The sequence below is a fragment of the Triticum aestivum genome, chromosome 5A (genome assembly GCF_018294505.1).
Source record: "Triticum aestivum cultivar Chinese Spring chromosome 5A, IWGSC CS RefSeq v2.1, whole genome shotgun sequence".
Lineage (NCBI taxonomy): Eukaryota > Viridiplantae > Streptophyta > Magnoliopsida > Poales > Poaceae > Triticum > Triticum aestivum.
Window position 1 is genome coordinate 629460102 of NC_057806.1, and position 72089 is coordinate 629532190.

Sequence of the window (72089 nt, forward strand, 5' to 3'; positions counted from 1 at the left end):
GTATTATGTTTCCGGTTAATACAATTCTAGCACGAATAATAAACATTTATCATGATATTAGGAAATAAATAATAACTTTATCATTGCCTCTAGGGAATATTTCCTTCAGTCTCCCACTTGCACTAGAGTCAATAATCTAGATTACACAGTAATGATTCTAACACCCATGGAGCTTTGGTGTTGATCATGCTTTGCTCGTGGAAGAGGCTTAGTCAATGGGTCTGCAACATTCAGATCCGTATGTATCTTGCAAATCTCTATGTCTCCCACCTGGACTAGATCCCGGATGGAATTCAAGCGTCTCTTGATGTGCTTGGTTCTCTTGTGAAATCTGGACTCCTTTGCCAAGGCAATTGCACCAGTATTGTCACAAAAGATTTTCATTGGACCCGATGCACTAGGTATGACACCTAGATCGGATATGAACTCCTTCATCCAGACTCCTTCGTTTGCTGCTTCCGAAGCAGCTATGTACTCCGCTTCACATGTAGATCCCGCTACGACGCTTTGTTTAGAACTGCACCAACTGACAGCTCCACCGTTTAATGTAAACACGTATCTGGTTTGCGATTTAGAATCGTCCGGATCAGTGTCAAAGCTTGCATCAACGTAACCTTTTACGATGAGCTCTTTGTCACCTCCATATATGAGAAGCATATCCTTAGTCCTTTTCAGGTATTTCAGGATGTTCTTGAACGCTGTCCAGTGATCCACTCCTAGATTACTTTGGTACCTCCCTGCTAGACTTATGGCTAGACACACATCAGGTCTGGTACACAGCATTGCATACATGATAGAGCCTATGGCTGAAGCATAGGGAACATCTTTCATTTTCTCTCTATCTTCTGTAGTGGTCGGGCATTGAGTCTTACTCAACTTCACACCTTGTAACACAGGCAAGAATCCTTTATTTGCTTGATCCATTTTGAATTTCTTCAAAACTTTGTCAAGGTATGTGCTTTGTGAAAGTCCAATTAAGCGTCTTGATTTATCTCTATAGATCTTAATGCCCAATATGTAAGCAGCTTCACCGAGGTCTTTCATTGAAAAACTCTTATTCAAGTATCTCTTTATGCTATCCAGAAATTCTATATGATTTCCAATTAGTAATATGTTGTCCACATATAATATCAGAAATGCTACAGAGCTCCCACTCACTTTCTTGTAAATATAGGCTTCTCCAAAAGTCTGTATAAAACCGAATGCTTTGATCACACTATCAAAGCGTTTATTCCAACTCCGAGAGGCTTGCACCAGTCCATAAATGGATCACTGGAGCTTGCACACTTTGTTAGCTCCCTTTGGACCGACAAAACCTTCTGGTTGCATCATATACAACTCTTCTTCCAGAAATCCATTCAGGAATGCAGTTTTGACATCCATCTGCCAAATTTCATAATCATAAAATGCGGCAATTGCTAACATGACTCGGACAGACTTAAGCATCGCTACGGGTGAGAAGGTCTCATCGTAGTCAATCCCTTGAACTTGTCGAAAACCTTTTACGACAAGTCGAGCTTTGTAGACAGTAACATTACCGTCAGCGTCAGTCTTCTTCTTAAAGATCCATTTGTTCTCAATTGCTTGCCGATCATCGGGAAAGTCAACCAAAGTCCACACTTTGTTCTCATACATGGATCCCATCTCAGATTTCATGGCTTCAAGCCATTTTGCGGAATCTGGGCTCACCATCGCTTCTTCATAGTTCGTAGGTTCATCATGATCTAGTAGCATGACTTCCAGAACAGGATTACCGTACAACTCTGGTGCGGATCTTACTCTGGTTGATCTATGAGGTTCAGTAACAACTTGATCTGAAGTTTCATGATCATCATCATTAACTTCCTCACTAATTGGAGTAGGTGTCATAGAAACCGGTTTCTGTGATGAACTACTTTCCAACAAGGGACCAGGTACAATTACCTCATCAAGTTCTACTTTCCTCCCACTCACTTCTTTCGAGGGAAACTCCTTCTCTAGAAAGTTTCCGAATTTAGCAACAAAAGTCTTGCCTTCGGATCTGTGATAGAAGGTGTATCCAATAGTCTCCTTTGGATATCCTATGAAGACACATTTCTCCGATTTGGGTTCGAGCTTATCAGGTTGAAGCTTTTTCACATAAGCATCGCAGCCCCAAACTTTTAGAAATGACAACTTTGGTTTCTTGCCAAACCACAGTTCATAAGGTGTCGTCTCAACGGATTTCGATGGTGCCCTATTTAACGTGAATGCAGCCGTCTCTAAAGCATAACCCCAAAGCGATAGCAGTAAATCAGCAAGAGACATCATTGATCACACAATATCTAGTAAAGTACGATTATGATGTTTGGACACACCATTACGTTGTGGCGTTCCGGGTGGCGTGAGTTGTGAAACTATTCCGCATTGTTTCAAATGTACACCAAACTCGTAACTCAAATATTCTCCTCCATGATTAGATCGTAGAAACTTTATTTTCTTGTTACGATGATTTTCAACTTCAGTCTGAAATTCTTTGAACTTTTCAAATGTTTCAGACTTATGTTTCATCAAGTAGATATACCCATATCTGCTTAAGTCATCTCTGAAGGTGAGAAAATAACGATATCCGCCACGAGCCTCAACATTCATCGGATCACATACATCTGTATGTATGATTTCCAACAAATCTGTTGCTCTCTCCATAGTACCGGAGAACGGCTTTTGTCTTCTTGCCCATAAGCATGGTTCGCAAGTACCAAGTGATTCATATCCAAGTGGTTCACAAAAGTCCATCATGAATGGAGTTTCTTCATGCGCTTTACTACGATATGATCCTATCAACGGCAGTGCCACAAATAAGTTGCACTATCATTATAACTCTGCATCGTCTTTTAGCTTCAAATTATGAACTATCGTGTGTCACTACTATCACAGATTCAATAAGTAATAGACCACTCTTCAGGTGCATGACCTAATAGAATAGAGTACTGCGCATTTAAATGGGTAACCGTCTCCATCAAACAAGATTCGTCAGTCAATGCTGGCACAGAGGGAGTCCTGGATTAGGGGGTGTTCGGGTAGCCGGACTATACCTTCAGCCGGACTCCTGGACTATGAAGATACAAGATTGAAGACTTCGTCCCGTGTCCGGATGGGACTTTCCTTGGCGTGGAAGGCAAGCTTGGCGATGCGGATATTCAAGATCTCCTACCATTGTAACCGACTCTGTGTAACCCTAACCCTATCCGGTGTCTATATAAACCGGAGGGTTGTAGTCCGTAGGCAATCAACTCCATACACAACAATCATACCATAGGCTAGCTTCTAGGGTTTAGCCTCCTTGATCTCGTGGTAGATCTACTCTTGTACTACCCATATCATCAATATTAATCAAGCAGGAGTAGGGTATTACCTCCATCGAGAGGGCCCGAACCTGGGTAAAACAAAGTGTTCCCTGCCTCCTGTTACCATCCGGCCTAGACGCACAGTTCGGGACCCCCTACCCGAGATCCGCCGGTTTTGACACCGACATTGGTGCTTTCATTGAGAGTTCCTCTGTGCCGTCACAATCAGGAAGGATGCCTCTTCCCGTCTTTAAAGACGGCGCCGTTGCTAAGGGAGCCTTGGCTGTTAGCCAGACCCTCCGGCTAGGTGGTTTCCTCATGACCGCCTGTTCAGCTGTTGCACTGACGGTGACCTCTCGGGTCATCAAAAGCAACCTACACGTCAGCTCGGAGCTCGTCGAGCAGCTAGATCCAATGGAGCTCTCTTCCGTAAACGAGCTCTTGGATCGCATCGCCGCCCTGGGGGTCGCTACGGATTACGACCAGGTTGGGCTTAAACCCGATCTAAGAGAAATTAACTCTCCCCAAGTCACCCACCACGTTGCCGTGGTAGAGGCGCAGTGCGGCGACCCTTCATCTATTTTAAGGACTAGCTACGTCCGAATTCCCGACTCCTCCAAGCCGGATACCCGCGGAGGGGAGGATGTAACTCAAGACCTGAGCTTAGGATCAGGCAACGGGCTAGATTCGTTGGACAACATCCAAGAATCCGAACTTCAGAGTTCGGAAACTCTTCGGCCTCCGAATCTTGGATTGGGTGAGGTTTCAGATTCAACGACACCCGCCCACCCGAACATAAGCGATCTCTCCCAAATCAGGCAGAGGCCCGAGGAAACAGTACATCATTACTGGGCCAGATTCCTCCTGGTTATGAACAGGATAAAGGATTGCCGCGAGGAAGACGCAATCTCAATTTTCTGCAGTAATTGCACGGACGAGGGAATCCTTAACGCCGTAAGTCGTCGTGATATTACACGCTTCGCTGACTTGGCGTCCATAGTACAAAAATATTGTGCGATGGAAAGCGCCTGGAAAACCGAAATAAAATTTTGGGATAATCCGGCCTTGAATAGTAATCCCGTCCGAACTAAGAGGGTGCATCATCATAGGACACCCGGGATAAACACCAAAAAGCCAAAACCCTCTACAGGGCATGGAACCGTACTGGAAAGGTGGCTTGATGGACCCTGTAGAATTCACAGTACAGAGGACGCCACACCAACTCACAGCCTTAGAGCATGTTGGATACTCCGGCAGGTGGCCAAAATTGGCGAGGACCTCTTAATCCTGGAGGCCGCAGAAAGCCAGCCCGAGGACACCAGTACCGTTCTCACAGTCTTCGAGACTTTCGCATCAAACAATGTGCGAAAAAGAACACTCCGCAGCCTCGCCGAAGTCTATCAAGTTGCAACAATAAATCCATGGAGCGACACTGCTATTACCTTCAACGCAAGTGATGAACCTAAATTCCGAACAGCCCGAGCACCAGCCGCATTGGTCCTCAGTCCCATAGTGGACGGCTTTCGCCTCACCAAGGTGCTCATGGATGGAGGCAGCGGACTGAACCTCATTTATGAGGAAACCCTTCAAAAAATGGAAATAGACTGGAGCCGCGTCGAGCGAAGCAGCACAACCTTTAGAGGAATAATCCCCAGTCGGGAAGCGCGCTGCACAGGAAAAATCACACTAGATGTGGTGTTCGGCACGCCGGATAATTACAGGTCCGAAGAAGTCACGTTTCAAGTGGCCCCGTTTAAGAGCGGACATCACGCTTTACTGGGACGGGAAGCATTCACAATCTTCCAAGCAATACCCCATTACGGGTACATGAAGCTTAAGATGCCCGGGCCGAACGGAATTATCACTCTAGCTAGTGATCCGGACGTAGCACTCCGCGCCGAAAACAAGACGGCCGCATTAGCCCTTGAGGCACTATCCGAAGCCCTAGCGGCCGAGGAACTGACTGCGCTGCGCTCCACGGTTAACAGGGATGATGTGATACTCGATAAGAGATCCAAATCCACATCCTTCAAGCCAGCTGACGAAATAGTCAAATTCCAGGTCCATCCAACGGACCCCAATAAAACAGCTTCCATCGGGGCACGACTGAGCCCTGATGTAGACGCCGCACTGCGAGAGTTCCTACGAGAGAACTGGGACATTTTCGCCTGGCACCCTTCAGACATGCCAGGGATCCCACGCAAGCTGGCCGAACACAGCTTAAATATCCTAAAAGGATTCAAACCTGTCAAACAAGCCCTTCGGCGTTTTTCCGAACCCAAGAGACAGGCTATGGGAGAGGAGCTAGCCAAGCTATTGGAGGCCGGATTCATTAGAGACATAAAACATCCGGACTGGCTAGCAAACTTGGTGATGGTACCAAAGAAGGACAAATCCTGGCGCCTGTGTGTCGATTTTAAAGACCTTAACAAGGCTTGCCCAAAGGATCCCTTCCCCCTCCCCCGTATCGATCAAATTATCGATGCCACCGCAGGACACGACTCGTTGTGTTTCCTCGACGCATACTCCGGTTACCATCAAATCAAGATGGCAGAATCAGACCAAGCTGCAACAGCATTCATCACACCATACGGCCCATTCTGCTTCAACACAATGCCCTTCGGGCTGAAAAACGCCGGCGCAACATATCAGCGCATGATCCAGACATGTCTGGCAAATCAGATCGGCAAAACAGTGGAGGCGTATGTGGATGATGTGGTCGTCAAATCAAGACATGTCGAATCTCTAATAGACGACTTGAGGCTTACATTCGATAACCTCCGAAAATATGACATCAAGCTCAACCCGGAAAAATGCGTCTTCGGCGTTCCAGCCGGAAAGCTCTTGGGCTTCATTGTATCCGGTAGAGGAATTGAAGCTAATCCAGCCAAGATCCGAGCTTTGTCACAATTGGATATCCCAAAGGACCTCAAACAAATACAAAAATTAACCGGATGCGTGGCGGCTTTAAGCCGCTTCATCTCCCGCTTGGGAGAAAAGGCACTACCCCTCTATCGCCTCCTTCGGCGCACCGAACACTTCGAGTGGACGGAGGCCGCCACGGCCGGACTTGATGAAATAAAAGCCATATTGGCAACAAACCCAGTCCTGGCCGCGCCGAACACCGGCGAACCAATGTTATTGTACATTGCAGCAACACATCAAGTTGTCAGCGCAGTGCTCGTTGTCGAGCGGGAAACGGACGGACACAAATTCCCCCTTCAAAGGCCGGTCTACTACGTATCCACTGTCCTCACTCCATGCAAATCACGGTACCCGCATTATCAAAAGATTGCATACGCGGTATTCATGGCATCCCGGAAGCTACGACACTACTTTCAAGAGTGTTCCATAACAGTAGCCTCGGAAGTACCACTCAACGATATTATCAACAACCGCGACGCAACGGGCCGGATTGCAAAATGGGCCATCGAGCTCCTCCCGTTCGATATAACCTATAAGCCACGGCGAGCTATTAAATCGCAAGTTTTGGCCGACTTCGTCGCAGAATGGACGGAGGCCGAGCTCCCTAAAGAGTACGGCACATATTCAAGCTGGATTATGCATTTCGACGGCTCCAAAATGTTGGCCGGACTGGGGGCCGGCGTCATCCTAACGTCCCCCACAGGAGACACAGTCCAATATGTGCTCCAGATCATGTACATGGATTCCAACAATGCAGCCGAATATGAGGCCCTCCTACATGGTCTCCGGATAGCAGTATCCATGGGTATCCAGCGCCTAGAGGTACGCGGGGATTCAAACCTCGCGATATCCCAAATAAATGGAGACTTCGACGCCAAGGACCCAAAAATGGCAGCTTACCGCAACGCCGTCCTAAAAATGTCAGCTCGGTTCGAAGGGCTGGAGTTTCACCATATAGCCCGAGAAAACAATCAAGCAGCGGACGTCCTGGCACGCATCGGAGCAAAACGCGATGCAGTCCCCCCCAACATCTTTTTGGAAAGATTGTTCAAGCCATCCATAACATGGGAGGGGGAACCCGTAAATAACAGCCCGGACCCAGCCGCACCACTCGACGCCGAACAATCTGACACAATTGGAGGCTCTGCCAATGAAATTACACCTTCGGCCCACGTAATAATGGCGGTCATCGCCCCGTGGACAGAACCATTCCTAGCCTACCTTACTAGGCAGGAACTCCCGGAGGACCAAAACGAGGCCCGCTGCATAGTGCGGCGATCTAAAGCCTATAGAGTCCATGAGGGAGAGCTTTATAAGAAAAGCACTACCGGAGTCCTTCAAAGGTGCATCTCCGAAGAGGAAGGGCGGAACCTTCTGGCTGAAATTCATGCCGGACTCGATGGTCGCCACACCGCTGCTCGGTCCCTTGTTAGCAAGGCTTTCCGTACAGGCTTTTATTGGCCGACGGCCCGGGCAGACGCTCAGGACTTAGTCCAACGATGCGCTGGTTGCCAACTTTTTGCCAACCAAAGCCATATGCCACCCACCGCACTCCAAACTATACCCATCACCTGGCCTTTTGCGGTCTGGGGGCTTGACATGGTCGGACCCCTTAAAGGTGGGACCGATAGGAAAAAATACTTACTGGTCATGGTGGACAAATTCACCAAATGGATAGAAGCCAAGCCTGTTAAAACGGCCGAATCCGGACCTGTGATAGACTTCATATCCGGGGTTGTACACCGTTATGGCGTCCCCCACAGCATCATAACCGATAACGGTACAAACTTTACCGCCGACGAGGTAAAACTCTGGTGCAAAAACATGGGCATCAAGCTCGATTATGCTTCCGTCTATCACCCACAAACCAACGGCCAGGTCGAACGTGCAAATGGTCTTATAATGAGCGGCATTAAACCCAGACTGGTGCGGTCCCTCAAGGAATCTAACACGCACTGGGTAGAGGAGCTCGACTCCGTGCTATGGGGGCTGCGGACCACGCCAAATCGCACCACCGGATACACACCATTTTTTATGGTGTACGGCGCAGAGGCAGTTCTGCCCTGCGACATAATTCATGACTCACCTAGAGTGCGCATGTACGAAGAAAGAGAAGCCGAGCTCGATCGGCAGGACAACTTGGACGCCCTGGAGGAGGAGCGTGACGTGGCAAAAGCCCGTTCCGCATTTTATCAACAGCAGGCCCGAAGATATCAAAGCAGAGAAGTACGGGCCAAAAATTACAATGTTGGCGAACTAGTTCTACGCCTGCCGGATAAGAAAAAGGACAAACTCAAGCCCAAGTGGGAAGGTCCATTCATAATCGACCAAGTCCTGACTGGCGGGGCGTACCGCCTGCGAGATGCGTCGGATAACCGACTCGAGCCGAACCCGTGGAACGCCACCCGTCTCCGAAGATTCTATGCCTAGCGCCGGACTCTGTGTTCGTCTCCTTCCTCTGTCCATTTTTTGCATTTTTCTGTCTTACATTTCTCTCCTTCCCCTCTTTTCTTTTATAGCCCTTAAAGGCTTATCTAGTGATGCGCCACTCGCGCTAAACCTGGGGGCTTCTTTAACAGAAGCTTATTTATACGGGCTTCACGCCCAACACATGCGTCAAACTTCCGCATGTACCTTTTTCTTCACCATTATATGCATCGATATGACTTAAGTTTTGGCCAAGCTGGGTTGCCTGGCTCCTGTGCTTACCCCTACGTTCCCGATTGTTCGACTAGGTGGTAAAGGGAGCACCTCTGCGATTGTTACTGCCGGGTCAGCCGGATGTGTACCTCAGACTGGGTGAAGCCAAAAGCTAGCATTCTTAAGGGAATATTCGGTCGGTGAGATAAAAGATGATCTTTTTCTTTTTTTATATATGCGCCCCCAGATGCTTTTTTCTGCGTCTTTTTACGCAGTCCGGACATGCACTTTAGGGCATGCCTCCCAGCGAAAGGAACCCCTAACGGAACTATTCTCTCTGGAAGATGTTTCTTACTAACCATGTAATATAACATAACTAGTTGGGCACTTGTCTGATAAAGCACTAATGACCCCTACGCCTGGTCTCCACGCATACCACGGTTCTTATATAACCGCTATGGTATTCGGACACACTCCGGACCGTCAGGTCCCGAGGTTGAAGCGAAAAGGTCGGCAACGACAAACGATCTACAATCCGGCTAGAAGGCATTACACATGTCAATTCAAAATTACATAGTCATTCTGACTGATTGTATTCCTCTTCTATACCATCTAACAGGCTGTCTAATTTACAGTCCTGCTGGGAATACTTCGCGGCCAACTCTACTTGGCCGTATACTAAGCTCACAGGGATCTCCTTCCCGTCAGGCCCCACTGGTCCGACCTCGGCCATGTGGTTTGGGTCAGACTTCGTAAAACGGGTCTTCACCATGGCCCAGGCTTCCCTAGCGCCTTGTCGGCAGGCCGATATCTTCCACAACCGGAAGCGCCGCCGAGCTCCCTTCAGCTTCTCCGCAAGCTCTCCAAGGCCCTCGGGCATGGAGTGGGCAGGCCATAAGGCTTGGGCAACACCTCGCATCGCCTGCCGAATTCGCTCGTGCAGTTGCATGAGTTCGGGAAGAAGGTCACCCGTAGAACCGGGCATCTCCTCTGCAGGACGACCTGTGAGCATACCTACAGACATTACTCTGTTAGTCGACTTCCTCGCCGAACTCTTTTTTCAAAGTTCGTTCAAGCACTTACTAAAAATGCCGCGTCGAAGCCGCTGATTCTCCTTCGTGGAGTCCGACAGCTGGCCACGAACATCTTTAAGTTCGACGTCCAGCTTGGTGTTGGCATCCTGAAGATCATTCTTCTCTCGCCTCACCCTTGTCAACATACTCTCACCGGCCTTTAGCTGGCGTAAGAGTTGTTGTTTGTCCGGATCGAGTCCGGCGCCATCTGCAATATGATTTGTCAGATTTACACCCACACCGCACAATACTAATCTTTCGAAGTGTATCTTACCTGAGGGGGTCTCTTTGGACTCCCCTGCTGCGGCTAGTGCGGCCTCTAGTTGGGCCTTGCACTTTTCCAGCTCCTGGGACAGTACAGTATTCTTCTCTGTAAGAACCTGCATATTAAAGATCCTTAAATCAGTTGCTCTAACTGTTTCAAGTCTCGGGGGCTACTGGTATATATATATTTGACCAAAATTTTCTTACCCGTATGTCTTTTACATACTGCTCCGTGGCTCTGGCTAAACCATTTTGAGCGGCACGGAGGTACGCATCTCCCGAATTAAAGGCATCTAAAGCCTCTTGGGAGAAACAAGCGTCGCGTAGAACTGTCCGGCGACGCCTGTGGTTCATGGCACTCTCCACTTCAGAATTTGTGGCAGACAGCCTGTCCTCATCCTCTGTCGGAGGAGCGTCCGGTACGCGCCTTGTGCTCGCCTCCGCTTCCTGGCCAGCCGTTGGAGCCTGGCTAGTGGAGGCGCGATTGGCAACCTCTCCGGATGTAGTCCGGCGAGGTCTCTTCGTTCTGAAGATAGCACGAACGTTAATATGCCCTGACAGAATAACACCAGGGAAACAGAGGGTGCTATACCTTTGCGCCGGCATCTCAGTCCGGACTTCATTCCTTTTTGCCCCACGGGGCCCTGCGGCCCCTCGTTGGCTAGCCGCCGCAGGTTCGGCCTCCTGCCTCGGAAAACTCCCCTGCAAAACACGGTTGTCGTCAGAAACACCGGAATACGCGAGAGTGCAATCTCTCTCAAGGGAATGAGACTCCGGTTTCTGTCACCTGGGAGGCCGGAATTAACCCTGGGTAATTAGCCATGATGGCTACCAAGGTATTGTCCTTGCTTAGCTGATGGAACACCCCGTCGATAAGCTCCACCGATATGTCCGAATCCTCTTCGGAGTCCGGATTGAGGGGCCGTTCTGGGTCCTCGGGCAGTGGACGGCGGCTGCTTATGTCCTTTACCTCCTGTCGTAGTTCCTACATTGAAGTCGTTGGACTACCTATCTAACCATGGGAGTATAAAACAAACGGGCAAGTGCAATTGTTCACTTACCCAACTTGGAGGATCGTACATACTGAATCCGGTCTGCGTATTGACGCGGAGGAATTCCTCCTTTTCTCCCTTATACAAAGAAGATAAGATCTTTACTAAGGCGGCGGCTGAGTCCCGCCCTTTACGACCATAACGTGTGGTGTCGTCCTCCCCATTGAAATCCCACATGGGGTGGCCTCTATATTGAAGCGTCCGCACTCCCCGCATAATGCATGCGGCCATGACTCCAATCATGGTTAGTCCGGAATGAGCCAACAGTCTTATCCGGCCCATCAGGTAAAGGACGTCTCTGTCACTTTCTCTCTAAGAGCTCCGCGGACGCCAGCTCAAGCGTTTCTTCAATGGAGCACTGTTGAACTCAGGGAGACCGACCCGGATAGGGTCCGGTAGCGGGACGTCATCTATGTAAAACCATTTCGAAGGCCAGTCCTCAGACGCCTTCTTTGGGGTTCCAGATAGGTATCCGGTCCCGGCGATGCGCCATACTTCGGCTCCGCCCACTTGATATATAGACCCCTTTTCAGAATGGGGCACCAGGCAAAATAACCTCTTCCACAGCACGAAATGAGCCTCAACGCCTAAAAATAGCTCGCAAAGGGCAACGAAACCTGCGATGTGCAATACGGAGGCGGGTGTGAGATTGTGCAGCTGGAGGCCATATAACTCCAGAAGCCCGCGGAGAAATGGGTGAATTGGAAATCCCAATCCCCTTATTAGATAGGGGACGAGGCACACCCGCTCTCCTTTAGAAGGATTGGGGGTGCTCTCCGCTTGTTTTGCACCTTTATAGGTGGCGAGACCGGCTCGAACCGGGACCATGTATGCTTGAGGGAGGAATCCCTTGGCCTGAAGTGACGCTAACTTGCTATGCAGGATGGTGTAACTCTCCTAGTCCCCGGGTTTGGGACCGGAGGGGCGAGGGGAGGAGCTGCGACGGCTGGTCATGTTGGAATGGACCTTTGCTGGAGGCGCTCTGATGATAACTCACGGAAATGAGAAGATGTGGTTTGGACCTAAATCCCCATCCCGTTAAATAGACAGCTCGTTTATACAGCTAGGGGTGTGGATGTAAAAATGCCCCGGCTTTTCGCATTTGTTTGAACACGTGGAAGACGGCCATTATTGGTCATGGAAGCCAAGGAGGACTACATTACAAAAATCGGACATTATTCCTACAGGTACACAAGATTTGGAGAAGAACCCGCCTTGCAATGTCGAACAAATGTGCGTGCCGGACTCATCGTCATTGAAGCCTGGTTCGGGGGCTACTGAGGGAGTCCTGGATTAGGGGGTGTTCGGGTAACCGTACTATACCTTCAGCCGGACTCCTGGACTATGAAGATACAAGATTGAAGACTTCGTCCCGTGTCCAAATGGGACTTTCCTTGGCGTGGAAGGCAAGCTTGGCGATGCGGATATTCAAGATCTCCTACCATTGTAACCGACTCTGTGTAACCCTAACCCTATCCGGTGTCTATATAAACCGGAGGGTTGTAGTCCGTAGGGGATCAACTCCATACACAACAATCATACCATAGGCTAGCTTCTAGGGTTTAGCCTCCTTGATCTCGTGGTAGATCTACTCTTGTACTACCCATATCATCAATATTAATCAAACAGGAGTAGGGTATTACCTCCATCGTGAGGGCCCGAACCTGGGTAAAACAAAGTGTCCCCTGTCTCCTGTTACCATCCGGCCTAGACGCACAGTTCGGGACCCCCTACTCGAGATCCGCCGGTTTTGACATCGACAGGCACCAAATAACAATTATTTAGGTCTAAAACTAATCCCGAAGGTAGATGTAGAGGTAGCGTGCCGACCGCGATCACATCGACTTTGGAACCATTTCCCACGCGCATCGTCACCTCGTCCTTAGCCAATCTTCGCTTAATCTGTAGTCCCTGTTTCGAGTTGCAAATATTAGCAACAGAACCAATATCAAATACACAGGTGCTACTACGAGCATTAGTAAGGTGCACATCAATAACATGTATATCACATATACCTTTGTTCACCTTGCCATCCTTCTTATCCGCCAAATACTTGGGGCAGTTCTGCTTCAAGTGACCAGTCTTCTTGCAGTAGAAGCACTCAGTTTCAGGTTTAGGTCCAGATTTGGGTTTCTTCTCCTGAGCAGCAACTTGCTTGCTGTTCTTCTTGAAGTTCCCCTTCTTCTTCCCTTTGCCCTTTTTCTTGAAACTAGTGGTCTTGTTAACCATCAACACTTGATGCTACTTCTTGATTTCTACCTCCGCAGCTTTTAGCATTGCGAAGAGCTCGGGAATTGTCTTATCCATCCCTTGCATGTTATAGTTCATCACAAAGCTCTTGTAGCTTGGTGGCAGTGATTGGAGAATTCTGTCAATGACGCAATCATCCGGAAGATTAACTCCCAGTTGAATCAAGTGATTATTATACCCAGACATTTTGAGTATATGCTCACTGACAGAACTGTTCTCCTCCATCTTGCAGCTATAGAACTTATTGGAGACTTCATATCTCTCAATCCGGGCATTATCTTGAAATATTAACTTCAACTCCTGGAACATCTCATATGCTCCATGACGTTCAAAACATCGTTGAAGTCCCGGTTCTAAGACGTAAAGCATGGCACATTGAACTATCGAGTAGTCATCAGCTTTGCTCTGCCAGATGTTCTTAACGTCGTCAGTTGCATCAGCAGCAGGCCTAGCACCCAGCGGTGCTTCCAGGACGTAATTCTTCTGTGCAGCAATGAGGATAATCCTCAAGTTACGGACCCAGTCCATGTAATTTCTACCATCATCTTTCAACTTTGCTTTCTCAAGGAACGCATTAAAATTCAACGGAACAACAGCACAGGCCATCTATCTACAATCAAACATAAACAAGCAAGATACTATCAGGTACTAAGTTCATGATAAATTTAAGTTCAATTAATCATATTACTAAAGAACTCCCACTTAGATAGATATCCCTCTGATCCTCTAAGTGATCACGTGATCCAAATCAACTAAACCATGTCCGATCATCACGTGAGATGGAGTAGTTTCAATGGTGAACATCACTATGTTGATCATATCTACTATATGATTCACGCTCGACCTTTCGGTCTTCGTGTTCGGAGGCCATATCTGTTATATGCTAGGCTCGTCAAGTTAAACCTGAGTATTCTGCGTGTGCAACTATTTTGCACCCGTTGTATTTGAACGTAGAGCCTATCACACCCGATCATCACGTGGTGTCTCAGCACGAAGAACTTTTGCAACGGTGCATACTCAGGGAGAACACTTATACTTTGATAATTTAGTGAGGGATCATCTTATAAAGCTACCGTCAATCAAAGCAAGATAAGATGCATAAAGGATAAACATCACATGCAATCAATATAAGTGATATGATATGGCCATCATCATCTTGTGCTTGTGATCTCCATCTTCGAAGCACCATCATGATCACCATCGTCACCGGCGCGGAACCTTGATCTCCATCGTAGCATCGTTGTCGTCTCACCAATCTTATGCTTCTACGACTATCGCTACCGCTTAGTGATAAAGTAAAGCATTACACGGCGATTGCATTGCATACAACAAAGCGACAACCATATGGCTCCTGCCAGTTGCCGATAACTCGATTACAAAACATGATCATCTCATACAATAAATTTTAGCATCATGTCTTGACCATATCACATCACAACATGCCCTGCAAAAACAAGTTAGACGTCCTCTACTTTGTTGTTGCAAGTTTTACGTGGCTGCTACGGTCTTAGAAAGAACCAATCTTACCTACGCATCAAAACCACAACGATAGTTTGTCAAGTTGGTGTTGTTTTAACCTTCGCAAGGACCAGGCGTAGCCACACTCGGTATAACTAAAGTTGGAGAAACTGACACCCGCCAGCCACCTGTGTGCAAAGCACGTCGGTAGAACCAGTCTCGTGTAATCGTACGCGTAATGTCGGTCCGGGCCGCTTCATCCAACAATACCGCCGAACCAAAGTATGACATGCTGGTAAGCAGTATGACTTATATCTCCCACAACTCACTTGTGTTCTACTCATGCAAATAACATCAACACATAAAACCTAGGCTCGGATGCCACTGTTGGGGAACGTAGTAATTTCAAAAAAATTCCTATGCACACGCAAGATCATGGTGATGCATAGCAACGAGAGGGAAGAGTGTTGTCCATGTACCCTCGTAGACCGAAAGTGGAAGCGTTATAACAATGCGGTTGATGTAGTCGTACGTCTTCACGGCCTGACCGATCAAGCACCGAAACTACGGAACCTCTGAGTTCTAGCACACGTTCAGCTCGATGACGATCCCCAGACTCCGATCTAGCAAAGTGTCGGGGAAGAGTTCCGTCAGCACGGCAGCGTGGTGACGATCTTGATGTTCAACCGTCGCACGGCTTCGCCTAAGCACCGCTACAAAATTATCGAGGATTATGGTGGAGGGGGGCACCGCACACGGCTAAGAGATCTCAAGGATCAATTGTTGTGTCTAGAGGTGGCCCCCTGCCCCCGTATATAAAGGAGCAAGGGGGAGGGGGCAGCCGGCCAGGAGGAGGCGCACCAGGGAGGAGTCCTACTCCTACCGGGAGTAAGACTCCCTCCTTTCCTTGTCCAACTAGGAGAGGGGGAAGGAAGGGAGAGAGAAGAGGAAGGAAAGGGGGGGCACCGCTCCCCCCTCCTTGTCCAATTCGGACTAGAGGGTGAGGGGGTGCGCAGCCTGCCCTGGCCGCCCCTCCTCTGCTCCACTTTGGGCCCATGAGGCCCATTAACCCCCCGGGGGTTCCGGTAACCCTCTGGTACTCCGGTTTTATTCGAAACTTCTCCAGAACACTTCTGGTGTCCTAATATAGCCGTCCAATATATCAATCTTTATGTATCGACCATTTCGAGACTCCTCGTCATGTCCATGATCACATCCGGGACTCCGAACAACCTTCGGTACATCAAAATATATAAACTCATAATGAAACTGTCATCGTAACGTTAAGCGTGCGGACCCTACGGGTTCGAGAACTATGTAGACATGACCGAGACACGTCTCCGCTCAATAACCAATAGCGGAACCTGGATGTTCATATTGGCTCCTACATATTCTATAACGATCTTTATCGGTCAGACCGCATAACAACATACGTTGTTCCCTTTGTCATTGGTATGCTACTTGCCCGAGATTCGATCATCGGTATCTCAATACCTAGTTCAATCTCATTACCGGCAAGTCTCTTTACTCGTTCTATTATACAACATCTCACAACTAACTCATTAGTTGCAATGCTTGCAAGGCTTATGTGATGTGCATTACCGAGAGGGCCCAGAGATACCTCTCCGACAATCGGAGTGACAAATCCTAATCTCGAAATACGCCAACCCAACATGTACCTTTGGAGACACCTGTAGAGCTCCTTTATAATCACCTAGTTACGTTGTGACGTTTGGTAGCACACAAAGTGTTCCTCCGGCAAACGAGAGTTGCATAATCTCATAGTCATAGGAACATGTATAAGTCATGTAGAAAGCAATAGCAACATACTAAACGATCGGGTGCTAAGCTAATGGAATGGGTCATGTCAATCACATCATTCTCCTAATGATGTGATCCCGTTAATCAAATGACAACACATGTCTATGGTTAGGAAACATAACCATCTTCGATCAACGAGCTAGTCAAGTAGAGGCATACTAGTGACGCTTAGTTTGTCTATGTATTCACAAAAGTATTATGTTTCCGGTTAATACAATTCTAGCATGAATAATAAACATTTATCATGATATTAGGAAATAAATAATAACTTTATTATTGCCTCTAGGGCATATTTCCTTCAGTCTCCCCTCGCCATGTGGATATGGAGGATGTAGTCCTCGATCCAGACCCCAGGGTCTGTCGTTCCGTCGTATGCCTCTATGTTTACGGGTTTGAATCCCTCTGGAATTCATGGTCCAGCACCTCATCGGTGAAACATAGGGGGTGTGCGGCACCCCTGTATTGGGGTGTCCGTGGTGTTCGGATGTTTGTGGTGTTGTATTTCGTGCTGTAGCGCGCTTTCTTGGCCCGTAGATGGATTTGGTTGGGCCGTCCTTTTGATGTGAGTCCTCGCGTGGACCGCGTACTGGCTTGTTTGCAGCGTCGTTTGTCGCTTTGTGTCCGCCACGAGGTCGTCTATCCGACCGGATGGTTGTTTTGTTTTTTGACTGCGGGGGCTCTAGGGCCTCATCGTCGAATTCAGGTAGTAGCTTTCGCTTCGGGTAGCTCTTTGTGTGGCGACTGCTGCCATACTTTTCTACGGTGTTGAGTACCTTACTCCATCTGATTCTGAGTGTGTCTTGTGCAACCTTGGCTTTTGCTTATGCCTTTTCAGACCTCGCGTAGTGGCAACAAGCTTCTGATGGATATGCTTCTACTCCAGGAGCTTGTTCGGCGTGATGTCATCGGGACTGTTATCTTCGCCGGAGGCGGGTTGTTCGGTTTGATATTCCGTATTGCCATGGTCGGATGGTGGTTCAATGCCGAGTTCATCGTTCGCTGGCTTACCCTGCTCTATCGCAAGGTCTGTATGATCGCTGTTTCTTCCGAGGCGGGATTTTGAGCGGCGCTTACGCCGCCGCCTTGATTGCTTCTCGAGGGATCGATCCTTCGCTGCGTCCTTTGGTGCCTCATCGTCGTTTTCTTTAGGTGTGTCCACCATGCATACATCATATGTAGAGGTGGCTGTCCAGTGCCCTGTGGGCAGTGGTTCCTGTTCATCTCCTGCATCGTCGTCCATACCGTCGATGTCTTCGGAGTCGAAGTCGAGCATGTTGGTCAGATCATCGACAGTGGCTATTAAGTGGGTGGTGGGTGGGCGGCGAATTTCTTCGTCATTCGCATCCCAGTCTTGCCGAACGTAGTTCGGCCAGGATTCTCCTCACAAGGAGAGAGAGCTTAGCGAGCTTAGTATATCGCCGAAAGGCGAGTGCTGAAAAATGTTCGCGGAGGTGAACTCCATGATCGGCGCCCAGTCAGATTCGACAGGCATGAGCGCAGGCAGTTCGGAGTCCGTGGCCGGAGAGGAATCCGGTAGTTCGGCATCACGGCTCTTGTGAAGGGTAAGGTCGATATTCGGCTCGATTGTCGTTGAGAGTGCGGCCTCCGTGGCGGGGTCTATCCACCCGTCCGTGGATGGCGCACTTGGCTCCGAACTGAGGGTCGGAGCGGTCACAGGTGCGATCTCCTGAATGTCGTCCGATGGCAGAACTAAATCATGCTCATTGTGGCCCTGTGGCGCACTCAGCAAGGGCTCGAATCCATCGAAGATAAAATCCCCGCGGATATCGGCCGTATAGTTTAGGCTTCCAAACCTGACCTGGTGACCAGGGGCGTAACTTTCAATCTGCTCCAGATGGCCAAGCGAGTTGGCCCGTAGTGCAAAGCCACCGAATACAAAGATCTGTCCGGGGAGAGAAGTCTCATCCAGGACCGCATCACTATCGAAGATCGAAGGAGCCATCCAGCCTGACAGCAACGACACAGAGGAACTCTCAATGAAAGCACCAATGTCGGTGTCAAAACCGGCGGATCTCGGGTAGGGGGTCCCGAACTGTGCATCTAGGCGGATGGTAATAGGAGACAAGGGACATGATGTTTTTACCCAGGTTCGGGCCCTCTCGATGGAGGTAAACCCTACTTCCTGCTTGATTGATCTTGATGATATGAGTATTACAAGAGTTGATCTACCACGAGATCGGAGAGGCTAAACCCTAGAAGCTAGCCTATGGTATGATTGTTGTTGTCCTATGGACTAAACCCTCTGGTTTATATAGACACCGAAGGGGCTAGGGTTACACAGAGTCGGTTACAATGGGAGGAGATCTTCATATCCGTATCGCCAAGCTTGCCTTCCACGCCAAGGAGAGTCCCATCCGGACACGGGACGAAGTCTTCAATCTTTTATCTTCATAGTCCAACAGTCCGACCAAAGGATATAGTCCGGCTGTCCGGATACCCCCTAATCCAGGACTCCCCCAAGGAGTTTGAAAGAAATATGCCCTAGAGGTAATAATAAAGTTGTTATTTATATTTCCTTGTATCATGATAAATTTTTATTGTTCATGGTAGAATTGCATTAACCGGAAACTTGATACATGTGCGAATACATAGACAAAACATATTGTCCCTAGTATGCCTCTACTAGACTAGCTCGTTAATCAAAGATGGTTAAGTTTCATAACCATAGACATGTGTTGTCATTTGATGAACGGGATCACATCATTCTCCCAATGATGTGATGGACAAGACCCATCCGTTAGCTTAGCATAATGATTGTTAAGTTTTATTGATATTGCTTTCTTCATGACTTATACGTATTCCTTTGACTATGAGATTATGCAACTCGCGAATACCGTAGGAATACCTTGTGTGTTATCAAACATCACAACATAACTGGGTGATTATAAAGATGCTCTACAGGTATCTCCGAAGGTGTTTGTTGGGTTGGCATAGATCGAGATTAGGATTTGTCAACCGAGTATCGAAGATGTATCTCTGGGCCCTCTGGGTAATGCACATCATGATAAGCCTTGCAAGAAATGTGACTAGTGGGTTAGTTGCGGGATTATGCATTACGGAACGAGTAAAGAGACTTGCCGGTAACGATATTGAACTAGGTATGAAGATACCAACAATCAAATCTCAGGGAAGTAACATACCGATGACAAAGGGAATAACGTATGTTGTCATTGCGGTTTGACCGATAAAGATCTTTGTAGAATATGTAGGAACCAATATGGGCATCCAGGTTCCACTGTTGGTTATTGATCGGAGATATGTCTCGGTCATGTCTACATAGTTCTCGAACCCATAGGGTCCGCACGCTTAACGTTCGATGATGATTTGTATTGTGAGTTATGTGTTTTGGTGACCGAAGATTGTTCAGAGTCCCGGATGAGATCACGGACCTGACGAGGAGTCTCAAAATGGCCGAGAGGTAAAGATTGATATATTGAATGATAGTATTCGGACACCGGAAGGGTTTCAGAATGTATCGGGTATGTATCGGAGTACCGAGGGGTTACCGGACCCCCCGGGGGGAAGATATGGGCCATAGGAGGGAGGCAAGTCATCCCATAAGGGGGTGGCATGCCCCCCCCCATGGGGAGTCCGTATTGGACTAGGGGAGGGGGTGCGGCCCCCCTTTCCTTCTCCTTCTCCCTCTCCTTCCCCCTTTCCCCCTCCGATAGAAGGAATGGAGGGCCGAATTGGACTAGGATTCCAAGTGGGACTCCCCCCACTTGGCGCGCCCCTAGGCCGGCCTCCTCCCCTCTCCCTCCTTTATATACGGGGGCGGGGGCACCTCTAAGGCACATAAATTTTTCTTAGCCGTGTGCGGTGCCCCCCTCCACCGTCTACTCCTCCGGTCATATTGGCGTAGTGCTTAGGCGAAGCCCTGCGCGGATCACTTCACCATCACCGTCATCACGCCATCGAGCTGAAGAAACTCTCCCTCGACACTTTGCTGGATCAAGAGTTCGAGGGACGTCATCGAGCTGAACGTGTGCAGAACTGGGAAGTGCCGTATGTTTGGTACTTGATCGGTTGAATTGAGAAGACGTTGGACTACATCAACCGCGTTAAACTAACGCTTCCGCTTTCAGTCTACGAGGATACGTGGACACACTCTCCCTCTCTCGTTGCTATGCATCTCCTAGATAGATCTTGCGTGTACGTTCCCTAACAACAACGCTACGTATGCTTCGACCAGGTTGTCCCAGCTGTCAGGGGGAGAATCATTTTTTTGCCCGTAATAAGGATGCACCTCCTTGCATGCGAAGATGTAGCTGGTCGGTCCCAGCTGTCAGGGGGAGAAAACATTATATTTAGTGTAAAAAGGATGCAGTTGCCTGCATGCGTCCATGGGCGTGGTGCATCCCCACTGTCGGCCTCTCCATGTACAGTCATCTTCCGATGACTCTCGTTTGTTGACCACGTTGACCACACCCCGCACCAAGCTGGTGGACGACGGCGAGGCCCCAGATTGGAATGCCCGGAGATGGGCAAGACGCGACAGTGGAGTCGCGGATGGAGAGGAGTGGGAAACTTGGCTGGTTCGGGTGCGGGGTGGGCCTACACTCGGCAAAGAATAACAGGAGGTGTAGAGGTGTGGAGGGATGGCCTGGCCGTCAGCGAGGTAGCGTTTTGCTGCGCGGCGCGCAAAACAGTGCGACTTGACGCCAGAGGCTGGAGCAGGCAGTCCCGACAACGCTGGGGGAAGAAGATGAGAGATTGAAGAAGAATGTCGGCCGTTGGATGTAAATCCAACGCCTTGCTTAGGCTTCGACCTTTGTATTTTTTTGCAGAAGTGCTTAGGCTTCGACCTACTGGCCCACATGTCAGTCAGTCCATTAGGTTTTTGTAGTCCATTTGGTGGGCTGGGTGAAACAATGATGTAGCATCTATGCAGCCCATTTATATATTATGGTAGAATTTAAAGCCCATTTGCATTTTTCTCGAAATCCGCAAACTTGCTGGGCTGGGTGAAAATATCATGTTGGACTGGACGGAGAAATGTTATAAAAATATAAACACATGATGCACTTCTATTACTGCATTGGTCAGTAAAATCTTTACAAGTTTATGTACGCAATCATTAGGAGTTAACTTGCCAAGTTATATATAAACAATTATTATTATTTTCTAAGAAATTTCAATTTACAAAATAAACTATGATTTTAATTTGATGAGTTAATAGGACGTGGGGTATTATTATTTTTGAGGCTAGACGTGGGATAGTTGAGTTGGTTCTAGGAAAAAGTACTGGGAGAAAACTCTGTTTACATCGAAAAAGAAAGTGGGAAAAAATTCAGATATAGGATTAATGAAAACGAAAAATAAAGGAAGTGGGAAGGTCTATTAAATGGTTGGATGAACGACAGGTTTAATGGAACCTTATGTTGTTTCTATTATAAATATATGTAATAAAATAAGATATATATATATATATACTATTATAGAAGGGAAAACATAGGTTCAGTTTTGCATTCTTATAGAAAAATAGAACTGAGTTGTGCGTCGTCTTGAAAAAACAAACATAACTTAGGTTGCTGATGTTATAGACAAGCTAGGCTGGGAGGCCCAGAGGCCGCTTGATACCTGTCGGATCCAAAAAAAGTTGAAACATGTCGTGGGCTGCCCATGTTAAACAACAAAACCTAGGCCATGGACCTGGTGGGCTCGGGACTGTCAGCCTCTCGATGAACAGTTGTCTCCCGATTCCTCTTGTTTTGCTGACCATGTTGGGAACGATAGACGGCGGCGCCGCGGCGAGAGCACCAAGGCGGAGGACGGCGTCGAGACCTCAGACCGAATGAACCGGAGCGGGGGAAGACGCAGGCGGAGGGGAGTACGAGGGTTGTCATGGATTTGTCACGACAGATGTCCTAGTGTGAGGGCTTAGTCATGAGGCCAACACAATTAGGTAGTAGCTTGAGAGGGGTTGATTGGGACGAGGGGCGCTATGTTTTTTACCCACGTTCGGCCCCTCATGGTGGAGGTAAAAGCCTATATCCTGCTTTATTGATATTGAACATGGTGCTCACGATTACAAGAGCTATTGACTTGTCTGTCTAAACTTGTGAAACTTGTCCCTCTTGGGATGCCCTGCCACTCCTTATATAAGTTGGAGGAGCGGGTTACATGTGGAGTCCTAGTAGGACTAGGACTATTCTATTACAAGAGGAATCCTAGTCTTGCTTCCTTTGTAAGGAAATATTCCTTATGCCTTTCTTCTTAAACCGGCCCGCCATAACATGAGGCGGCCTACTGGGCCTTGGGCCTTGTCATCCATCTAACCCGCCTGCCGGGTCACCCGTGAGTCGCCAGGCTCGACCGGGTCATCAGTTAATGGAGAGATCAGGGCAGGTACTGGTGAATCACCAAGTCCGACAAAGTCATACTTCCGGCCGGGTTATACCGCGGGGTATATCCCCGACATTAGCCCCCAGTTTAATTTGGATTTATCCATGTTAAACTGATCCTGCAAAATAACCACAAGAACAAATTTGATAGGTTGTGCTCCGGTTTAAAAGTTTTTCTGAACCGGCACTTGATCATCCTTAAGTCCATGTCATTTCCTTCTTAATACGTGTCTATGATCTCATAGCAAATCCCCTTTAGCAGATATGTTCAAATTTTGCCAATGCAAAAAAGCCGGGCACTTCTTCTGAAAAGTCTGGGTCAATAGGCCAGCTTCATAGTCAATTTGCTGACATTGGCTTCTTGCAGAAAAATGTTATAAATAATAATCCATTTGACTCGGCTTCCAATGCTATAGCTTGACAAAAATATTGGTTTTGAAATACTCATATTATTTTCAGCTGGCTTGAAGATGTAGAGCTTGTCGAGTTATGATTGCCAAAATTGCCAGATTATAAATATTGATAGCACCGGGTCATAATTGTTGCTAACACCAAGCTTGAAAGTGTGCCTGCCTTATATGCATATCACCTGTAGCCTCCAAGTCTTAAGAAGGGAACGTAGTAACAACTTAAGACTTGCTTCAATATAAATACTGCAACTTTGGAGAAATCTGGACTGTCCATGTAAGTCGCCAATCATAAATTGAACATTTTGAACTTCTCATGTGTAGCCTCCAAGTGTCGGGTCATTATGCAATAATGAGCAGGGACTTTATAGATATGATCATGTAGATCTGAGCAGCAATGTGTAGCCCCCAAGGGCCGGCTCAGTAAGATAATACTCCCTCCATTTCTTTATATTAGGTGTATTTTTTTTTGATAAACATTGATAATGTAAGGTGCATTTTTTCTAATTGGACATAATTCCTTTATTAGCCCTCCAGAAAAGGAAAGTATCTCTTTTCTAATTGTGTGTATCTCTTCTTGTAGCAAAAGAAAAAAAGTATCTCTCTAGTGATTGCATGTATTTCTTACTTTTCTGGACTAATTGATTTACTTTCCACTAAACAACAAATTTACCATGGGTAATTTTGCACTAGTTTGTCTATAATTGTGTGCCTTAGTCATCGTGTTAAAAATAATACAGGTTATATAAACGAACGGAGGGAGTACTAAGATGGGACTTTACATGTACTTCAAAAAATAACACCAAATGATGTAGCTCCCAAGTTTCGGGTTACCTTTGACAGGAGCAATTAGTAGCCCCCAAGGGCCGGCTCATCACTATGTGATGGGTTGGGTCTTCAATGAGGCGAATTAAAATAACTTTGCATTAGCCCTCAAGTGCCATGATGCATGCTTGCAGTGAGATGAGACTTGCATATTCGATGTAATCTTGATTTGAATAATGTAGCTTCCAAGTGTCGTTCCTTTAATTCTTGATGAATCTGCTTAATTTGCGCTGGAGCCTTCCTAAATCCTATTTTAACAGAGTATGTGACAAAAGGAGAACCATGAGATAGGTCGTTTTTTTATTTTCACTTGTATAGGGGCTGATTGGATTGTGTGGGCTGGGCTTTTTCACGCGACTGCTGGTCGGAGCTATTGATCCTACATAGAGATCGATCAATACGTGCGCAGGCGGTTGTTCATCACAGATCGTTCCTTTTTCTTAGATAGGAGAGATTTTAAATCTCAGCCATTGATTTTTATGATTAACATAAAATCAACGGACAGAAAAAGGCGACATACGGTGAACTATGAAAGCCCCCTCCTTTTAATATTACTAGCACATATGCCCGTGCGTTGCAACGGAAAAAAAATATTATGCATTTAAAGTTAGTATATGTGCAAGCAAAATTGAGTATGTACATGAAAATGGAAAATCTAGCTTCTCGGTTTTGTCGGGTGTGAAGTAATCAATCTGTTACATTTCCATTCAGTGATCGAGGGCATTTAAGAATTTTGTTATGTCATCGTACACCACAGAAGGCCCATGAATTATTCATTATACTTTTCCTTTCAATCGTGAGATTTTAATGTATGAAGTTTTTGAATATTGTAGGAAACATGAAACATTATTTAAATCCTACTTTTTTCAAAATTATGCACGCTTACAGAAAAACACGAACAAAATTAGAAACAGGATCGTCTTTTAAAATTCACAAACATTTTGTTGAAAACACCAACTTCTTTTATAAAAACATGAACATTATTGGAATTTGTGAACATTTTTTTAGAATGGGAACATGTGTTTGTTTTTGAAAATGTGTATCTTTTAACATTATTTTGAATTGTGAAAAATTCACTAAAACAAGAGTGTTTTTTGAATTTTAGAAAATTCCATTTTCCTTGTAGAAATCTCAAACAATTTTGTAAAACAGTAAAAAGTTTTTGTAAAAATGTGAAACTTTTTCAAGTTCCAAATATTTTTTTAAAATAGCAAAAAAATTGGAATTCTGAACATTTTCTATAATTTGATTTTTTTCAGAAATACTGATCTTTTTTGAGAATTTTGAATTTATGAAATAAATTCTATAAGAAAAGTAAGCTTGGTAGGGAAAAAAGATAGGGGAAGGAGAATAAAAATAGAAGTAAAACACATAAACAAAGAAAAATAAGCCAGCATATTATTGGTTGCCCTATGCAAAGCTCCAACTATTTGTCGCTCTATGCGGAAAAGAGAATTTTTCCAGCTGCGTGTGCAGAGAAATAAGTCTGCTGGCGTTGCTGGGCCATAGCGCGCGGCCCATGTACGAAATTCTGGAAAAGCCTTTTTTTAGCAGATGAACACATAAGAATTTAGTACCACCTCAGATAAAATAATCTTTTTCCACAGTGAACGGATGAAAAAAGAGAGAATTCCTTATTTAAGACCGTATCTATATTTCATGCCCTGTTTGACATCGACAAATAGTTTTTTCCCTATCTAACAACGAGTCTAAATTTTATGCCTTTTATAACATTTCTGTTTATTTTGAGCCTAAATGACACCTGAAATGACCTTTTGCCCTCAAGTGGTATGTTTGCGCGTGCGTCTGTGCTACTGCGTGCATGTGTGCTGTTGTGTGTGTTTGCTACTGTGTGTGTACGTGTGTGTGTGTGTGTGTTTGCTACTATTTATGTATGTGCGCGTGTGTGTGTGCACACGCGCGTGTTGTTGCGTGCATGTGTGCTGCGTGCGTCTGTGCTGCCGTGTGTGCTGCTGCTGCGTGTGAGTGCTGCTGCGTGCGTGTGTGTGTGCTGCTGTGTGCGTATATGTGTGTTGTGTGTTGCCGTATATGTATGTGCTGCTATGTGTGTGCTACTTCGCTCGCACCGATGTTGCCTGTGTGCTACTGTCCTACACACATATCACATGAAGGGTAAAAGAATTTTTTTCCGGTACTATTTAGGCTTAAAATGGATGGAAGTGTCGTAAAAGGCATAAAATTTAGACTCGTTGTTAGATAGGGAAAAAAGTTTCTCAATATCAAATAAGGAATGGAATTTAAGATAATGTTAAATAAGGAATTGTTTCCTGAAAAAATTGGTGAAACACACCTTGTTTTATTATTAGGTATAGATAAAGATTTTTTTTTGCGGAATTAGTAGGTATAGATTAGGTATAGGATAGGATATAGGAATAGGTATAAGATATAGATTTTTTTGAGGGGTAGGTATAGGTATTAGGAATAGGATAGGATATAGGAATAGGTATAAGATATAGATTTTTTTGAGGGGTAGATATAGATTCATTTTTGAGACAACGGTAGATATAGATATAGATATAAGAAAGAAGTTCGTTTTTCACCCTCAAATGCGTCCTGAGGGACAAATACCTCCCTGAACTCGAATTTGGTACAATTTCCACCCCAAAATCTTCAAAACCAGATATATAACCCCCTTCAGTGGTTTTGCTGTCGACTTGTCAGATTTTAGGTGGTTTTGGAAGATGGTTAGGTGTTTGACTCTTGACATGGCACCAAACCAGTCTTTCTTTGCATCAAACCAGTTCATCCTTGCTCCATTCTTTTTTCTTCATTCACAATGGACATCGTTGTAGACCATGGCAACGAGGATGCTGCTGTAGAAGTTGTTGCCGTCCAAATCCTCAACCCACTTTTCTTCTTAGTCTACGGTTTGGCTTTTCGTCCAGATCCCCCGTAAGTGTTGGGCGCGCCATGCTCCTCGTCCACAGCGAAGATCATGTCACTGTCGCCCTGGAATGCTGCGGCAGGGCCCTTCCACCTAGCGAGCATGTCCTCCCACCTGCAGGCCACGGGGTCGAATGCCACAGCCTCCTTGGCGCCGCTGCCGTGTAGGTTGACCATACAGATCTCCCAGCCCGAGCAGGCGGCGTCTCCGGCGTGCCAGTTTATCGCCCAGTCCCGCAGCGGAGGGAGCGGCTCCCACGGCGTGGATGGCGTGTCGGGGTCCCATATCTTCCTGGAGCACGCGACAACTAGGTTTTAGCTGGCGCCCGCGGCGAACAAGCACCCGCGCCCGCCGTCCACCACCTGCGCAGAGCGAGTGAGAGTAGCGAGCCGGCCAACAAGCATGGAACGACCGTGGTGGCCAGGTCAAACATGAGCGGACGGTACAACACCTATTGGAGCGGCTGCATGCACTGCACGACGAGGACGACCCACCCCGCCGCAGCTAAAAACTGGAGCGGCAGCCGGCGGGAGAGGAACGACGAGTCGCAAAGCATCGGGGCGCCGGCAGCCCGTCCCACCGTGTGACGATCTGTTCGTAGGCCATGGAGATCGTGTCGCTGTCGCCGGTGCCCTCGAGGAGCGCGAAGAGTGAGAGGAACAGCAACAACGACGACGCAAATAGGAGGCGGCGCCATGGCAGACGACGTGCATCAGGAGGCGAGCAGATAGAGTTTTGATCATGCCATGTCACATTTTCTGGCCCCAAAACTGCCTAAAATTGATGCAAAACCACCTAAGGGGGAGATTTACCCAGTTTTAAGGAATTGGGGGTTAAGATCATACCAAATTTGAGTTCAGGGGGGTATTTGTCCCTCAGGCTACATTTGAGGGTGAAAAATAGACTTCTTTCAGAAAGGAGGGACATCAACGAGACAGCCCGCTTCGTTCGCTTGTGCGTGCGACTGAGGGCCCGTTCGGATCTCATCCACGATCCAGCTTCCCGAGAAGCCAGTGAGAAGCGACCCGAACGGTTCACCTCCGAGAATCCCGCTCCAGGAGACCGAGCGGCCCGCAGTGTAAATCCGTGGAGCAGCAGGAGCGTAGCTTCACGTAAAGGAGGAGGAGAAGTTGCTGGTAATTACTGGGAAATGCCCTTCCGAAGTGCCTCAGTGCGAACCTTTTCTTTCGCTCAAACAGTTTTCCTCGTTACGAGCAACCAAACTGGGCCACAAACTCGCTTCCTGGGCTGTCAGCTCATGATGACGGAGAGGAGGAGCTGGTGGTGGGGCAAACGCATTCGAATCCGGTCAGAAGCTGGCGGCGGCTGGCTTCTCAGGAAGGTGGCTATTTCATGAAGCTCGATGAGATCCGAACGGGCCCTGAGTTCCTGGCCCAATGAGCCACCCCTTCTAGTTTGTCGCCCTTCTTTAGCGTCTGTGGCCCAATGAGACGGTATAATATTGAGTCTGTCGCCCTTCCTTCCTCCCCCTCCACTAGTTCCTCCACCAAAAACTAGGGTTAGGGTTAGGGCGGCGGCGGCGGCGGCTTTATTTCTGACCGCGATCGCCATGGCCACCGGAGGCGCCCCAAACCCGGAGGAGGAGACCGTTGTCTTCCCCGATTGGGTGATGCTGGAACGCATCTTCCGCAAACGGTGCCACGACGACCTAGACGCTGCTGGTGAGGCCGTCAACAAGAACAAGACCACCGCTCCAGTCAAGATTGACAGCGGCCACTCCTGCTTCGTCTCCTTCACCCTCGCAGCTCCTCCAAGGTCCTCTTACTTCAACCTCCATTGGCCGGAGAGACAAGGCTCAGAAGGACTCCTTGCCTTCGTCCGGGCAATTGACAAGAACCTCGTCCTCTTCGACATCTCGATCCCCGACCGGATTCGCTACATGGACGCTCCGCCAGATCTGTTCATCTACACGGCCTCTGCTCCTTCCCCCTTGGTGCAGCAGCATCCTCGGGGTAGCACAAAGCGGTTCCTGGCTCATGAGTTCACCATCGACATTCTGCAGCTCAAAGCGGAGCACTGCTACATCGTTGCCGACCTCAATGTCCACCTCAAGAAAAAGGGCGTTAGTGCTGAACTCTTTGTCTTCAACTCCGGCGCCAACGAGTGGAGAAGCATCACCAAGGTGCTTGTTGATAAGCTCCCTGACCTCTGGTGGACCGATGATGTGTTTGCTTTCGACGGCCGTTTCCTTTGCTGGGTGGACTACTTCAGCGGCGTCGTGCTATGCGACTTCTCCAAAAATGTGGACTCCCCGGTGCTCCACTTCGTGCCTTTTCCTGGAGGAATCAAATACCCTGATGACGCACGGTTCCCGAGGTACTTCCCAGGGAGGTTCCGAAGTGTGTCCATTAGCCAAGGCATGATCCGCTATATCCACATTGACAATGACTTTCATGAAACTATCCACTCTGGCTGGCAAGGGATTCCTCCTAAGAGAAGCAAATGGCGGCAGAAGCAGCTAACCCACAAAATCACCATTTGGACGTTGAACTCCAAGTTCGAGTGGGAGGTGCATTGTGAGTTCAACCTGGATTGTCTCTGGGCACAACCTCGTTACCGAGGTCTGGGCTTACCTCAGCATCTTCCTGAGTTCCCAGTAATCAGCATGGATGACCCGGGTGTTCTGTGCTGCCTGCTGAGGGCGAAGGAATTTGATGGAAAGGAGTGGATGATCATGGTTGACATGAACCATGCGGATCTGCAGTCATGTACTGATGTGAATGTAGAAGACAAGTTCTCTAATACCACCCAACTTCCAACTATCTTCTCCAAATACCTTCAAAAGGCGAATAGGTAACTGTCTACAAGAAGCTCCCTTAATATTCAAATGACATCTTTCACGTACGTTCTTACATATTATATAACATGGTTGCCTTTGCTTAGCTTTCTGTTGGATACGGTACTGGTAAACACTGGTGTTTTTCCTTACTTATCGTACCTATGGTGCAATAGACATGCTGCCTGGTTTTTTATTCCATGTAGGATTCTCAAAGAACTTCTTTCTTAATTGATGTCATTCACGCACACTCTTACATACATACAACCTCCGTCCCAAATTAATTGTCTTAGATTGATTGGACAAATCTAAGACAAGTAATTTGGGATGGAGGGAGTATTATATAACATGGCTGCCTTTGCTTAGCTTTCTGTTGGATATTGTAGTGGTAAACACTGGTGTTTTTCCTTATTTATCGTACCTATGGTGCAATAGACATGCTGCCCAGTTGCATTCGGTGTAGGATTCTCAAAGAACTTTGGCTTTGGTGCACGCTTTATAGCTTACTGCATGTTGTCTGCTCCCTATATGAATCACTTTGAAGTGTCCCTTCTTTCATTATCAACTCTCTGCACAGTGACTGACCCATACCATCCTACTAATCAGGGTTGTTTTCCCTATGTTATTCTCTGTTGCTTTACTCCTACCCCAAAGTTTCTATTTTGCTGCCTTCTGCCGTTGCATGTCCTCTAGTGTTGCTGTGTTATAGTAATATATATATATATATATATATATTAATTGAAGCATTTAATATGTTGTTGCCTTGAATCTTTTGTTGGGTTGTTCTAGTGTTTGAGTTGTAGCTGCTTCAGTTGTGTAGAGATTCCAATATGGACTCCCTCCATTCGTAAATATAAGTCCCTTTTAGAGATTCCAATATGGACTACGTATAGAGCGAAATGAGTGAGTATAAGCTTTGGTCCTTCTGCCATCAAGTTTTCCTTAAGAGTCTAGAGTCCTCTATTTCTCCTTATTGGATCTTTTGCTCTTTACATGGGATTGTCCATTATCTGTACAAATGGGACTGTAATTCTTTCAGCAGCCTTCTGTCGCCACTGGCATGGTGCTATTTTGAAGTGAATTCTTGGAACCACATTATTTTGATTGCTGTTGTAAAGCATAAAACTATATTGTCCTCTAATTTCTGTAGGGGGGACAAGCGTCTATGAAGCTTTATTAGCACATACTTTTCTGTTGGCAAAAATTCTTTGGTTTACTTTGGGTCAATCAGGTCACATCTCTGACTGTTTCTGTTAGAATCCTTTTGTTTGAGATAGTGTATACCATAGTTTTTAAGGCAGTAAAGTGTCCTAAGGCGTTCTACCCCTGCTCTGACGCCAAAGCGGGCACCTGAGCACTAAGGCAGACTAAGGGCCTAAAGCGGGCAGATTTCCAAGGCGCTGCCACGACGCCTAAGCGTCCTAATGCAGACGCCTTAAAAACCATGGCATATACTTTTATATTGTCTAACTGAGTGCTGGCCATGGTGGAGCTTAGTGTAGACCAATAGGGCCCATGCCCCCCTCCCCCCATTAATTTTTCCATCCATCGAAGAAAATGCTATTTATTTGGTTCCCTTCGAGTAATGGCCCCCTCTTTAATTATGCATAAGCTCTGCCAGTACTAGGCTAGTGAGCCATTCTCTTTAATCTCTCTCTATATATATAGATTAATTGAAGCATTTAATATGTTGTTGCCTTGAATCTTCTGTTGGGCTGTTCCAGTGTTTGAGTTGTAGCTGCTTCAGTTGTGTAGAGATTCCAATATGGACTCCCTCCATTCGTAAATATAAGTCCTTTTTAGAGATTCCAATATGGACTACGTACAAAGCGAAATGAGTGAGTATAAGCTTTGGTCCTTCTGCCATCAAGTTTTCCTTAAGAGTCTAGAGTCCTCTATTTCTCCTTATTGGATCTTTTGCTCTTTACATGGGATTGTCCATTATCTGTACACATGGGACTGTAATTCTTTCAGCAGCCTTCTGTCGCCACTAGCATGGTGCTATTTTGAAGTGAATTCTTGGAACTACATTATTTTGATTGCTGTTGTAAAGCATAAAACTATATTGTCCTCTAATTTCTGTAGGGGGGACAAGCGTCTATGAAGCTTTATTAGCACATACTTTTCTGTTGGCAAAAATTCTTTGGTTTACTTTGGGTCAGTCAGGTCACATCTCTGACTGTTTCTGTTAGAATCATTTTGTTTGAGATAGCGTATACCATAGTTTTTAAGGCAGTAAAGTGTCCTAAGGCGTTCTACCCCTGCTCTGACGCCAAAGCGGGCACCTGAGCACTAAGGCAGACTAAGCGCCTAAAGCGGGCAGATTTCCAAGGCGCTGCCAGGGCGCCTAGGCGTCCTAATGCAGACGCCTTAAAAACCATGGCATATACTTTTATATCGTCTAACTGAGTGCTGGCCATGGTGGAGCTTAGTGTAGACCAACAGGGCCCATGCCCCCCTCCCCCCATTAATTTTTCCATCCATCGAAGAAAATGCTATTTATTTGGTTCCCTTCGAGTAATGGCCCCCTCTTGAATTATGCATAAGCTCTGCCAGTACTGGGCCAGTGAGCCATTCTCTTTAATCTCTCTCTATATATATAGATTAATTGAAGCATTTAATATGTTGTTGCCTTGAATCTTCTGTTGGGCTATTCCAGTGTTTGAGTTGTAGCTGCTTCAGTTGTGTAGAGATTCCAATATGGACTCCCTCCGTTCGTAAATATAAATCCTTTTTAGATATTCCAATATGGACTACGTACAAAGCGAAATGAGTGAGTATAAGCTTTGGTCCTTCTGCCATCAAGTTTTCCTTAAGAGTCTAGAGTACTCTATTTCTCCTTATTGGATCTTTTGCTCTTTACATGGGATTTTCCATTATCTGTACAAATGGGACTGTAATTCTTTCAGCAGCCTTCTGTCGCCACTAGCATGGTGCTATTTTGAAGTGAATTCTTGGAACCACATTATTTTGATTGCTGTTGTAAAGCATAAAACTATATTGTCCTCTAATTTCTGTAGGGGGGAGAAGCGTCTATGAAGCTTTATTACCACATACTTCTCTGTTGGCAAAATTTCTTTGGTTTACTTTGGGTCAATCAGGTCACATCTCTGGCTGTTTCTGTTAGAATCCTTTTGTTTGAGATAGCGTATACCATTGTTTTTAAGGCAGTAAAGTGTCCTAAGGCGTTCTACCCCTGCTCTGACGCCTAAGCGGGCACCTGAGCACCAAGGCAGACTAAGCGCCTAAAGCGGGCAGATTTCCAAGGCGCTGCCAGGGCGCCTAAGCGTCCTAACGCAGACGCCTTAAAAACCATGGCATATACTTTTGTATCGTCTAACTAAGTGCTGGCCATGGTGGAGCTTAGTGTAGACCAACAGGGACCATGCCCCCCTCCCCCCTTAATTTTTCCATCCATCGAAGAAAATGCTATTAATTTGGTTCCCTTCGAGTAATGGCCCCCTCTTGAATTATGCTCAAGATCTTTACATGGGAGTGCCATTAGCTAAAACCCCTGTAGTATCAACTTTGCTGGCCTTCTCATGTTACTGTCTTACTCTTGATTCTGGCTACAACCCTTCTGATTGTTTTCTCTATCCTCTCATGCCTCATTTCATTCTCACACGCCTAATCCGACATTGGTATGGCTGGACTGTGGTGAGGACTCCAATTTTTGTTGAGTATGTTGCCCTGTCGCCGCGTTCAGCCTCTTGTTACACCTGAACACACACACACACACACCATGCCTGGCTGCAGCATGTTTGCTACCAGTCCCTGCATGTCAGTTGTAGTCCTTACCAGAGGCTGTGCCTGCTCATTGAGGCCACACCGCAACGCCATGGCTATGTGGTGTTCTGAATATTATGTCAAGCTAGGAAATGACATTACCATCTGAATCCATGTCAAATATATGATGCAATTGCATTTGCATTAATATTGAGTGCAGAACTATTTTCTTTACCAATATACTCCACTGCAATGCCATTTGTCTTTCTTGTTTGTCTTTTTTTAAACTACCCTTTTCAAGTGACAATTCATCTTATCTGTTTATACTGTTCGCAAACAACATACTCAGATTTTCAGATGGTGTATATATCTGAGTTATTTTTATTTCTATTTTTAAAGGGATGGCATGGGACAACATTGAGCTAACTTCATTGAAATGCAAGTCTGCAATATGAAGACCTGTTATCTGGTGACTGAAGGTGAACACTTTGCGGATGCTCAAATCCAAGATGTTGTTTGTCAATGACGCGGTGCAGGCAGAACAGTTTGATGATGTACTGATGAATATCTATTGGAGTAACGCTACATGTTCTGGATCATTTAATCATATGTTTTAGCATTAAAAGTATGAGATTGAATATCTTTTCTTTCATGAAAATTGAATTGAGGGCAAGCACAAGGAAAAAAAATAGTGCTAGACATTATTTTTGGTTTTCTTATCGAGGCCAAAATGTCTTAATTACAGAGACCTTCCAATATTTTTCTATTGGGGGTTCTTCCATTCCTTTTTTTGAGGAATTATGACAGTGAGGAAGCTCCCCACTGACCTTTATATTTCTCATTCCTTTTATTGAGCACAATGATGTGAATCAGGCTTTAATAAGTTCTAATACGCAGCGGAACAATTCATGCTCACTTGTACTCCCTCCGTTCCTAAATATAAGTTTTTCTACATACGGAGCAAAATGAGTGAATTTACACTCTAAAATATGTCTATATACATCCGTATGTTTCGTTCCTAAATATAAGTAGTCAGTTGTTGGAATGTCAGCTCTCCCTCGATCTCGCTACAATAAAATATGGGTCCCACTTAATCCTAATAGCGTTCTTATTTTCTCTAAAATTATTCGCTTGCTTACTCCTAACAAGTGGGGTCCACACTTATCATTGTGAGATAGATAGAGTTGACATGTGGGTATAGGGGTATTTTGTAATATAACATGGTCAACGAGTTTGACCTGACAATAACAATGTCTAATGGCATTTCTGAGAAAACATCTAATGGAATGATGGCAATTTTCAGATATCTAATGGCATTTTTGAGAAAATATCTCATGGAACGATGGCATTTTTTAGCGTTTGTAATTTCTAGTGGCAAAACTGAGCAGTGAGACACAATTAGTGGCATAAATGATAAAAACCGTTTAATCTATCCTCACTTAGCTCACAAAAAACATTCACCACACCTAATACCAAAATAACAGTTCCACTAGAGATGCAGTGTCATGTGCCGTTGAAATGAAATGCACCGAGCACATTCATATTTATCCTAGATCAGTTTTCAGCATGAACTTTTTCCATCCATCGCTGAATTAATTACGATCATCAGGATTTCCTGTACCACAAAAAACTCAATTAGAAAAACACAACTTTGTTTCTGCTATAAGGAAATTCATCATAGTGGGAAAGGGTGCAAAATATGAGACCAAAAATGCGCATGAAAACCTGGCAATGATCTGATCAAATAAACAATACAAGTTCTCAAAGAAACTATGTCAACTTTCAAGAAACACTTGATGAAGAAACAACATGACATCAGTATTAACAATATCTTGAATAGGAAAGGATGTTCTAAACAATAGCAGGTTCCCATGAATTATGATTTTGAATGCAAAGAAGATAGCTACAAGAATTTCTTGTTCTCAATACAAGTCTATTGTGGATAATAACACACATGTCCAGGATATTTTGTTACAACAAAGGATATATGGTAGGCTGACCTGATATATGTATGGCAAGACGAAATCAAGGATTTCTCAGAATTCAAGCAGAAATGATCATCAATATTTTTCCCTGAAGAACGATGTCAACCGCGTCAATTCCTAAAAGATGTATAAAGAAGTTTGTTTGTTTACTTGGTTTAGAGGAAGAACCCAATAAACAGGGCAAGCTGTCATTGCCCTAGAATTTGGTTGCAGATAGTGGCATTGCATCCATGCATCATCTCTAAAGTTATGTGAAATTGAAATGGGGATTGATCCAAACCCTAGCACCAAAATTAAATCAACTAGGTTCAACTAAAAATTGCATTCAATGAACCCAAAATGCCTTCATCAATGTTTGATATTTTTGCAAGGCTTCGAGTCCAAACAAAAAATGGTGAACATTTTTGTGGAATATTCTGGGCACTGAATTTAAATCATTACTGTATTTTGCATTTGGAATTATATTCATAATATATAAGAATATATTTTCAAAAGCCCTGAAATATTTTATGTGCATCTGGAAATGACCAATGTGCAGCATAAAAATATTTAGAGGAATCTTTGGCACTAATTGAAGTCATTTTGATCTCAAACAGTGGCAAATAAATAAAAAGAAAACAGAACAAAATAAACCGAGCAGAAACCTCACCTAGCTTACCTGGCCTGCTCCTGTAGCAGAGGCCCAGCCCACCAGGTGCCGTCGTCCTCCTGGCGCCAATCGGCCAGGCGCATAGGCGACGCGCGCAGGCACGCACGGCACGCCACGCCACCAGGGCGCCTGCCTGCCTCCTCCTGCCAGCACCGCCCGGAGCCGTCTGGCTCTTCCTCTCTCTTCCTGGAGCTCTTCCCCCTCCTCTGGTTCTATCGCCCTTGCTGTTCCCCACCTCAACGAAACGCGCCGCCGTGACCGACGAGCTCCACCATGGCCGCAGCCACTCCCTCGCTCCCTCTCAGTGTCCTCGAGCTCCGCCCCGACCCCATGGAGCAACACACCTGACACATGCGACCAGAAGAGGCCCAGTCGGTCGGAGCGTCTTTGTCTTCACCTCTGGTGCTCGGAGATCGAATCCGTCGATTTGCCTCGTCCAGAGCATTCCCGAGGCCGCTGACCTACCCTGCCGCATCCCTGTGAGCTCCTGCTCCTTCCCCTTGCTCATCCCCTCCGTTTCCATGCCCTAGCTTCCTCTCCCACCATGACCGCAAGCTTCTCGCCGCCGGCCATGAGGTTGCCATGGCCAGAGCCCGAACCAGCCGCTCCCGCACGCGTCATCGTTCCCCTTGCCTCTCCAGGAGCACGTAGCCACCACCAGATCTTCCCCACGTGCCCTATAGCCGCCACCCGAGCTCACCCGAGCTTCGGCCACCGCCACGAGCTCGTCTCCGGCGAGTACGGTGCACCACAGTCGCTACTGCTTGCTCCGTTGGATGCGGATGAGCACCAGCTTCACGCAGAGCCCCTCCGCCACTCGTTTGGTCGCCGGAGGAGCAAACCCGACATGCTCCGCCGTCTCTGGCTTCACCGGCGTCGAGCCGCCGGCCTAATTCCGATTTAGTTAGTACTAATGACCCCACTGAACATCCCAGAGCCACTACCATGTGGGCCCTTGTGCCTGTTTAGGTTAGTTTAATTCCTGTTTAGATTAGTGCTAATCTTGCGGACCCTGTTGGAACCGCAGCCCTCTAGCTACCTCTTCTCTCACTCGAACGAAGGTGGAAGAAAAAGAACAGTGGACAAAAGATTTTCCGGCCGGCGCACGAATGCCCCAATCCTTTTCTTCCTTACAGTAGCTACATGGCTACACATAGCTCATACCGACGCTCGGTGGCACATACCACACCGCAATCAGCAATACAGGGGGTCTTTTATGCCCCGGCACACACACACACACTCTGGCATGGTGTGATCTGCTCGGCCCGGCCACCCCTCACAACGATATCACGCGAAGGACTCGGTTGCTCTCAACAGCCCATGCATGCATGACTCAGCACACAACCACACCTATAGCTAGCTTATCCATGCAAACTAACTAATTTCCTAGCCTGCAGCATGCACCATACACACACACACACGCTGGTCATCACACCTAGACATGGTTTAATCCTAACACTCCCCCTAAACCATGACTTGGCTTGCCATTGCCAGCGTTATCACAGCTCTCGTCGTTGTGGTCACCACGGCCGTGACCCAGCCCGCAGACCCGACCCGGCGCACCGACGCCGGTCGCACAACCACAGACCCGATCTGGCGCACTGACGTCGGTCGCACCGTGCTCCGTCATGACCCGGCGACATACACCGAGCTCCCTCTGTGTCCCGCACGTCTCGTGCGCACTTGACGCGCCCGACGAGCCCGACCGCATCAATGCGTCCCGCATGTCCCGCGCGCACCCAACCAGCCCGACGAGCCCGACCGCACCAGACGCTCACCGCGCGCCGCCTCCGTGTCCGCCATGGCAGCCACCAGCGACAAACGCCGGAAGGATGTAGCCGAACTCGAGCACGGACTCGAGCACAACGGTGACATACACCTCCTCCCTACGTCAACCACACGTTCGTACGCGCGCCCGCGGTCCCGACGCGCCCGACGCGTCCAATGCGCACCCATAACACACACCGGTCGCGTCCGGCTCGCCGCCACGGCCTATTTCCCTGCACCGCTACGGCCTCAACCGCAGCGCAACACCTCCATGCCGCCATGCCGCTGTGTGTCGTTGAAGCCGCCACCACGCAGGTCCTCCGCGGCCTCCCCACCGTGCCGCCACAGCCCCCCGTGGCCTCCTCGCCACGCCGCGCACCTCCATAGACCGACACATGGCCCGGAGCATCGCGCAGCCGCCGGCGAACTCCGCCACCGCCGGCACGCCTCCGACAAGGAGAATGCCGCCCAAGATGAACCAGTTCATGATACCAATTGTTGGAACCGCAACCCTCTAGCTACCTCTTCTCTCACTCGAATGGAGGGGGAAGAAAAAGAACAATGGACAAAAGATTTTCCGGCCGGCGCACGAACGCCGTCATGGGCGCACGAACGCCCTTATCCTTTTCTTCCTTACAGTAGCTACATGGCTACTCATACCGACGCTTGGTGGCACATACCACACTGCAATCAGCAATACAGGGGGTCTTTTATGCCCCGGCACGCACACACACTCTGGCACGGTGTGATCCGCTCGGCCCGGCCACCCCTCACAATGATATCACGCGAAGGACTCGGCTGCTCTCAACAGCCCATGCATGCATGACTCAGCACGCAGCCAAACCTCTAGCTAGCTTATCCATGCAAACTAACTAATTTCCTAGCCTGCATCATGCACCATACACACACACGCTGGTCATCACACCTAGACGTGGTTTAATCCTAACAGACCCCACATGTCAGCTTTGATTTTGACCAAGTCAACGTTGACCGGTCCCACCTGTCATCCACCCAAACCAGCCCTGAGTCACTTACTAGTGTGCCCCACTGGTCAGGTTTGACCCAGACCAGCCCAGTTAACCTGCTGACGCCAGGCTTACGTCATGCTGACCTCATAATCATTTTCTGGCGATTTTATATTTCAGAAATAAATTAAAAAATCCAAAAAATTGTTTAAACTTCTAAAAATCATAGAAAATAAACCGTAACTCCAAATGATATAGTTTATATATGAAAAGTTATCAGAAAAATTCAAAGAATCTGAATACGGAATTTTCATGCATGTTTGAACAAGTTAACCTCACTGAATAGGACAATTCATGATTATGGAATAAATGGTAATTAGTTTTGGAGTTGGAATTTGCTATAGGTTTTGCTATAGGTTTGATTATGGAATAAATGATTATGACTAACTATTGCACTAGGTCAATTCAGTGCCTTAATATGACATATCATTCATAAGAATGTGCATTGCATTGATTGTGGTACCTTTCGTGTTTGCCTGTGGTTGTTCCCTCTCAGTCAACGATGTTTCTGACGACGTGATCGATGACACCGATGAAGAGCTATACTATCTTCAGAAGTGCCAGGCAAGCAACCCCACCCCCCTTGTTCATCTCGATACAATCCCACTCTCTCGCTCCTGCTCTCTTTTACTGCATTAGGACAACAACGATTCAACTGTTACATGCTGCGGTAGTTGAACCCCTCTCCTCTGCATGACCTGTCATTGCCACAACAAATAGATGAAACCCACTAGCATGAATAGGAGTTGTTTGAGCCCTGATGTGCCTACTCATACATGCTTGTTTGTCATGCCTGCTACTGCTTAGAGTTGAGTCAGGGCTGATTCATCGGGGATGAACTGGAATGTGTGAACATGTCCTACTATTGAGAGCTAAGTGTGTGAACATGATTTGGTAGAGGTATCGGTGAGAGGCCATGTAGGAGTACATGGTGGGTTGTCTCATTGAAGCCGTCCTCAGGAACTGAGTTCTGTGTTTGTGATCCATGAACAGCTACTACCACGTGTTGGGCCCGAAACCAATGGACCCTCTCGACTTATTAACTGCCCCTGTCATCTGTCCAGGAGTTGCAAGTAGTTTCTGGTGTTCGTAGTATGCTGGAGGCCGTGCGCAGCACTCACCCGAGGGGTGGGCTGTGAGGCGGTAGGCACGTGGCACGGTGTACCAGGTCGCCCGTTTGGTGTCTTGGGAACCCTGCACACAACTTTCGGGGCCGTAAGTGGAAACCTCGGCCGGACTCCCTTCGGATGGAACCTGAATAGGCGATAAGCCCGGACTAGGGATTTGTGTGGTTAGTCAGGCCATGGCCGACACCCTCGCTGGGCTTCCGCTTGAAGGTTGTCGAGTACATGTCGTGTAAACGGCGATAAGTGGTGAGAGCATGTGTGAAGAAGTACACCCCTGCAGGGTTAACATCATCTATTCGAATAGCCGTGTCCGCGGTAAAGGACTTCTGGGTTGCCTGTACAGTTCATAGATAACTTGAAGTGGATACTCTAAAACTCGCAAGATAAGCGTGATTGCTATGGATGGCGTTCTCGTAGGTAGACGGGAGCGGATCCATAGTGGTGTATTGGTATGGTGAATATGTGGACTCGTGTGCACCACCTCAAAGAGTTAATTGCAGTCGTAGTTCAGGATAGCCACCGAGTCAAAGCTGGCTTGCTGCTGTCAAACTCCACCACCCCTTTGTTGATACCGATGCATATGTAGTTAGTTCTGATGTAAGTCTTGCTGGGTACATTTGTACTCACGTTTTCTTATTTTATGTTTTGTAGAGAGACTCCAGTCTCACTAGTAGTTCGCATGGACTTCGATGTTTAGCTTGTTACCTCAGCTACGATCTTGTACCCTTGGGAGGGTCTTGTAGATAGTCAGGCTTCTCAGCCTTTTTCATTTGTAGTTGTCTGCACTCAGACATGTTTATGCTTCTGGTTGATACTTGTATGCTCTGTATGTTGGGTCATGAGACCCATGTTTGTCATACTTGGCTCCTCGAGCCTAATCACTAGTGCAGAACCGGGCAATAGCACCGGTTCGTAAGGCCCTTTAGTGCCGGTTTAGTAACCGGCACTAAAGTGTGGGCACTAAAGCCCCCCCCCCTTAAGTACCGGTTCAGCACGAACCGGTGCTAAAGGGAAACCACGTGGCACGAGCCAGCTCCGGGGACCGGGAGCCCTTTAGTACCAGTTGGTAACACCAACCGGTACTAAATGTTTGTGGGTTTTTGTTTTATTTTGTATTTTTCAATTAAATTTGTGTTATCAATTTAATTTAGGATTGTTTTACGTTATAATGAGTTCTAGTCGTCATCATCATCATCATCATCACATATTAATAAATAAATAAACTCTAGCTAGCTAAAAATCATCGTAGTCGTCTAATTACCACTATTTAATCATCATAGTCATTACCGCTAGCTATCTAATCATCACCAACACTGGCTAGCTTAAAGAGGAAACATTCACTTTGTAACAGAAGCAAAGATATCATCGAGTTCAACATAATCATCACCAACATCGAAGTTCAGGACACGGACATGAGACAAGTAGTAATTAATTAAGAGCATGAACTAGTAGCTACTCCTGCTGCTCCCTCTCAGGTAGAATAGCATAGAACATGTATAGCTCTCCTGATTCATCATACTGGAGCATGAAGATGAATCTGTGTCCTAATCTTGGGTTGCGCTTCTCCTTGCTGCCCCCTAGTACTTCTCTGCGATCGTTAACAATTTTGCTCCAATCTTTCACTATTAAGCATTCTTCGCTTTCAGAAATCCTGAATGCACTCATGTGCAATGTAGGATATCTTGGCCGTAAGCTAACCATTGACATGTCACCTTTAGTCTCGATCCACTGAGGCACAACTGTCATCGGAAGTCCCTGTTGAAGAACATCGTATAGTAATTAATATACTAAGCAATGAAAGTTTAGCTTCAAAAATAATGTATGCAAAAGATGCACTAATTAAGGACAAATAGTTAAAATCTTACCATCTTTCGATTATAGATGTGACCGTAGTTCAATACGATCACCATTGGTCGCACGTTTTGAGTACTAACATTTCTAAGTTCAGGAAAAAATTTGTCTTGACAGTATTAAGATCCTCAAGCCATGAAACATAATGACTTATCTCCTCGCAGTTTAGTTGAGCCCCGGGGCAGTAGTAGGTCCTGTCTACCAAGCGCCGGACATGTTTGCTTGAACCGAAATAAGCTGACAATACAAATTAGTTGTCAACTATTTTTGAATAAACTGTATCAAAGACATAAACATATGCATGCATGGTTGAGAAAAACTCACATAATGGTAGAACTGGAGGCGTTTGCACATTGACCCAGATGTCTATATTACCTTCAATATCATCTTCCGGACGAATATCAAAGGTGATAACCATATCAGGCTCAAATGCATAAGCCTTGCATAGTGCTTGCCAAGTTTTGCATTCAAAATGGGTGTATGTGTCTCCATTATATAATTTGACGTTGAAAGTATACCCATGGTCCGTCTTCAAGTAAACTCTCTTTACCTCCATATCATCTATAGCACTAAAACCTATCTTATCCAAGACAAAAATTCTTGCATGGCAGGGGATGCGCTAGTAGAATAGTGAAAATTTAAAATTATAAGTTGAAGCAAATGAAGCATAAGTTTTGCATTCAAATAATAATTGACAAAGTGACTTACTGTATCAACTTCGAATGTCTCATCCAGCTTGATGCTGAAGCGCCTACCATCAACAAGGAAATTTCTGTCGCACAGGCCGCGCTGGTCTTCACAGTGTTCGCACATAATGAAATCTTTTTCGTCGTCAGATGACATTTCCTATGTTCATATAGGTGAAACATTAAACACCTATTACTATCTAACATTAATTAATATCTAGCCAAATATATATTCATTTAACATTTGACATTAATATATCTAACTATATTCATCTCTAACAATTGACATTACTATATATTTAACTTTTCTATCTAATTCATCTAACATTCGACATTAATCTAACATTTATATAAACTCAAAATATATAAAATATTAAATAAACAGAAAAACTCATTAACAAATAATATTTTAATTAGACCATCAAATCTCAGATACCTAAATTTTCTTACTAAAAATAAACTAGTTATATTAATTATTGAACTAGTTCAAATCTCATATACCTAAATAAACTAGTTATATTAATTATTGAACTACTTCAAATCTCATATACCTAAATAAACTAGTTATATTAATTATTGAACTAGTTCAAATCTCATATACCTAAATAAACTAGTTCGACAATTTTCTTACTAAAAATAAACTAGTTATATTAATTATTGAACTAGTTCAAATCTCATATACCTAAATAAACTAGTTCGATAATTTTCTTACTAAAAATAAACTAGTTATATTAATTATTCAACTAGTTCAAATCTCTAGTTCGACAATTTTCTATCTAGCTAATTCATCTAACATTCGACATTAATATAACATTCGATCATCTAATTAACTTTTCTAAAAACAGAAAATAAGTAAAAAAAATGTGTGTGTATGTATATATGTGTGTGTATATGTGTATGGGTGCGCCGCCCCGTACATACGAGCGGGGGCACCGGCATACAGGGCGGGGGCGGCGGCGTACGTACGGGCGGGGGTGCCGGCGTACGGGCCGGGTGCGACGACGACGACGGCGGCGCGGCGGTATACGCGCGCGAGAGCGAGAGACGTACGGGATGGCGGCGGGACGACGACGGACGGCGGCGCGCGGCATTCGGGGCGGCGGCGCGAGGCGATGACGACGGGCGGCGGCGGGGACAGTGACGACGACGACGGACGAGGGCGACGGGCGGCGAGGATGGGTTCGAGCGGCGCGCGAGAGGTTGGAGACGAAAGAAGTGGGGAGATCTAACTGAATTTTCGTAAGTGTTGTATATATAGGAGAGGCCTTTAGTACCGGTTGGAGCCACCAACCGGTACTAAAGGCCAACTTTGGCCAGGCGAAGAGGCGGGAAGAGCAGGCCTTTAGTACCGGTTGGTGGCTCCAACCGGTACTAAAGGGTGGTCTTTAGTACCAGTTGGAGCCACCAACCGGTACTAAAGGCCTCGCGCTGCCACCCCAAACTTTAGTCCCACCTCGCCGGGCGAAGGGCAGCCGCACTGGTTTATAAACCCAGCCGCGGCTACCTCTTTGAACTCCTCTATATAGCAGGCTTGTCGGCCTAAACTCTACGCGCTGCCCTATGAGTCTGCTGGGCCTTTAAGGCCTGTAATTGCACGCCCTTGGCCTAGCAGGCCCACAGGGCAGCGCCCCAATTTTTTAGTCTTTTTCTTTTCTGCTTTATTTTCTTCTATTTATTTCTACGTAGTTTTTTGTATAGTTTTTTCTTTTCTATTATATTTATTTTCTTCTATTTATTTGTGAGTAGTTTTATTCATCTAGTTTGCCAAAGTTCAACATTTTTAGAGTTCATTTTGTATTGATTTTCAATTTCACGGTCATTTTGTGAACGACTGAAAAATAGCAAATATTTTTTTTCTTTTCTGCTTTATTTTTTCTTCTATTTATTTCTGAGTAGTTTTTTCTTTTCTGCTATATTTATTTTCTTCTATTTATTTCTGAGTAGTTTTTTATATAGTTTTTTCTTTTCTGCTATTTTTTCTTTTCTGCAAAACTTGATGGTCAAAGTCTGGAGTTATAACCAAAGTTTAAAAAAAAGAAATGCCGACGTGCAATTAGTTTTTGCCATAACAGAAGAAGTCCGGAGTTGTAATAAGTTATTAAAAATAAAAAAGAGGTGCAATGCTCGTTAATTTGCTTCAAGCCTTTCGAAATAGTGTAAACTGCACTGCACGTAGCTCCGTGCAATCTACCATATTCCTGAAGGCTTGAAGCTAAGCAACGTGAGCATTGAGCCTCTTCTTCATCTTCTCTGCACTTAGGGCTTATAAACCGCTCCTAACTGAATTGGAGCCACCAACCGGTACTAAAGGTGGTGCGCTGCCTGCACAAAATTTAGTGTCATTTAGCTCAAAACAAATCATTAAATGCATGAAAAATATCAAATGAAGGCAGAAATGGTAGAAAGTTGATGGCATCGCTTTGAATGGTGCATACTGAATGCACAAAAAGTCTGGAGTTGTAATAAGTTTAAAAAAATGAAATGCCTTTGTAACAGATGAGTTTAATTTCGTCAGAAACCTGAATACTTCGAAAGAGATTGTCCAGTTTGTAAACGAAGTGCATCCAGTTTTTGCCGTAACCCTCTCTACTTTTTTGAGCAATCTATGTGGGTGAAATGATGATACCATGCCAAGTTTCAACTTTTTCAAAGTTCATTTGTAGTGCTTTTCAATTTCCAGGTCATTTAGTTCTCAAAACAAATCATTGAATGCATGAAAAATATCAAATGAAGGCAGAAATGGTTGAAAGTTGATGGCGTCGCTTTGAATGGTGCATACTGAATGCACAAAAAGTCCGGAGTTGTAATAAGTTTAAAAAATTGAAATGCCTTTGTAACAGATGAGTTTAATTTCGTCAGAAACCTGAATACTTCGAAAGAGATTGTCCAGTTTGTAAACGAAGTGCATCCAGTTTTTGCCGTAACCCTCTCTACTTTTTTGAACAATCTATGTGGGTGAAATGATGATACCATGCCAAGTTTCAACTTTTTAAGAGTTCATTTGTAGTGCTTTTCAATTTCTAGGTCATTTAGTTCTCAAAACAAATCATTGAATGCATGAAAAATAGCAAATGAAGGCAGAAATGGTTGAAAGTTGATGGCATCGCTTTGAATGGTGCATACTGAATGCACAAAAAGTCTGGAGTTGTAATAAGTTTAAAAAAGTGAAATGCCTTTGTAACAGATGAGTTTAATTTCGTCAGAAACCTGAATACTTCGAAAGAGATTGTCCAGTTTGTAAACGAAGTGCATCTAGTTTTTGCCGTAACCCTCTCTACTTTTTTGAACAATCTATGTGGGTGAAATGATGATACCATGCCAAGTTTCAACTTTTTCAGAGTTCATTTGTAGTGCTGTTCAATTTCCAGGTCATTTAGTTCTCAAAACAAATCATTGAATGCATGAAAAATAGCAAATGAAGGCAGAAATGGTTGGAAAGTTGATGGCGTCGCTTTGAATGATGCATACTGAATGCGCAAAAAGTCTGGAGTTGTAATAAGTTTAAAAAAATGAAATGCCTTTGTACAGATGAGTTTAATTTCGTCAGAAACCTGAATACTTCGAAAGAGATTGTCCAGTTTGTAAACGAAGTGCATCCAGTTTTTGCAGTAACCCTCTCTACTTTTTTGAATAATCTATGTGGGTGAAATGATGATACCATGCCAAGTTTCAACTTTTTAAGAGTTCATTTGTAGTGCTTTTCAATTTCAAGGTCATTTAGTTCTCAAAACAAATCATTGAATGCATGAAAAATAGCAAATGAAGGCAGAAATGGTTGAAAGTTGATGGCATCGCTTTGAATGGTGCATACTGAACGCACAAAAAGTCTGGAGTTGTAATAAGTTTTAAAAAAATGAAATGCCTTTGTAACGGATGAGTTTAATTTCGTCAGAAACCTGAATACTTCGAAAGAGATTGTCCAGTTTGTAAACGAAGTGCATCCAGTTTTTGCCGTAACCCTCTCTACTTTTTTGAACAATCTATGTGGGTGAAGTGATGATACCATGCCAAGTTTCAACCTTTTCAGAGTTCATTTTGTAGTGCTTTTTAATTTCCAGGTCATTTAGTTCTCAAAAAAATCATTGAATGCATGGAAAATAGCAAATGAAGGCAGAAATGGTTGAAAGTTGATGGCGTCGCTTTGAATGGTGCATACTGAACGCAAAAAATATAAGAGCATTTACATCATGATCTTATATTTTTTTACAGTCTAAATTGTCAATATGATCTTATAACTTCAAAAATACTTTGATCATCAATGATCTTTGTGTGTACAATCTGAATTGTCAATATGAGTCATCAACGATTTATAAACCGATGAAGACTCATATTGCGGCCACAAATTCTACACATAGAGTTCAATGAAGACCAAGTGCTTGTGATAGTTTGAGAAATAACATATTTATGGTGGTAAAAGGCTTGTTAGGGGAGCGAGGTGGGACTAAAAACAGCTTGCGATAACCTCATTAGTACCGGTTCGTGGTACGAACCGGCACTAAATGATGATGGTGGGGCCATAGCCTGACCGTAGGCTCACACAGCCTCTTTAGTACCGGTTCGTGGCATGAACCGGTACTAAAGGTTCGCCACGAACCGGTGCTATTGATCGCCGCCACGAACCGGCACTAATGTACACAGTAGTGCCGGCTGAAATTCAAACCGGCACTATTGTGCTTCACAAAAGACCCTTTTTCTACTAGTGAATGAATAAATACTTTGAGTCATAGAGTTTTGTTGTGATGCCATGTTGTATTTACACATATCGAGCATATTGTGTGTATGATTGAAATGCTTGGTATGTGTGGGATCCGACAACCTAGTTGTCTATCCTTGGTAGCCTCTCTTATGGGGAAATGTAGTCTAGTGCTTCCACTGAGCCATGGTAGTCTGCTACAGCCCAGATTACCGGAGTCCTGCTAGCCCAGTTACTACTGCTCCGGAACACTTAGACTGGCCGGCATGTGTCTCACCTCGTTCCTGTGTCTGTTGCTTCGGGGAAATGTCACGCGTGACTTCTGGAGTCCTGCTAGCCTGCTACAGCCCAAGTTCCCGGAGTCCTGTTAGCCCAGTTGCTACAGCCCGGATTCACACGCTGATGACCGACACGTTCGATGTTGGGACATGTATGCCTGTCCCCGTAAGCTAGTGCCACTTTGGGTTCACGACTAGTCATGTCGGCCTGGGTTCTCTATCATATGGATGCTATACACTAGCATATACGTGAGCCAAAAGGCGCAAACGGTCCCGGGCCAGGTAAGGTGGCACCCGTGGAAATACCATGTGTGAGGCCGCAAAGTGATATGATGTGTTACATGCTAGATCGGTGTGACTTAGAATCAGGGTCCTGATAGCGTTGGTATCAGAGCCTGACTGCCTGTAGGATTACCAAGCCAAACTGGTCAAAGTTGAGTCCAGAAATACTTTAGTTATATAAGGGAATTGATTGTGGAAGGGAACATAAGGTTCTTTTTACTCCTTTACCTCATGCCCTTCTGATATGAGTCAACCTCTTCTTTTCTATGGGGATTAAGAAGTAGGCTTTCTCATCTTTCTATCAGGATCACGTGTTACTAATCTGTAGATTTACAGGGATGATGGATTCAAGCCTTTGTTCTGTTCCTACTACTTTTGTGTGTTCTTAGTTGGTCTCAGAACCTTGATATTGCAATGTTAAGTGGTTATGCCACCATTTTGCAGGATGTCTCAAAACCTTTTGAGCATTTACAACCGTCATGCTGCCCGAGTCATCCCAGGTTTCTAAATAGTTTGATGCATTTGCAATCCCTTCTTTCCGTTCTCGATGTTCCTTTGGTCCAGATTAACTACACTAGTCGTCTGTTGAGGTACTCCCTTGCCTTGACATATATGTTGGAGCTAGTATTATGACCCTAGGCATCCTAGAGAACCACCCAGTAATTTTGCAATGCTTTATATTCCCAGTGTGATGATTCTGGCCATCCTTCTCGAAAGCATCCCGTGATGTTATTAGCTAGTAGGCATTCTATTCCTGGATTCTTGAACCCAAGATTCACTCCATTCACCTCCTGTTGATAGTGATTGCTAGTTCTTTTAGGATATTAGTAACCCTTGCGATAGTCCTCGAGGTCCATGCTATATCATTCTTCCAATACCATGAACTTCTTATGGAAGTTCTTTTGAACCAAAAGACCACAACTAGAGTGCTCTTGATGAGTTCCCGATTCTATGTTGTGACTCTGCCAGTTCTACCTTTTCTACATGGGTTATCCGGAAGAAATATGTTGAACTCGTTCGACATACTAATCTATGCAGTCACAACTCAGAAAATTGTATGTTCTTTGAGTTGTCCCTCTTTATGTCGTTATCTGACCCTCATCTGTCAATTGATAGTCAAGAGTAGGTGTGCATTCGTTCATTGATGCCTATTATTCTTGTGGTCCGTCAAGCCGTGCTATTTCAGAATGACTAGGAGAAACAAACTCCAGTACCTCCTCCATTTCTAGGATTGGGTCAAAGCAGTTGTATTCCGCAGATCAAAATGCCACTCCAGCTTCTGTTTTGTTCTACCTTGGAGTATTACCATCTTTATGTCAAGAATGTCATGGGAATTGCACAACCTCCTATGAACTCTTGATATAGTGATACCTCTCACCATCATCATTCATTCCTCGGTTCCGTGTTGATATAACCGGTATGCCAACGAGTGAACCGTGATGTGTGCAATCAATACTCCTGGCAACCCGTCGCTTGGTAGTTAATGGACGATAAATCTTATTCTTAGGGTGTTGGTTATTGAATCATCATCCTAAGATTTATCGTGCGACCTAGTCCATTTTCCCTAGTGCACTCCTCGATCAATGAGATAGGATTCTATCAATCTATCACTCTCTTGATCACATCGTCTTTCCCTGAAAAGCGAGATTGTTCTCGAGCTTAGTAACATATCGGTGGTTCATGATTTTCTGTATATCTTCTTGGAAGTGTTACCAGGTTGTCACCTGACCGCTATGTTGAGTTCGTGATCAAGTTGGTTTCTTGTAAACCACCCCTTCTCCAAGAATCCATGTGGCATATCCCTGAGCTAGTTGATTAACCTAAACAACAACTTGGAGAGTTGGAAGATAAAAGCTTGTTTGACTTAGATCATTTTAAGGGATATCTTCTGTGTGTGTATTGAAGAAAGATGTTATCTTCATCGATTGGTCCCTGTGATCAGTTGTTGGACCTATTGTCTTATCAAAACTTTGATTTGAGTGTGGGCTATCCTCAAATCAAATAAGAACCAACGATGTTCGTAATGTTGTCTTATTCGTGGTTGATTCCTCGAGCATACACCATTACATCTTTTGGTCTGACCAATACTATCACATTGTTCACATAATGGTGGAAGTCCAGTGATATGGAAACTCCGATGAGTTGATGTTGAGCCTATGAGCAACATTTTGTCTCCTCCATGATTCATGTTGAACATCCAGCTAGTGTTGGAAACTTGTGTAAGCATTTTCTTCATGCCCCGTTCATGAAGTATATGTTTGGATGAAAGTACTAACTTCCTCTAAGTTCACGTGCAATCGATGCAAGTTGTCACCATGAGTTCGAGAAAGATTGTTTTTGTTTCCTATAGTACCATCCCAAGTTAGTCATAAATGTGCGAGGTATGCTATGGTTTGACAGGCTCGCTACCTCCATTGCCATATGCATCTCTTAGTACACCAAGCCACTAATTGATTTGTTCCAGGAGAAGAAGTTCCTTCTTAAGAGCAAGACTTTTGCAAGGACTTTGCTATCCTCGACAATGGTTCCTAACCTGAACTTGGTAGTGTTTTATTATAAGACTACTATGTGGGCATGTCTATCTGGGACAGCATGTTCACATGTATGTAGCAGAACCAGCTCATGTTTTGGCGCTTCCTATCGTAGTTCATTTCCTGAGAATCTCGCAACATCATCTCGTCAATTTTTGTTGCAAATTTTCTTTTTCAGACATGTTGTCTGAAATATTCCGCTGCCAACCAGATCTGAATCTCACGCAAATATGCATGATGGTTGGAACATTTCTAACATTTCCATTTTGTTCCCATCTTGCATCGTCATTGTGACTTTTTTCTATGGTCTGCCTTCTCAGTAATTGCTGTTCAGGACCGTCTTCAAAAGTGGCCCTACCATTGGTCCCATCCATTTCCGATGATAAGCAAAAATCATCCATTGCATTGTCTTCAACAAGGTAGTCCACGTCATCCATTTTAGTCTGGGTATGCCATTCTTCTGAACTCCCTCGAACGATCGTTTGTGATTGCCTTAGGCTGGCATAAAGAGTTTCAATGATCTTTGTATCAAAAGTAATTCTTTTTGCCACTTAAGGGAATAATCCAACGAGTCACCTTTCCTAAGGTGCCCCGCTAGAGAATCATGGCAATTATTTCCTCGCTACCTTGACACCATCCACCATCTTCTTAAGCGTGGAATTGTTGCCCACGAAATCGAAGTTCGTCGTTTGTTCTTCCATACCTCTTGATGTATGTTTTGTGTCCCAACTCAAGAGATGTTTCCACCTCTCATTCTATGAGTTGATCTTGAGTGCTCGATCTTCGAGAAGATCGATTTTTGTAGAGCTTCTCTGTCTTCATCATGTTGGACAAAGATCTCGAAGGCAAGATGTCAAGATCAATATGAAGTAAGGAATCAACATCTTCGAGAAGTGCAACCTGTATCGTGAAGATTCTGTTAGCTTTGTCTCTCCTATGTCTTCTTACCTCATGTCCTGAATCTCGGGACGGTGTTCTTGTTTAGTGGGGGTGAGTTGTCACAACCCTGGTATTTGGTTGCACATAGTGGTATTGCATCCATGCATCATGTCTAAAGTTATGTGAAATTGAAATGGGGATTGATCCAAACCCTAGCACCAAAATTAAATCAACTAGGTTTAACTAAAAATTGCATTCAATGAACCCACAATGCCTTCATCAATGTTTGATATTTTGGGCAAGGCTTTGAGTCCAAACCAAAAATGGTGAACATTTTTGTGGGATATTTTAGGCACTGTATTTAAATCATTATTGTATTTTGCATTTGGAATTATATTCATAATATATAATAATATATTTTCAAACGCCCTGAAATATTTTATGTGCATCTGGAAATGACCAATGTGCAACATAAAAATATTTAGAGGAATCTTTGGCACTAGTTGAAGTCATTTTAATTTCAAACAGTGGCAAATAAATAAAAAGAAAACAGAACAAAATAAAATAGAGCTGAAACCTCACTTGGCTTACCTGGCCTGCTCCTGTAGCAGAGGCCCAGCCCACCAGGCACCGTCATGCTCCTGGCGCCAGTCAGCAAGGCGCGTGGGCGACGCGCGCGCATGCACGGCACGCCATGCCACAAGGGCGCTTGCCTGCCTCCTCTTGCCAACGAGACGTCGCGAGCATCGCGCGGAGCCGTCTCGCTCTTCCTCTCTGTCCCTGGAGCTCTTCCCCCTCCTCTAGTTCTCTCCCCCTCACTGTTCCCCACCTCACCGAACCGCGCCGCCGCGACCGACGAGCTCCACGACGGCCGCATCCACTCCCTCGCTCCCTCTCCGCGTCCCCAAGCTCCGCCATGACCCCGTGGAGCAACACGCCCGATGAACGCCACCAGAAGAGGCCCCAGTCGGCCGGAGCGTTGTCGTCTGCACCTCTAGTGCCCGGAGATCGACTCCATTGATTTGCCTCATCCAAAGCATCCCCAAGGCCACTGACCTACCCTGCTGCATCCCTGTGAGCTCCTGCTCCTTCCCCTTGCTCATCCCCTCTGTTTCCGTGCCCTAGCTGCCTCTCCCACCATGGCCGCAAGCTTCTCACCGCCGGCCATGAGGTCGCCGCCAAAGCCCAAACCAGCCGCTCCCGCACGCGTCATCGTTCCCCTTGCCTCTCCAGGAGCCTGTAGCCACCAACAGAGCTTCCCCACGTGCCTTATAGCCACCGCCCGAGCTCACCCGAGCTCCAGCCGCCGCCGTGAGCTCGTCTCCGGCGAGTACAACACACCACAGCCGTTACTGCTTGCTCCGTTGGATGCGGATGAGCACCAGCTCCATGCAGAGTCCCTCCGCCACTCGTTTGGTCGCCGGAGGAGCAAACCCGACGCGCTCCACCGTCTCTGGCTTCATCGGCGACGAGCCGTCGGCCTAATTCCGGTTTAGTTAGTACTAATGACCCTGCTAAACACCCCCAGAGCCACTGCCATGTGGGCCCTTGTGCCTATTTAGGTTAGTTTAATTCCTGTTTAGATTAGTGCTAATCTTGCGGACCCCACGTGTCAGCTTAGACTTTGACCAAGTCAGCGTTGACCGGACCCAAACCAGCCTTGAGTCACTGACCAGTGGGCCCCACTGGTCAGGTTTGACCTAGACCAGCCCAGTTGACCTGCTGACGCCAGGCTTACGTCATTATGACCTCATAATCATTTTCTGGCGATTTTATATTTCAGAAATGAATTATAAAATCCAGAAAATTGTTTAAACTTCTAAAAATCATAGAAAATAAACCGTAACTCCAAATGATATAGTTTATATATGAAAAATTATTAGAAAAATTCAATGAATCTGAATATGGCATTTTCATGCATGTCTGAATAGGTTAACCTCACTGAATAGGACAATTCAAGATTATGGAATAAATGGTAATTAGTTTTGGAGTTGGAATTTGCTATAGGTTTGAATTCCAATTCAATTAATATGACAAACTGTTGCACTAGGTCAATTCAGTACCTTAAATATGACATATCATTCATATGAATGTGCATTGCATTGATTGTGGTTCCTTTTGTGTTTGTCGGTGGTTGCTCCCTCTTAGTCGACGATGTTTCTGACGACGTGATCGATGACACCGATGAAGAGCTATACTATCTCCAGAAGTGCCAGGCAAGCACCCCCCTTGTTCATCCCAATACAATCCCACTCTCTCGCTCCTGCTCTCTTTTATTACATTAGGACAACAACGATTCAACTGTTACATGCTGCGGTAGTTGAACCCCTCTCCTCTGCTTAGGGAGTTGTTTGAGCCCTGATGTGCCTACTCATACATGCTTGTTTGTCATGCCTGCTACTGCTTAGAGTTGAGTCAGGGCTGATTCATTGGGGATGAACTGGAATGTGTGAACATGTCCTACTATTCAGAGCTAAGTGTGTGAACATGATTTGGTAGAGGTATCGATGAGAGGCCATGTAGGAGTACATGGTGGGTTGTCTCATTGAAGCCGTCCTTAGGAACTGAGTTCTGTGTTTGTGATCCATGAACAGCTACTACCACGCGTTGGGCCCAAAACGAATAGACCCTCTCGACTTATTAACTGCTCCTGTCCTCTGTCCAGGAGTTGCAAGTAGTTTCTGGTGTTTGTAGTATGCTGGAGGCCGTGCACAGCGCTGACCCGAGGGGTGGGCTGTGATGCAGTAGGCACGTGGCACGGTGTACCAGGTCGCCCCTTTGGTGTCTCGGGAACCCTGCACACAACTTTCGGGGCCGTAAGTGGAAACCTCAGCCAGACTCCCTTCGGATGGAACCTGAATAGGTGATAAACCTGGACTAGGGATTTGTGTGGTTAGTCAGGTTGTGGTCGACAGCCTCGCTGGGCTTCCGCTTGAAGGTTGCCGAGTACATGTCATGTAAATGGCTATAAGTGGTGAGAGCGTGTGTGAAGAAGTACACCCCTGCAGGGTTAACATCATCTATTCGAATAGCCGTGTCTGCGGTTAAGGACTTCTGGGTTGCCTGTACAGTTCATAAATAACTTGAAGTGGATACTCGAAAACTCGCAAGATAAGCGTGAGTGCTATGGATGGCGTTCTCATAGGTAGATGGGAGCAGATCCATAGTGGTGTATTGGTATGGTGAATATGTGGACTCGTGTGTGCCACCTCAAATAGTTACTTGCAGTCGTAGTTCAGGATAGCCACTGAGTCAAAGCTGGCTTGCTGCTGTCAAACTACACCACCCCTTTGTTGATACCGATGCATATGGAGTTAGTTCTGATGTAAGTCTTGCTGGGTACATTTGTACTCACGTTTGCTTATTTTATGTTTTGTAGAGAGACTCCAGCCTCACTAGTAGTTCCGCATGGACTTCGACATTTAGCTTGTTACCTCAGCTACGATCTTGTACCCTTGGGAGGGTCTTGTAGATAGTCAGGCTTCTCAGCCTTTTTCATTTGTAGTTGTCTGCACTCAGACATGTTTATGCTTTTGCTTGATGCTTGTATGCTCTGTATGTTGGGTCATGAAACCCATGTTTGTAATACTTGGCTCCTCGGAGCCTAATGAATAAATACTTTGAGTCATAGAGTTTTGTTGTGATGCCATGTTGTATTTACACATATTGAGCATATTGTGGGTATGATTGAAATGCTTGATAGCCTCTCTTATGGGGAAATGTAGTCTAGTGCTTTCACTGAGCCATGGTAGTCTGCTACAGCCCGGATTACCGGAGTCTTGCTAGCCCAGTTACTACTGCTCCGGAACACTTAGACCGGCCGGCATGTGTCTCACCTCGTTCCTGTGTCTGTCCCTTCGGGGAAATGTCACGCGGTGACTTCTAGAGTCCTACTAGCCTGCTACAGCCCGGGTTCCCGGAGTCCTGTTAGCCCAGTTGCTACAGCCCGTATTTACACGCTGATGACTGACACATTTGATGTTGGTACATGTATGCCTGTCCCCGTAAGCTAGTGCCACTTTGAGTTCACCACTAGTCATGCCAGCCCGGGTTCTCTGTCATATGGATGCTAGCGACACTATCATATACGTGAGCCAAAAGGAGCAAACGGTCCCAGGCCAGCTAAGGTGGCACCTATGGACATACCATGCGTGAGGCCGCAAAGTGATATGATGTGTTACATGCTAGATCGGTGTGACTTAGAATCGGGGTCCTGACACAAGCAATCATGAAGGTACATACGGCTTTATTGTGTTTTAGAGTCAATCATGCATGGATTGAGAATTTGGATAGACATATACAAGAGTTCTTTAAATGTTGCAATATACACACATGCATACATATACTATCATACTCCAGTAGCTGTTAGAGAGAGACTGTATCCTTATGTACAACGATATGTGCATGCAAGGGGTGCATTAGCTGGCCATTATTGTGCTCATGATTTTTACACCAATGGAATACAACCATCAACATGAGTACTTGTATCCATGATCCAGTGAGAAGAGAATACAATAAATAAGCAAAAATACTTTGTCTATATAACATTACGCATCATGGCATGTCCCACGTTCATGAAACATATCATATATAACATCTGGAACTATATAAGCAAGTCAATCATGCTACTTTTCCATTGATTGTTATTTCACCACACACAAGCTGCTAGATAGACTTTGCTGCTGTATTCAGTAAAATATTCCACTTTTCCATGGATTATTAGTGTAGAAGTGCATGCTCTAGCCAATACAATCAGAAGACCAATCTGATGGAAGAGACTAGGCAGCACATTATACGTCAACACTCCCCCTCACGTGTGGCTCTCTCAGGCCTAAACGTGGACCAAAAGTGGGGTGCAATTTAATTGCGCCGACCGGGTCTGGAACTCAAGACCTCTTGGCTCCGAGCATGCTTTAGTCAATACAACCAAAAGACCAATCTGATGGAAGAGACTAGGCAGCACATTATATGTCAACAGTTAGCAAGCTGCTGCTAGAAAACCTATTCCATAGACAAGCTGCTGCGACAGGCTGATATTCCATGGATCAATCATGTTGCTTCCAAGCTGCTGCTAGACAAACTAAATAAGGAAAATCATACACTACTGCAGGATGCTGCTAACGCGACACTACGATCAGATACCCTTCGATGAAACTATGTGCGATGCAATAATCGCAAACGGTGGTGTAAAAAACTGTCAAAAAAGGTGCAAAACGTTTGCGATGGAGGATGTATCGAACACAGTTTAGATTTTAGTTGCGTGTGCGATGCAGGGCATACAGTTTAGTTCAATTAACTATTTGCGATGAGGAGGAACAAAAGAAATGGGCAGCTAGATGAAGGTGTGTGCGATTTACAGCATACGGTTCACTCGGATGAACACTGGTAGAAAAAGGGCCTATAGTCCCGGTTCGTAACGGCCTTTAGTCCCGGTTCCGGAACCGGGACTAAAGTGTCGGTACTAATACCTCCCCCCTTTAGTCCCGGTTCAATCCAGAACCGGGACTAAAGGCCCTCCACATGGGCAGTGCGCAGAGCCCAGTCAGGAGACCCTTTGGTCCCGGTTGGTGGCACCAACCGGGACCAATAGGCATCCACGCGTCAGCATTTCTGTGGCTGGGGTTTTTGTTTTTTTTTTTGAAGGGGGGGGGGGGGTGGGGGTTTTGGGGGGTTAATTTAGGTGTTTCATATATTGTGTTAGCTAGCTATAATTAATAGAGAGAAGTGTCCTCTCTTATGTCCGTGCTTGGTCGACGCTACGTACTATACATACGTATAGAGAGGACTAGACACGCTGGCTAGCTAGTAAGCAAACGAAGGAAACAGAAGATCGTCATGAACATATATGCATACAGAGAGAAGTGATATCGACCACCTCTCCTTCTCCGAGAGATTGGTCGAACAACAAGTTCTCGTATATCTATCTGACACTACCGGCTACATATATACAATAATTATCTCTTACAAATATAATCATACGGACTCAGGGTCCACATAGAATTCTCCGTCTTCAGGGATCACGTGGTCAAGAAAGAATACCGCCAATTCGTCTTGAATTGCTCGCATGCGAGCTGGTGCTAGGAGTTCATCCCGCTTCCGAAACATCTAATTTGAAGAAGGGGGTCAATACATATATATATGAATGAATGAAACTCAACACAAATGATGGTAATAAAATAAAATTGTGAATGTTGTTATTTACGTACTTCATATTGTTCGTTAGAGTACCCGCCCCGCTCACAGGTCGTGTGGCGGATGGACTCGCAGATGTAGTATGCACAGAAATCATTCCCTTGTTCCTGCCACAACCACTTTACAAGAAATAGAGGTCAATCAAACTGATAAGCAAGAATGCTAAATGGTATTGATGAAACTAGCGCTTGAATCACTAGGAGATGCGCGGAACATGCTACTATAGTACTTACTTTCGGGTGTCTAAATTCCAGCTCCTTCGGCAGTCCCGGAACTGTTTTGGTGAATTTTCTCCAAACCCTGCCGGACAAAGAAAACAATTACTTGATATCAGGAAATGAACAAAGTTGCTGATATGGTGGATAATGATCGATTTAACTTACTTCTGGAGTATTTGAGTCATGTCTGCATAGTCCTGGGGATCTTTTCGTTTAGAGTCTAAGACGGTTACTACTCCCTGCTCAAGCTTAATCTCTAGGAGAATATAGTGGAAACTGCACACACATGCATAACTCATCAATTACATTACTATAACCTTGACTAATATATAAGGGAAACCGAATACGCACAAGACAGTAACACTCACCTGAAGTTGTAAGGAAAGAGTATTATATCTTTGTTTTGATTTATTACGAACGATCGTAGCAAGTTGGCCTCGGTAGCTGCGGCATGAAGTTTAACCTCAGTTGCATCTATGAGATATGTGTTAATTAACCCAATATCACCGACTTGTCTTTTCTTCAATTCGGCGATCTTCAATCTGCATAATATAGCGAGGATGATTATAAATACATGCAATGAAAGAGCTAAGCTATATAGAGAAACTTAATGACAGAAGTAGTACTACTTACAGACAGTAGCAGTCGACCGTTGTTTTATCGAGGGCCAATTGATTGAAAAACTGATAGAACTCCTCAAATGGAATAGGCAACAGATCAATTCCAATGAGGTCATGCTCCTTTTTAACTTTCACATACAAAGTACTCCTCCCCTGGAGTCTCTGCAGATTTTCAAGTACCAATCATGCAATCTTCGCATCATCGTTGATAGAGATCTTTCATCTTTGACGAGAGGCTTCCATGGGTTCATAATGTACTTCGTCGGGCAGGTAATCTGCAAGATTGCTATAACCGGGCACCATCCTCGGATCATTAGAGACGTTGTGGCTAGGCACCTTGAGCGGGGGGCACGATTGCTTCGCTTGTTCGCCGAGCTGGGCAATTTGTTTCCCAGCTCGTCGTTCTTTCATCCTTTGATCACTGACAGTACTTCCCGGCCGCTCCGCTTCGGCAAATTCCTTTCCAATAATGCGGTCATAGTTTCCTTTGGGCGGATCAGACTTCGGTGGTTTTGTCAGGGCAGCTAGAGTGCGCTTCACTTTCACCCGATCTACCTTCTCCTCCGGAGGTGGATGTTTCTTTGCTTTCACCCCTTCAAAGAATTTCTTCACTTCTTCTCGCGTTATCTCGGTGTTCTCCTCCTGGGTCCTCTCGTATGGTAACTTCTCTGGAGTCTTCAGAGAAGGACCAAATCTGTATGTCCTCCCGCCTCTGGTTGTACTGCTAGACGCCGACCGAGCAGACGTAGCGGTTGTCTTCTTTACTTGCTTAAGAGGCGGAGGAGAAGGACTACGACACGCCGGAGCAGCTGGAGCGGCGGCAGGTCTCTTCCGCCCTTGCTGACGAGGCGGAGAAGGAGGAGGCTGGCTGCTCGGGCGCGTCGGCGCAGGCGGAGAAGGAGGCGGAGTGCCGCCACGCGCCGGAGAAGGAGCCGGCCGAGGGCCCTGATCGTCACTCGCCGGAGGAGGAGGCGGTGGAGGCGGAGTGCCCTGACTCGCCGGAGGAGGAGGAGGAGGCGGTGGCGTCCAGTTCGGAAGGTTGATGAGCTCCTTCCGCCATAGGCATGGAGTCTTCAGAGCAGACCCCAGCCGAGTCTCCCCTTCACCGGTAGGGTGGTCAAGCTGGAGGTCCTCAAATCCCTCCATTATCTCATCCACCATCACCCTAGCATATCCTTCTGGAATCGGCCGGCAGTGAAAAGTTGCGCCGGGTTCAGTAGGATAAACAGAGCCAACAGCCGCCTTGACCTTCAAATTCATCCATTGCGTCATAAGGTGGCAATTTTGAGACTCCGTTATAGCATCCACGGGATAGCTGGCAGGAGCCGTCAAGGCATGCTCCGGCTGAAGCAGCTCGGTGGAAGCCACGCTGCTTCTGCGCTGAGATGGCGGGGTAGCTTCGGGGGAGGCTTCGGCAGTACGTTTGCTGCGATTTGCTTCTCGTTCCTCTATCGCATCTACCCTTGCTTGCAGCGCCTGCATTTGGGTCTGCTGCACTTTTTTCCTCCTCTCATGGGATTTGTAACCGCCTGCGTCCGGAAACCCAACCTTCCACGGAATGGAGCCTGGCGTGCCTCGTGTCCGTCCAGGGTGCTCAGGATTCCCGAGGGCCATTGTGAGCTCGTCGTTCTCTCTGTCTGGAAAGAACGTCCCTTCCTGCGCTGCTTCGATATACTGCTTAAGCTTACTGACTGGTATGTCCATTTGATCGTTCGTCCAAATGCACTTCCCTGTTACAGGGTCCAGGGTTCCGCCAGCCCCGAAGAACCAAGTCCGGCAACGGTCTGGCCAGTTAATTGTCTCTGGTTCGATCCCTTTATGAACCAGATCATTCTCAGTCTTGGACCACTTAGGCCGGGCTACGAGGTAGCCACCTGACCCCGTGCGATGGTGAAGCTTCTTCTTCGCAGCATTTTGCTTGTTTGTCGCCGACATCTTCTGACTCTTTTCCGATGTCTTGTGGGCCACAAATGCGGGCCAGTGATCTCTGATCTTCTCATATCTGCCCTTGAATTCTGGTGTCTCATTATTTTCGACAACTTATTCAGCTCTTTCTTCCACCTCCTGAATAGTTCTGCCATCCTCTTCAGAGCAAAAGACTTGATTAATTTCTCTTTAACTGGGTTCTCTGGATTATCCTCAGGCGGTAGGGTGAAATTTGACTTCAGCTCAGTCCAAAGATCATTTTTCTGCATATCATTGACATAAGAGACCTCAGGGTCTTCTGTAGCCGGCTTAAACCATTGCTGGATGCTTATCGGGATCTTGTCCCTAACCAGAACCCCGCACTGAGCAACAAATGCGCTCTTTGTCCGGAGGGGTTCAATAGGTTGGCCGTCGGGCGCGATTGCTATGATCTCAAACTTTTCATCCGAGCTCAACTTTTTCTTCGGGCCTCGTCTCTTTACCGAAGTTGTGCTCGATCCGGAGGGCTAGAAAAAAGAACAAAGACTTAATTAATATGTGTACATACCAAAACAATGAATGCATCAATCAGCTAGTCAGCATAGGCTTAACTAATATATATACCTGGCCGGACTCGGTTCGGTCACCGGAGCCGTCATCACGGTCTCCTTCTTGCACCGGCATTGGGTCACCGGAGCCGTCCTCATGTTCTTCTTCTTGCACCGGCATTAGGTCACCGTAGCCAGCTTGTTCACCCTCTCCTTCCAGACCATCGGTTTCGTTGAGAAACAACGAGATGGCATCACTTCCTTCTACGATTATGTCCCTCAACAACGCTTCTTTTGCTTTGTCTAGGGCGGTGTCCATAGTTTCTACAAATATTTACAACATGGCAATTATTATTCAAACATGACAGATGGATATATTAGTGCCAAACGTAGAACTAGCTACCTAATCATAGTAAGCTATCGGGAGGGGGTATATATCGACAACGATGACACTACATCTATGTCCCTCGACGACCCTCGTTCCTGATAAAAAAAAAGAGGAAGAAGAAGAAAAAAAGAGGAGAAGAAAGAATAGAGGAGAAGAAACCTCGAACCCTCGACCCCTAGACGACCCTCTTCTTCCTCTCATGTTCGAGAGGATCGCCGAGGGGTCGGGAGGTTGCCTAGTGTCAAAGGATTCAACAAAACCATGTCTTCATCATTAGGCAAAAGTAACATGTGCATGATGGTACGAAGCTCTTCAAAGTTGTTCTTGAACGGAGTCCCAGATAGGATAATTCGCTTTTTGGTACAAAGTTCAGAAAGAGCCTTCCGAATATCGCTATTTGGAAGGCCTTTGCTGAATTCGTACCAAAAGGCGGATTATTCTATCCGGGACTCCATTCCAGAACAACTTTGCAGAACTTCGTACCAACATGCCCTGGTTACTTCCGGCTAATGATGAAGGCATGGATTTCTTCAATACTTTGACACTAGGAAACCTCTCTCGACCCCTCGGTGATCCTCGACCCCTCGAACCCTCGACGACCCTCGAACCCTCGACCCCTAGACGACCCTCTTCTTCCTCTCATGTTCGAGAGGATCGCCGAGGGGTCGGGAGGTTGCCTAGTGTCAAAGGATTCAACAAAACCATGTCTTCATCATTAGGCGAAAGTAACATGTGCATGATGGTACGAAGCTCTTCAAAGTTGTTCTTGAACGGAGTCCCAGATAGGATAATTCGCTTTTTGGTACAAAGTTCAGAAAGAGCCTTCCGAATATCGCTATTTGGAAGGCCTGTGCTGAATTCGTACCAAAAGGCGGATTATTCTATCCGGGACTCCATTCCAGAACAACTTTGCAGAACTTCGTACCAACATGCCCTGGTTACTTCCGGCTAATGATGAAGGCATGGATTTCTTCAATACTTTGACACTAGGAAACCTCTCTCGACCCCTTGGTGATCCTCGACCCCTCGAACCCTCGACGACCCTAGAACCCTCGACCCCTAGACGACCCTATTCTTCCTCTCATGTTCGAGAGGATCGCCGAGGGGTCGGGAGGTTGCCTAGTGTCAAAGGATTCAACAAAACCATGTCTTCATCATTAGGCGAAAGTAACATGTGCATGATGGTACGAAGCTCTTCAAAGTTGTTCTTGAACGGAGTCCCAGATAGGATGATTCGCTTTTTGGTACAAAGTTCAGAAAGAGCCTTCCAAATATCGCTATTTGGAAGGCCTTTGCTGAATTCGTACCAAAAGGCGGATTATTCTATCCGGGACTCCATTCCAGAACAACTTTGCAGAACTTCATACCAACATGCCCTGGTTACTTCTGGCTAATGATGAAGGCATGGATTTCTTCAATACTTTGACACTAGGAAACCTCTCTCGACCCCTCGGCGATCCTCGACCCCTCGAACCCTCGACGACCTTGGAACCCTCGACCCCTAGACGACCCTCTTCTTCCTCTCATGTTCGAGAGGATCGCCGAGGGGTCGGGAGGTTGCCTAGTGTCAAAGGATTCAACAAAACCATGTCTTCATCATTAGGCGAAAGTAACATGTGCATGATGGTACGAAGCTCTTCAAAGTTGTTCTGGAACGGAGTCCCAGATAGGATAATTTGCTTTTTGGTACAAAGTTCAGAAAGAGCCTTCCGAATATCGCTATTTGGAAGGCCTTTGCTGAATTCGTACCAAAAGGCGGATTATTCTATCCGGGACTCCATTCCAGAACAACTTTGCAGAATTCGTACGAACATGCCCTGGTTACTTCCGGCTAATGATGAAGGCATGGATTTCTTCAATACTTTGACACTAGGAAACCTCTCTCGACCCCTCAGTGATCCTCGACCCCTCGAACCCCCGATAAAAATTAAGAAGAAGAAGGAGAAGAAAAAAGAGGAGAAGAAGAAAGGAATAGCTAGAGGAGAAGAAGAACTGACAAAGTCTTCTCCTCTATTCCTTCTTCTTCTCCTCTTTTTTTTCTTCTTCTTCCTTCTTTTTCCTTTTCTTTTTTTTCTCCTCTTCTTCCTCTTCTCTTCTTCTCCTTCTTCGGGTAAGCCCTAGTTTCCCGACCCTCGACCGCTCGACGACACTCTCGACATGCCCTCGTTCCCGATAAAAGAAGAAGAGGAAGAATAAGAATAAAAAGAGGAGAATAAAGAATAGAGGAGAAGAAGATATTCTCATCTATTCTTTCTTCTCGTCTTTTTATTCTTCTTCTTCCTCTTCTTTTTTTCCTCTTCTTCCTCTCCTATTCTTCTCCCTCTTCCCCGCCTCTCTCATGAATGATCGCCGTCCCCCCCCCCTCGACCCCTCGACGACCCTCGTTCCCGATAAAAAAAGAAGAGGAAGAAGAAGAAAAAAAAAGAAGAGAAGAAAGAATAGAGGAGAAGAACTTCTTCTCCTTTATTCTTTCTTCTCCTCTTTTTATTCTTCTTCCTCTTCTTCTCCCTCTTCTTCCCCTTCTTCCCCGCCTCTCTCATCATTTGATCATCTATCATCTATGAACAAAAATATTCCTAGATACATAAAAAAATTCTACAAATGAAAATAACCTAAAAAAATCATATATATTTAGCAAATTCTAGCCACATACATCACATACACATATACATTATAGCCACATACACATATACATCACATATGAACAAAAAAAATAAACTAATAAAAATAAAAAAAACATATTGCAACATATGAAAAAAAACATGGTGGCGCCGGCAGGGCAGAGGGGCATGGCGGCAGGTGCTCACAGAGGGGAGCGGCGCCGGCGTCGGGGCAGATGGCGTCGAGGGCGTCGGGGCGACGCGGGGCACGGGCGGCGACGGGGTGACGACGACGGGCGCGGGCAACATCGACGAGGAGCAGGGCGTCGGGGCAGATGGCGTCGAGGGCGGCGGCGACGGCGTCGGGGCGCGGGCGGCGACGGGGCGTTGACGACGAGGAGCAGGGCGTCGGGGCAGAGGCTGGCGTCGGCGGCGGGGAGTTGAGGAACTGAATGAAAATTTTGACAAGTGTTGTTTATATAGCCAGGCCTTTGGTCCCGGTTCGTGCCACCAACCGGGACCAAAGGCCAATTTTCAGCAGCCCAAAGGGCGGGAAGCGAAGGCCATTGGTCCCGGTTGGTGGCACCAACCGGGACTAAAGGGGTGCATTAGTCCCGGTTGGTGCCACGAACCGGGACCAATGCCGCCTTTAGTCCCTGTTGGTGCTACCAACCGGGACCAATGGCCTTGGTTGCCCCGCCCTTTGGTTTATAAGCGCTGAAGGGCACCGGCACTGGTTTATAAGCGCTGTTGTGCCTCCCCATTCGAGCTCCTCTCTAATGCAGGCTTTCGGGCCTAAACTTGTTACTGCCTGTGGGCCTATTGGGCCTCTGCGGGCCTGAATCCTGGCCCATGTAGGGTTTCTAGTCGTATTCAGGCCGTGGAGGCCCAGTAGGTGGCATTTTTTTTGGTTTTTTCTTTTTTATTTCTACATTTTTTTGATTTTTTATTTTTTTTCCTACTTAAATTTCGAATAGTATAAATTTGAATAGTTTAAATTTGAATTTTTAAAAATTTGTGTGAATCACTAGTTTATGAATAACTTTACTATAAATATAGAATTTTTTTTCTATTTATTTTTATTTATACTTACAACTAAATACTTATAGTTTTTTAGTGATTTCTTTTTGATTTTAGGTCACAAAAATTATAAACTTTCTGTTAGTGCCATTAGTTTTAAATTTTGAATAGTTTAAATTTGAATTTTTAAAAATTTGTGTGAATCACTGGTTTATGAATAACTTTACTATAAAAATAGAATTTTTTTCTTCTTTGCTATTTATTTTTTACTTATACTTACAATTAAATAATTATAGTTTGATTTTAGGTCACAAAAATTATATTCTTTTTGCTATTGAAGAATATTATAGTTTTATTTTAGTTGATCATAACATAATATTTTAATTGATTGTTTTTATTTTCATAAAAGTTTTGTAGTTCATTCTGTTTGCTATTAATTCATTCTTTGAGCTAAATGACTCTGAAATTGGAAAGCATTTCAAAATGAACTCTGAAAAGGTTGAAAGTTGGCATGGTATCATCCTTTCACCCACATAGCATGTTCCAAAAAGTAGAGAGGGTTATGACAAAAACTTGATGCACTTCGTGTACAAAATGGACAATCACTTTCGAAGTATCAAAGTTTCGAACCATAAGACATGAAAGCATTTCAAATTAACTCTGAAAAAGTTGAAAGTTGGGATGGTATCATAATTTCACCCACATAGCAATTGCATGTACAAAACGGACAATGGTAGCATGTTCGTCTGTTACAAATTTGGCATGGTATCATCATAATAGTTGCGGGAGAAAGTCTTCACTTTTTCTTCACTTCTGTCATTTGCTTATTGCGCCGTAACCATGGATAATCTTCATTGTTTATCAGGATGCTTGGGTCAGCCTTGGAACTTTTCATAATCTTCAGACATGTCTATCTTGCCGTCCACTCCCAGGATGTCCCTTTTTCCTGAAAGAACTATGTTGCGCTTTGGCTCATCGTATGATGTATTCACTTCCTTATCTTTTCTTTTTCTCGGTTTGGTAGACATGTCCTTCACATAGATAACATGTGCCACATCATTAGCTAGGACGAACGGTTCATCAGTGTACCCAAGATTTTTCAGATCCACTGTTGTCATTCCGTACTGTGAGTCTACCTGTACCCTGCCGCCTAACAGATTGACCCATTTGCACTTAAACAAAGGGACCTTAAAATCAGGTCCGTAGTCAAGTTCCCATATGTCCACTATGTAACCATAATATGTGTCCTTTCCGCTCTCAGTTGCTGCATCAAAGTGGACACCGCTGTTTTGGTTGGTGCTCTTTTGATCTTGGGCGATCGTGTAAAATGTATTCCCATTTATCTCGTATCCTTTGTAAGTCAATACAGTCAAAGATAGTCCCCTGGACAACAAGTACAAATCATCACAAACAGTGTTGTCACCTCTGAGACGTGTTTCCAACCAACTGCTGAAAGTCCTGATGTGTTCACATGTAATCCAGTCGTCGCACTGCTCCGGGTGTTTGGAGCGCAGACTGTTCTTGTGTTCATCGACATACGGGGTCACCAAGGTAGAGTTCTGTAGAACTGTGTAGTGTGCTTGAGACCAAGAATATCCGTCCCTGCATATTATTGAGTCTCTTCCAAAAGTGCCTTTTCCAGTCAGTCTCCCCTCATACCGCGATTTAGGGAGACCTATCTTGTTAAGGCCAGGATTGAAGTCAACTCAAAACCCGATAACATCCTATGTTTGATGGCCCATGGAGATGCTTCCTTCTGGCCTAGCGCGGTTACGGACATATTTCTTTAGGACTCCCATGAACCTCTCAAAGGGGAACATATTGTGTAGAAATACGGGCCCCAGGATGACAATCTCATCGACTAGATGAACTAGGACGTGCGTCATGATATTGAAGAAGGATGGTGGGAACACCAGCTCGAAACTGACAAGACATTGCGCCACATCACTCCTTAGCCTTGGTACGATTTCTGGATCGATCACCATATGAGAGATTGCATTGAGGAATGCACATAGCTTCACAATGGCTAATCGGACTTTTTCCGGTAGAAGCCCCCTCAATGCAACCGGAAGTAGTTGCGTCATAATCACGTGGCAGTCATGAGACTTTAGGTTCTGAAACTTTTTCTCTGGCATATTTATTATTCCCTTTATATTCGACGAGAAGCCAGTCGTGACCTTCATACTGAGCAGGGATTCAAAGAAGATTTCTTTCTCTTCTTTCGTAAGAGCGTAGCTGGCAGGACCTTTATACTGCTTCGGAGGCATGCCGTCTTTTTCGTGCAAACGTTGCAGGTCCTCTCATGCCTCGGGTGCATCTTTTGTCTTCCCATACACGCCCAAGAAGCCTAGCAGGTTCACGCAAAGGTTCTTCGTCATGTGCATCACGTCGATTGAGGAGCGGACCTCTAGGTCTTTCCAGTAGGGTAGGTCCCAAAATATAGATTTCTTCTTCCACATGGGTGCGTGTCCCTCAGCGTCATTCGGAACAGCTAGTCCACCGGGACCCTTTCCAAAGATTACGTAGTGTAAATCATTGACCATAGCAAGCACGTGATCACCGGTGCGCATGGCGGGCTTCTTCCGGTGATCTGCCTCGCCTTTGAAATGCTTGCCTTTCTTTCGACATTGATGGTTGGTCGGAAGAAATCGACGATGGCCCAGGTACACATTCTTCCTGCATTTGTCCAGGTATATACTTTCAGTGTCATCTAAACAGTGCGTGCATGCGTGGTATCCTTTGTTTGTCTGTCCTGAAAGGTTACTGAGAGCGGGCCAATCGTTGATGGTCACGAACAGCAACGCCTTAAGGTTAAATTCCTCCTGTCTGTGCTCATCCCACGTACGTACACCGTTTCCATTCCACAGCTGTAAAAGTTCTTCAACGGATGGCCTTAGGTACACATCAATTTCAGTGCCCGGTTGCTTAGGGCCTTGGATGAGAACTGGCATCATAATGAACTTCCGCTTCATGCACATCCAAGGAGGAAGGTTATACATACATAGAGTCACGGGCCAGGTGCTGTGATTGCTGCTCTGCTCCCCGAAAGGATTAATGCCATCCGCGCTTAAAGCAAACCATACATTCCTTGGGTCCTTTGCAAACTCATCCCAGTACTTTCTCTCGATTTTTCTCCACTGCGACCCGTCAGCGGGTGCTCTCAACTTCCCATCTTTCTTTCGGTTCTCACTGTGCCATCGCATCAACTTGGCATGCTCTTTGTTTCTGAACAGACGTTTCAACCGTGGTATTATAGGAGCATACCACATCACCTTCGCAGGAACCCTCTTCCTGAGGGGCTCGCCGTCAACATCACCAGGGTCATCTCGTCTGATCTTATACCGCAACGCACCGCATACCGGGCATGCGTTCAGATCCTTGTATGCACCGCGGTAGAGGATGCAGTCATTAGGGCATGCATGTATCTTCTCCACCTCCAATCCTAGAGGGCATACGACCTTCTTTGCTGCGTATGTACTGTCGGGCAATTCGTTATCCTTTGGAAGCTTCTTCTTCAATATTTTCAGTAGCTTCTCAAATCCTTTGTCAGCCACAGCATTCTCTGCCTTCCACTGCAGCAATTCCAGTACGGTACCGAGCTTTGTGTTGCCATCTTCGCAATTGGGGTATAACCCTTTTTTGTGATCCTCTAACATGCGATCGAACTTCAGCTTCTCCTTTTGACTAATGCATTGCGTCCTTGCATCGACAATGACCCGACGGATATCATCATCATCGGGCACATCGTCTGGTTCCTCTTGATCTTCAGCAGCTTCATCCGTGGCAGCATCATTGGGCACATCGTCTGGTTCCACTTGATCTTCACCAGCTCCCCCCGTTGCAGCATCACCGTATTCAGGGGGCACATAGTTGTCATCGTACTCTTCTACTTCGCCGTCTTCCATCATAACCCCTATTTCTCCGTGCCTCGTCCAAACATTATAGTGTGGCATGAAACCCTTGTAAAGCAGGTGGGAGTGAAGGATTTTCCGGTTAGAGTAAGACCTCGTATTCCCACATTCAGTGCATGGACAACACATAAAACCATTCTTCTTGTTTGCCTCAGCCGCATCAAGAAACTCATGCACGCCCTTAATGTACTCGCGAGTGTGTCTGTCACCGTACATCCATTGCCGATTCATCTGCGTGCATTATATGTAATTAAGTGTCCAAATTAATAGAAGTTCATCATCACATTAAAACCAAAGTGCATACATAGTTCTCATCTAACAACATATAGCTCTCTAGAGCATCTAATTAATTAAACAATACATTGAAACTATGTAAAACATTTCAATGCGAAAAGAAATGCGATCATAATCGCAACCAAGGTAACAATTGATCCAACGGCATAATGATACCAAGCCTCGGTATGAATGGCATATTTTCTAATGTTTCTAATCTTCAAGCGCATTGCATCCATCTTGATCTTGTGATCATCGACGACATCCGCAACATGCAACTCCAATATCATCTTCTCCTCCTCAATTTTTTTTATTTTTTCCTTCAACAAATTGTTTTCTTCTTCAGCTAAATTTAACCTCTCGACAATAGGGTCGGTTGGCATTTCCGATTCACATACCTCCTAGATAAATAAAATCTATGTCACATTGGTCGGCATAATTTTCATAAACAATAAATGAAGCAATAGTTATAAAGATAATATACATACCAAATCCGAATCATAGATAGGACAAGGGCCGACGGGGGCGGACACCAAAACCATCGCACTATATAAGATGCAATAATAAATGTAAGAAAATGATACAAGTATCTATCTAAACATACAAGTAAGAATATTTTTCCTTTCAGAAAGAAGATAAGAACAAGAGGCTCACCACGGTGGTGTGTCGGTGATGAGATCGGCGCGGGTGATCGATGGCGGTGAAGACAGGGACGGGGCGTGATGGACCGCTAAATCTAGACAAATCTCGAGGAAAATGGAGCTTGGAGGTCGAGCTTCGAGAGGAGAAAGCTTAAGTAGTGTGGCTCGGGCATTCCATGGAACACCTCATGTGCATAGGAGGTGAGCTAGAGCACCAAAAAGCCCTCTCCCCCTCGGCCAGAAAAAACAGAGCACTGAGCTCTGCTCTTGCGCGAGGGGGTATATATAGGCACCTCATTGGTCCCGGTTGATGACATGAACCGGGACTAAAGGGAAGCCTTTGGTCCCGGTTCAAGCCACCAACCGGGACCAATGGTGGTGGGCCAGGAGCGAGGCCCATTGGTCCCGGTTCGTCCCACAAACCGGGACCAAAAGGTCCAGACGAACCGGGACCAATGGCCCACGTGGCCCGGCCGGCCCCCTGGGCTCACCAACCGGGACCAATGCCCACATTGGTCCTGGTTCTAGACTGAACCGGGACTAATGGGCTGAGCCGGCCTGGACCATAGCCCTATTTTCTACTAGTGGAACTGTTTGTGATTAGGCAACACAAAATAAAATGGTTATCCAAATCAAGGTGTGTGCGTTATACGGCAGACGGTTCACTAGGATGAACTATTTGCATTGAGACAAGAGAACAAAAACTGTTCAACTTAACAAGATGTGTGTGATATGCTGCAGGCAAACAGGCCGGTAATCGGAAACGTGTGCAAAGACCGATAACAACACAGACGATTGCTGCTAACAAGCCATGTGTGTTGTGAGCAAAGATTGCTGGTATACAATTGTGAGTGATTGATGAAAACATCACCAACAGGTTCCATTGTTTAGTCCATGTGCGATGTGATTTTCTTTGTCCGCACAACATCTACGCTATGTCTACAGAGCATCAACATATATACTTAAAAAGACAGCATTGCATAATGTCACGACCGGTTTTCCAATAAAAATATTTATTGAGAAACCAATCTTTTGAGTCCAGTATGAGAAAAATCCTCCTTACCGGTAGACGAATTCTTGATACAATAAGCCAGTAGCATAAAATATATTACAGGGTCGAACTACGGTTGCTCAACCAAATTATTACAAGCACGCCAATAATAATACATAATGGCGGACATGACACAATGGTGTGGAGGCATACTACTGACTCGAGGATAGGGCGGTGGTGGAAAAACACAGCGGGGAGAGAGATACAAGACTCTAAAACTGGCATCTCATCGAGCGTCGAGGTGAGGCTCGATGAATTTATTTGGTAGCGGAAGCGGATATAATACAGTGACCAAATCCAGGGTCGTACGAGACTGACTGGGATTCCTCTAGGCGTCGGACTCCCTATCAAAATCTTCATCCATGAGATCGCCTTCGTCAGCATCTGGCCAAATCAACAAGCCAGGTGAGTACTTTGAAAGTACTCGCAAGACAGTTCGGACGTAAGACATAACAAATGCATGCATGGATGCGTCATGTTTAACTTTTAACAGTGGCACATTAATTCGTAAAAACAAGACAGGTAAAAAGGGAGTCGGCGGTAGTCCGCTCGAAAACCCAACAAAATAACTGTAAACCCAATCAGGGTCGGAAGCGACACCTCGATAGGAAGATAAATAAATAAATCACGCCGCAGTCGGGCGTCTAGGCGACACCACATAAAGGGCTTTAAAAGAAATGCCACAGTCGGGCGTCTGAGCGACGCCACATAAAGGGCTTTAAAAGAAATGCCACAGTAGGGCGTCTGAGCGACGCCACATAAAGGGCTTTAAAAGAAATGCCACAGTCGGACGTCTGAGCGACATCATAGAAAGGGCTTTTATTGAAAGTAAAATATAACAATGCCACAGTCGGACGTCTGAGCGACATCGCAGAAAGGGCTTTTATTAAAAGTAAAATATAGCAATGCCACAGTCGGACTTTTGAGCGACATCACAGAAAGGGCTTTTATTCATAAGTAAATAATACTCATAATAAACATTCAATTCATAAAAATAAACGGGTTAGTCCATCCACAGGAATAATCATTTAATCGGACTTAGCACTCATGCGATTCACCGGAGTCTCTGTCATCAAAACTGACATTTGGTCAGGATAAGATAATATTGAACTTGGACATGGAATAGATGATTCAAGGAATATATGACTCTGCAGAG